Source organism: Somniosus microcephalus, chromosome 3 (assembly GCF_052327205.1).
Source record: "Somniosus microcephalus isolate GS21.2 chromosome 3, FLI_Smic_1.0, whole genome shotgun sequence".
Classification (NCBI taxonomy): Eukaryota; Metazoa; Chordata; class Chondrichthyes; order Squaliformes; family Somniosidae; genus Somniosus; species Somniosus microcephalus.
The window spans coordinates 243,566,266-243,638,354 of NC_140989.1; the positions used below are offsets into that span (position 1 = coordinate 243,566,266).

The 72,089-nt window shown below is 44.9% G+C and overlaps 1 protein-coding gene across 1 annotated transcript; it reads left to right on the forward strand.

Annotated features, from left to right (window-relative positions):
* Positions 1-6,053: 6,053 nt before the first annotated feature.
* Positions 6,054-42,460, forward strand: LOC147121783 (regulator of G protein signaling 4-like). The gene is made up of 5 exons (XM_085982291.1): positions 6,054-6,170; positions 7,213-7,320; positions 9,831-9,892; positions 39,172-39,338; positions 40,689-42,460. The coding sequence occupies exons 1-5, from the start codon at positions 6,127-6,129 to the stop codon at positions 40,923-40,925; spliced, it is 618 nt and encodes a 205-aa protein (XP_085838417.1). The 5' UTR covers positions 6,054-6,126; the 3' UTR covers positions 40,926-42,460.
* Positions 42,461-72,089: the final 29,629 nt, after the last annotated feature.

The following is a 72,089-nucleotide window of genomic DNA, read 5'->3' on the forward strand; positions in this document are numbered from 1 at the left end:
CCCGGGATCCCTTGCAGGACTTGTTCCATTGCCCTCTGCCACATAGCTGGGGCCGATGCTACCCCAAATACCAGTCGATTGTACTGGTAAAGGTCTTTGTGAGTGTTTATCGTGAGGTATTTCCTAGATGCTTCTTCCACCTCCATTTGTAGATACGCTTGAGCCAGGTCAATCTTTGTAAAACGTTTCCCTCCAGATAGTGAGGCGAAAATATCTTCTATCCGCGGAAGCGGATACTGTACTGTGTACAGGACTGGGTTCACAGTCACCTTGAAGTCCCCACAGATGCGAACCTTCCTTGGCTCCCCAGGCGTGCTGCTCAATGCTTTCTTCATTACAGGAACGATGGGTGTGGCTCACTCGCTCCAGTCCACCTTAGACAGCACCCCCGAATGCTCCAGACTCTCCAGTTCAGCTTCCACAGCTGGGCGTATCGCGTATGGCACTGGTCTGGCCTTGAAAATTTTTGGGGTTGCGTTATCCTCAATCTTTATGGTTGCCTTTACTCCTTTTAGAGTCCCAAGTCCTTGTTGGAACACCTCTTCCGCGTCAGATAGAATTTGTGACAGATGTCCAGGTGCGACGTCATCATCTTTCTTGTCAGTCACAGTTAGTGCCAGAATGGAATGCCAATCCAATTGTAGTCTTCGGATCCATTCACGTCCCAATAATGGTGGTCCTCCATTTCGTAGTATATACATGTATAGTTTCTGTGTTTCCTTTCCGTTATATTCAACTGGCACCCTTATTTTTCCTCTGGGGTAGACCTTTTGCCACGTGTATGTCTTCAATACAATGGACGTGTCCTTTAAGGGTATGTGTGAGAATAGCCGCTCATAGTCTCATCGATTCATGACAGTTAGGGCTGATCCTGTGTCCAATTCCATCTTCACTGGGGACCCTGCTATCATGAGGGTGACCCAAATGGTTCGGTGATCTTCTTTTGCGATCACGTTGTGTAACTTTAAACAACTTAGTCGCCTGCTCCCGGAGTCCTTATCACTCTCCTGATCTTCTGAACTACTATCTGTCAGTTTCTTTACTTTCCTGTACTGTTCCTTAGTAGTTCTTGTCATGTTGGTCTTCTTTCCCAACCTGCAGACTCTTGCTATATGTCCCATTTTCCCGCATTGCCTGAATATTTTGTCTTTAAACCAGCAGTCCTTCTGCTCATGGGTTGTTCTGCTGCAGCGGTAGCACTTTTCGGCTCCATATGCCATTTCATTAGCGCTGTATTCTTGTGGTTTCTGTTGTATTTCCGCAGCTCCCCGTGCTGCTGCTTCGTAGGATACTGCCACGCTGAAAGCCTGTTCTAGCGTCAGGTCCTTTTTTGAAAGTAGTCGTTTCTGGGTTCCTTCACTCTGGAGCCCGCAGACAAACTTATCCCATAAGGTGTCTGCCAGTACTGCTCCAAACTGGCAGTGCTTCGATAACTTGCGTAGTTCCGTAAGATAGTCAGCATTGCTCTCATCTTTGTGCTGGTTTCTTTTATGGAACTTGAATCTTTCTGCTATCAGCAGTGGTGTAGGGCTTAGATGTTCCTGTAAGATATGAACAATCTCCTCAAAACTTTTCTCCATTGGTTTAGCTGGGGTAATTAAATTCCGCAATAGGCCGTACGTACTCGCACCCATCAGATTTAATAATACCGACACCCTCTTTCCATCAGCCACCTCATTTGCCTTGCAGTACACTTCAATTGTTTCCACATACGTGGTGCAGTCTTCTACCTCATTGTCGAAAGCAGTGATACTGCCACTTTTCGGCATCTTGGCCGATTTAAAACGGCGCCTCCCGCGCTTTTGCTTCTTCCCCAATGGAATAAAATGGCGCCTCCCGCGCTTTTGCTTCTTCCCCAACGGGATAAAATGGCGCCTCCCGCGCTTTTGCTTCTTCCCCTTACTGCCACAGTGCTCCTAACGTTCTATGGGGTAATGGCGGCGACCCGCAGCTTCGGCGTTTCTTGCTTTCCTTCCACCCCATTTAGTTTCTCTCCGCTGTCCTGTTCTCGAGCACCGACCGCATCCTATGCGCTCCACCCTCTCTCTGTTGTTTTCTTTTCCCGGCGACGCTGTGCGGCTCGATTTGTAGAACCGCTCAACCGAGCTTGAGCCCGCCGCAGTCCGGAAGGGTCAGTGCGCTACCTGCTACCAGCACGATTTGCTGGAACCACAGTCTCTCCCGCAATTCTCCAAACACCGATGGATTCTTTGGGCGGTTGCCCTCGGTCGACGCCCGTTGCTCAGACTACGACCTTCCAGGACCTTCCTTTCAGGCAAGATCCCCGTGAGATGATGCCACACTGCAGGTGAGTTCGAACTTACTCGTCGCCACTGTAAAGTCCGCGCCTCAATAATACACGGACTTCGGGAGAACAGTTTAACAGGTACTCTACTGAACAAGAGGCAGCTTGAAACTGAAACTACAGAAGCCTGCTAGGGCCTTTTATACAGGGGTGGTCATTGCCGGTACTGCAGTCTAAGACCAGTTATTCCCTTAAAGGGACATACACAACACTAGTGGTACTTCTACACTTACACTAAGGGTGAAGGGGCTCCTCCGGTACTAGTGGTGCCTCTACACTTACACTAAGGGTGAACGGGCTCCTCCAGTGCTAGTGAACTCCTTACTCATTATCATATCCTTAATGACTGCATCTAACAATTCCTTAATAACATCTCCAATTGATGAATATATCAATACTAAAACTGGATAAAAAGTAAATGGGAAATGTTAGAAATGTACAACAACCTCTGAAAGATAAGGAAAGGTTAATGTATCAGGCAAGAGTCTGAAATGAAATGTCAACCTGTTTTGTTTTTAGATGCCAACTAATCCATGATGCATTTCGAATATTTTCTGATCTTATTGTCTTTGGCATTGAAATTATTTCTTAGAATAATAGAGAATCTCCTCTCTGTTATGTTAGCAGAGCCATTAACTGTTTAATATAATTTGGATAACTCCCTCTAAAGTAGCGGCGAGTGGAGTTTCAATCTAATGTGTTACGCTTTCTTCTGCTAGTATCCTTTGTCATAATTTCAAGGCCATTGTGTCCAATCTATTCGTGAAACCTTTTGTATTTAATGTGCTTTCCGATCTTTATACCCAGCCTCTTGGTTCTCCTGTGGTTAGGTGCTTGTTCTTTTTGTTTTTGTATATAACATTTACATAATATGTCACTCTATTCAGATGTATTGAAACTAGTCAATAGCTAAAGTACAGTCAAAGCAATATAACACTGAAGTCAGTAGTGAGACATAAATCCAACTCGTCCAGTGTGTCTATGCATATTTGTGTATACATAACATGGATATATATATGTGTGTGTGTGTATGTACATGTATTACCCATTTATGTATATATGTAGACACACATTAAGAATAAATTTGCCTGGTGTATATGGTAGACTTCAAATAGAGTGTTGCATTTCATCTGCTTACTTCCATGGCTAACATATAATTATCTACTGTACTGTGTGTGGCTCCTTTATGATTCCACTTTATTTGTTGCTGATGACCATCAGCCAGTTCCAAGGCTTAAATTCTATGTTCTGACTCAAAGCACTGGGGAAGCTTGATATTATTTGACCTTTACTAGTTGTTCCGCTGATAGCCTCTGAGTCCGTCCCTGACATTTCACCACAGAAGTCACTCCTGCAAAACGTCTGTCTGGTTGCGGGAAAATAATAAAGGCTTACAGCCTCCGTTCTCCTTCAGCCTCTCTCCCCTCAAAATATCAAACTCCAATCCCCTCTTACCAACACATCCCAGCTCGCCCCCTACTGCTACTCCTCTTCAATCCTGCCAGATCCCAAGACCTTTCCTCAATCATCCCAGACCTTCAGACTCCCCTCCCAAATACTTCCGAATCATGTGAATTCTCTCCTGCTCCCACACTAGGGTTGCCAGCTCTGGTTGGACATATTCTTTGGCGGTGTCATCACATGACCTCCTGCCTCCAACAGCCCCGCCCCCCACACTCCCGCTGATGGTCACCCAACACACCCATACTCGCCAATTGGAAAGTGAACAGACACTTCATGACACGGTTGGATGATTCTTTTTCCCACGTCCAATACTTTTATAACTAGTAAACAAAAGTGTACAAAGAAAATTGAAAAAACCCATAATTTTTTATTACCCCTATGATTTTACTCCTGGGTTGCTCGCAGCAGCATCCTGGAGATTAATCTTTAATTCCTGGAGACTCCAAGGACAATCCTAGAGTTCTAAATGTTCCTAGGTCCTACAAACCACTCCTACTATTCCTGACCCCCCAGCCTTTAAAATGCCCACTTCCTAACACCACCATCCCAGTGCTCTCACCACTTCCTCACCCCAGCAACCCTCTGCTCCTCCCACATCCTGCCAAGCCCTCCAACTGTTTCCACATCCCTGGATTATCCTTCCAACATGACCAAATCAACCCCAACCCTTTCCTTGTACATTCACATGCCCCAAACCTCCCTGCAACCTGGAACATCTTCCCAACTTTCTTGAAGCTTTTCCATCATCTACAAGGCACCAGTCAGGAGTGTGATGGAATGCTCTCCACTTGCCTGGATGAGTGCAGCTCCAACAACACTCAAGAGGCTCGACACCATCCAGGAAAAAGCAGCCCGCTTGATCGGCACCCCATCCACCACCTTAAACTTTCACTCCCTCCACCACCGGTGCAACGTGGCTGCAGTGTGTACCATCTACAAGATGCACTGCAGCAACTCGCCAAGGCTTCTTCGAGAGCACCTCCCAAACCCGCAACCTTTACCACCTAGAAGGACAAGGGCAGCAGGCCTATGAGAACACCGCTACCTCCAAATTCCCCTCCAAGTCACCAGGGTACCAGGCAATCCACTAAAAACATACCAAGAGATTGAGGAGCTTCAAGCACTACGGTGATATTTATTCAACTTTATAATATTCTGTGTAATAAAAACATAATTCTACTTATTTACTGGCCCTGATTATATTGCACATTACATAGCATAAAACAAGGTATCCTTTAGCTTATTGTATACACAAATGCAATACTCTGTTTTATGCTATGTAATCATAGAAACATAGGAGAACAGGAGTAGACCATTCAGCCCCTTGAGCCTGTTCTGCCATTCAATGAGATCATAGCTGATCTGTATCTTAACTCCATCTACCTGCCAATTTGCAATATAATCAGTGCCAATGAATAAGCCGAATATATAGGAGTCCAGTATTTTTATTAAAGAGATACTAGAATATATTAAGAGATTTTTAAAAATATATAATAAAAACACTTCCTTCCTGTACTATATTATAGTTGCAATAAACGTGGGTTTCTTCAACGTTGACAGAGCACAATCCATAAAATGTGCTTCATCTTATTTTAATTCATAACATGCTAAAAGCTGCTGTCATGTGCTGCAACCTATCTGGAGATACCACAGCAGAAGACTAACTTGGCCCTCAAGGAGTTAAAAATGCTTTAAACAAAAGATTTCCCTTTTGACTAGTAAAGGGTTGCCTGGTACCCAAGAAATAAAGGAACTAAATGATCCATTTGCAGGAAAGGGTCTGTGAAAGGAATTGCTTGGTGGGTTTTGGTAGTTCAGTTTTGAAAACATACCAAGAGATTGAGGAGCTTCAAGCACCGCGGGGATATTTATTCAACTGGTATATATTTGTTGATATTACATTTTAGTATCATAAGTGAATTAGTGTTAGAAACAAACCTACAATGAAATGATTAAGAGCAAGGTATACCTAACAGTAATTTATTTTTTAGTTCCTTGGAGTTTGAACTCCAGGCCCAGGATATGCGTAATTCTCTGGGGAAAATCCAGGGATAAACAACAGTTTCTCAAAGGTGTTGGGACACAATGCAGGGTTGTAATTTCTGGTAAGAGGAACAATTTATGGCTGCTTAATGCCTCATGCTAGTCAGACTGTTGACATTGGCTGTTAGTCGTCATCACTGCCGGTTTACTGCAGAGGCTGTCATTGGCCAGCTGCTTGGCCCCTGTCCATTGAACACAACGTATAAAAGCCCTGTCTCTGCTGAGAGCTGAATCAGAAACCTGAACGTACCAAAGCTAAAGTGAAGCATTGCCATAGAACTGACACTAGCCAACAGAAACTGATTAATATCAACATGTGTAAAGGACTAGCCGCACTGCCTGCTACTTGCCTAAGGAGGTATGTCTTTAACTATATAGAGTTCAGATTTCTTTTTGTGCTTATATTTCCAGCAATGCTCACTTAACATTTTATTTAACCAAAAACAGCTTGAAAGATTATAACATGTGTGTATTTTATGGACTTTAAATGAACAGGCGCGCGGATTTCAATAAGAAGAAATGGGAACATTTGCGGCAGTGTAGTGTAAATTATTGGGTGATTTACCGAGTTTCCATTTATGAGGAGCAAGGCACAGAGAGCTGAATGAAGTTGAGACCTACACAGATACCTGGCTCATAGCTTCTTTCAGTTCTGTGTAAAAATATCAATTTGAAACAGAAACAAATTCAGATCAAAAATGTTTTTGTCCTCAGTGTGTATAATGACATATGTTGCTGCTGTAAATCCCTCTGAGCTCTGCTTATGTTAGATAAGAGTGTGCTGTGTGCTTTTTGATAGACCCTTTATTAGACCCTTTCCCGTCATGATATGTTTAGTTTCCTGAATGCGATGTCAGTTCTTCGAAGGGCTTGAATATGACTGAGGAAAATCATTGATGTAAAAGAACTATTTCTGCACTGACCCAGTTGCTGTTTTCGTGTCTTAATACTGATTTGGCATTAGCAACAATTCAAGCCCCTGAGCATGGCAATTGAAAGAAAAATCTGTGTTTGCCCCTGGAACAGCTTTTTTTCTCCAGTATTTAAAGCTATTTCCATCTGATACAGTAACTGCTCTGTACAACAGTCCCTGTAAGAGTCTGATAAAACCTTATTGTAGAATGCTGCACTGTATTTTTAAAAAAACTGGGAGCTGTAAACAATGCATCTTTTATTACAGGTCATTATTGTCAAGTAAAACTGTTTAAATAAAGTATAATATATTCTGTGTTTTATTGAAATGTTTTATCACTGATATATTTACCTGTGCAACATGCTCACGATTAGTCAATGCATTTTTGCACAAACTTTATGTTTGTGAGGTTTCAGTGCTACTGGTAATCTTTGTAAAACAGGCATTAATTCCTTTTCTTAATCACATTTATGTTGATTCCTTACAGCGCAAAGGATATGAAACATCGCCTTGGCTTCTTGTTGCCAAAATCAGAGATGCTGAGTGATCATAGCTCAGCGCCCATTAAGAAGGACAAAACAGGCTCAGCTCACAGGTAATTGTCTCCCTGAAATCATGTTAGACAATATACAATGTGCAGTTTTGCACTGTTCATTACCAGGCGATGCACAGATGTAATGAGAAGAAAAGAAAATGAGTTTGTATCTGGTTTTTTATTTATTGCTTCCAGTTTTTTTTAAAAATTATTGTAAATCCCTGCTGGTTTTCAGACCAGTAATGAGCAAACCATTTGGATCTTGCGTTATTTCCCTTTTGGCTCCACTCTTTGATCTCCCTTGGCCAGCTCTTTTCCAACTACAAGTCCGTCCCCCCCCCCCCCCCCCCCCCCCCCCCCCACCGCTGCCAGTGGAAAACCACAGGACCCCTGACTCTCAAAGTCAAGCTGGTTGAAAAGGTCAATATTAAAAGGCCAAGTAGATTGATTTTATGTGTGTATACCTGAAAACTGGTGGGATAAATCAGAATAAATTAAACAACTGATTGGGTGATGGTGGGGGGAGGGGCGGTGGAGTTCAGGTTTTATTCTCCCCTTCTCCCGCCCCCAACGTGTGAAGGTGCCATCGATTGCCAAGCTCAGTGGATGACAGAATACCCCTTATATTACAGACAGTGTAGTGGCGCTTCATACAGACAGGTTTTATTATGTGTTAACCTACTACAAAAGTGTGAAGAGCACACCTTAATCCATTAGTAACAAGGTAACTTAAGTAGAACCCTTTTCAATATCACTATTATTTTCAAAAATGATACTCTACTGATTCTGTCATTACTGGCTACCTGCTCATTGAGATGCTTGTTCAGTACAGTCAAAACCTAATAGTACTGTTTGGGCCGATATCACCAATTATATAACAAATGTAAAGAATCTTATTTTATATCTTCACTCATCTTGGGACAATGTGAAGGGTAGAGTAATTCGGTGTTGCTTTGGATCATTACTTTGTCTTGACAAAGAACTCTTGTTAAGTTTTGACTGCATTTAAGAATTGTAGCAGGCTGAGAATAACCTGAAAGCAGTCTTCACGCAGTATTGTGACAGATTGAAGAGTTTTCATTTTTTACCCCCAAGCCTCCAGTAATGTGAAGCTGAACTGAGCACATTAGGTGAGCTGCAGAGTTCTACTGCAATGTCATGAGATAGAAAGAAAGACTTGCATTTATATAGCGCCTTTCCCGACTACTGGACATCTCAAAGTGCTTTACAGCCAATGAAGTACTGGAGCCACTGTTATAATGTGGGAAACGCGGCAGCCAATTTGCGCACAGCAAGCTCCCACAAACAGCAATGTGATAATGACCAGATAATCTGTTTTTAGTGATGTTGGTTGAGGGATAAATATTGGCCAGGACACCAGGGATAACTCCCCTGCTCTTCTTCGAAATAGTGCCATGGGATCTTTTACGTCCACCAGAGAGAGCAGTTTAATGTCTCATCCGAAAGTTGGCACCTCCGACAGTGCAGCACTGTACTGGAGTGTCAGCCTAGCTTTATGTATTCAATGAGGAGCTTCATGAGGAGCAAAAGTGTGTTTTTTTCCCCACCAGTTCTCTCCCCTCCTCTCCAGAAGGCATTCACTCTTGCTGGGACATGGCTCCAAGAGCCTCTGTAGCTCTCTGGTACCTCGCTCAACTGCCCATTCGTTGAGAGGCCAGATAATGAGTGTTGAAGGAGGGATCATCACAGCTGAGCCTAACACCTGCCCTCACCCAATATCCACACATTCCAGCAGGAGAAAGAAAGAAAGACTTGCATTTATTTAGCGCCTTTCACAACCTCGGGATGTCCCAAAATGCTTTACAGCTAATTAAGTACTTTTCTTTGAAGTACAGGTATAGTTACAGTTGTAATGTCACTGATCGCACTCAAGAGTGGGAACCCTAATGGATTTAATGCAATTCATTTTCTCTAACCTTTTTCTCTTGTCAATTCTCGCTGGGGGGAAATAGCCTCCGAGAGCGGCACATTCCCCACTGTTGCTGTTCTTTGCAAGCATCAACAATGGTGCAGTCAGCCAATGATAAAGCGTTGGGCTAGTCCATGGCCTCAGTGAGATCAAGGGACAGTTTTTTAACTATTGGGATCTGATTGGTCATTAACTCAGCAAGCTTTGTTGACCAATCATTTGCGCACTGAATCTTGTTACAAGCTGATGTGTTCTTGCTAGAGCATCAGCTGAATAATTTGTGACATTACCACTTTCTTTGTGCTGAAAAATGTATCTAGTTCTGTATATCTGAATCCAATTTATTGTTTGAGGGTGTAATACTGTAGCAAGGGTCCATCAAAAATATCTTTCAAATATGGGATTGGCACAGTTGCAGAATTCTCTCTGATGCAGATTTAAGGAATAGATTAATGAACGTTAATTCCCACAAACATAGGTGTTTATTCACATTCACAAGTAAATCATATTTAAGCTATAGGGTTTACATTTATTTTACACTGCCTCATCACCAGCATTGATCAGTTGTACACAATCCTTTGAGAGAGTCCATAATGTGAAAGGATTTTGCCTCTAATCAACTTATTCTTTCTTTGAATAGACTCAGCTGTGATGAAGTTAAGAAATGGAGTGAATCTTTACAACAACTAATAGCTCATAAAAGTAAGTAATTCTTTAAAGCAAATCACACTTGGTTCATTCATTCACCAACATTCAGTGTTACAGGATTTACTTGCAGAACAAAGCAAGATTTTGGAAAGTGGAACCTGGAAGGTTCATTTCACTAAATTCATGTAAAAGCCATTAAGTTCTGAACTGTAATTGGCACAGTCCTAATAAAATGTGACTAATCCAGTCATTAATCTCACAAGGTTAATACTGCTGTACACAAAGCTCTTGAGAAATCAACAGTCTTTGTCAGGAGCCATCATTATTCTATAAAGCTTCTCTCCAGTGATTATCCAAGATCTTAAATTGGCATGTAGTGCTATTAAAAATTAGTTACCATTTTTGAGCATCTCCATTTAAAATTTATATTCATCCTTTACAAAAATATTCAAACCATTTGTAATTAGTGTTAATAAAAAAAATCCAGTTTTCTCACTAACAATATATAGTTAGCAAAATTAGAGTTTTAAGTTAATTGTCCTCTTTCAATGAAACTTATGCATTCCACTGGGGATATTGAGGTACCTGACTGGGGTTATTGAGGTATGTCACTAGGGTTATTGACTACCTCACTGGGGCTATTGAGGTATCTCACTAGGGTTATTGACGTACCTCACTGGGGTTATTGAGGTACCTCACTGGAGTTATTGATGTACCTCACTGGGGTCATTGAGGTATCTCACTGGGTCATTGAGGTATCTCACTGGGGTTATTGATGTACCTTACTGGGGTTATTGATGTACCTCACTGGGGTTTTTGATGTACCTCACTGGGGTTATTGAGGTATCTCACTGGGGTTATTGAGGTATTTCTCTGGGGTTATTGATGTATCTCACTGGGGTTATTGAGGTACCTCACTGGGGTTATTGAGGTATCTCTCTGGGGTTATTGAGGTATCTCACTGGGGTTATTGATGTATCTCACTGGGGTTATTGAGGTACCTCACTGGGGTTATTGATGTACCTCACTGGGGTTATTGAGGTATCTCACTGGGGTTATTGATGTACCTCTCTGGGGTTATTGATGTATCTCACTGGGATTATTGATGTATCTCACTGGGATTATTGATGTACCTCACTGGGGTTATTGATGTATCTCTCTGGGATTATTGATGTACCTCACTGAGGTTATTGATGTATCTCACTGGGGTTATTGATGTATCTCACTGGGGTTATTGAGGTACCTGACTGGGGTTATTGAGGTACCTGACTGGGGTTATTGAGGTATCTCGCTGGGGTTATTGAGGTATCTCGCTGGGGTTATTGAGGTACCTCACTGGGGTTATTGAGGTACCTCACTGGGGTTATTGAGGTATCTCGCTGGGGTTATTGAGGTATCTCGCTGGGGTTATTGAGGTACCTCACTGGGGTTATTGATGTATCTCACTGGGGTTATTGATGTACATCACTGGGGTTATTGAGGTATCTCATTGGGGTTATTGATGTATCTCACTGGGGTTATTGATGTATCTCACTGGGGTTATTGAGGTATCTCACTGGGGTTATTGATGTGCCTGACTGGGGTTATTGATGTGCCTGACTGGGGTTATTGAGGTATCTCACTCAGGTTATTGAGGTATCTCACTGGGGTTATTGAGGTATCTCGCTGGGGTTATTGATGTACCACACTGGGGTTATTGAGGTATCTCACTGGGGTTATTGATGTGCCTGACTGGGGTTATTGATGTATCTCACTGAGGTTATTGAGGTATCTCGCTGGGGTTATTGATGTACCTCACTGGGGTTATTGAGTTATCTCACTGGGGTTATTGAGGTATCTCACTGGGGTTATTGAGGTATCTCACTGGGGTTATCGAGGTATTTCACTGGGGTTATTTTTTTTTACTTCAATGATGGGATGTGGGCGTCGCTGGCTAGGCCTGCATTTAGTGCCCATCCCTAATTGCTCTTGAGAAGATAGTGGTGAGCCGCCTTCTTGAACCGCTGCAGTCCATATGGTGTAGGTACACCCACAATGCTGTTAAGAAGGGAGTTCCAGGATTTTGGCCCAGCGACAGTGAAGGAACGACGATACAGGTCCAAGTCAGGATAGTGTGTGGCTTAGAGGGGAACTTGTAGGTGGTGATGTTCCCATGCGTCTGCTGCCCTTGTCCTTCTATGTGGTAGAGGTCACGGGTTTAGAAGGTGCTGTTGAAGGAGCTTTGGCGAGTTGCTGCAGTGCATCTTGTAGATGGTACACACTGCAGCCACAGTGCACCGGTGGTGGAGGGAGTGAATGTTGAAGGTGGTGGTTGGAGTGCCAATCAAGAGGGCTGCTTTATCCTGAATGGTGTCGAGCTTCTTGAGTGTTGTTGGAGCTGCACTCATCCAGGCAAGTGGAGAGTATTCCATCACACTCCTGACTTGTGCCTTGTAGATGGTGGAAAGGCTTTGGGGAGTCAGGAGGTGAGACACTCGCTGCAGAATTCCCAGCCTCTGGCCTGCTCTTGTAGCCACAGTGTTTATATGGCTGGTCCAGTTCAGTTTCTGATCAATGGTAACCCCCAGGATGTTGATAGTGGGGGATTCAGCGATGGTAATGCCATTGAATGTCAAGGGGAGATGGTTAGAGTCTCGCTTGTTGGAGATGGTCATTGCCTGGCACTTGTGTGGTGCGAATGTTACTTGCCACTTGTCAGCCCAAGTCTGAATGTTGTCCAGGTGTTGCTGCATATGGACACGGACTGCGTCAGTATCTGACGAGTCTCGAACGGTGCTGAACAGTGTACAATCATCAGCGAACATCCCCACTTCTGACCTTATGATGGAGGGAAGTTCATTGATGAAACAGCTGAAGATGGTTGGGCCTAGGACAGTGCCCTGAGGAACTCCTGCAGTGATGTCATGTGATTGAGATGAATGACCTCCAACAACCACAGCCAACTTCCTCACTGATGTACCTCACTGGGCTTATTGAGGGACCTCACTGGGGTTATTGAGGTACCTCACTGGGGTTATTGATGTACAGATAGACTATCCTTTATCCGAAAACCTCGGGACCAGCCGTGTTTCGGTTTGCGGAAAATTTCAGATTTCGGAAGGTATTTTGTAAGACTGGGAAATTTGTCGGGGGTGGGTCGGCGGGGGTCAGGGTCGGCGGGTGTCCGCGGGGGGGTCGGCGGGGGTCTGCGGGGGGGGTCGGTGGGAGTCGGGGTCGGCGGGGGTCGCGGTCTTGCGCACGACTTACGCTGACCCTCTGCTCAGTGTAAGTCGTGCGCCACTCTGGTCATGTCGTGCGCACGACTTATGCTGAATGAAAAAACCTTCGGTTTTTAGAGGGTTTTGGTTTTCGGAAGTTCGGATAAAAGGTAGTCTACCTGTACCTCACTGGGGTTATTGATGTACCTCACTGGTGTTATTGATGTACATCACTGGGGTTATTGATGTACCTCACTGGGGTTATTGAGGTATCTCACTGGGGTTATTGAGGTATCTCACTGGGGTTATTGAGGTACCTCACTGGGGTTATTGAGGTATCTCATTGGGGTTATTGATGTACCTCATTGGGGTTATTGAGGTATCTCACTGGGGTTATTGAGGTATCTCACTGGGGTTATTGAGGTATCTCACTGGGTTTATTGAGGTAACTCACTGGGGTTATTGTTGTACCTCAGTGGGGTTATTGAGGTATCTCTCTGGGGTTATTGATGTATCTCACTGGGTTTATTGAGGTATCTCACTGGGATTATTGAGGTGCCTCAGTGGGTTAATTGGTGTACCTCTGTGGTTATTGAGGTACCTCACTGGGGTTATTGAGGTACCTCACTGGGGTGATTGAGGTATCTCACTGGGGTTATTAATGTACCTCACAGGGGTTATTGAGGTATCTCACTGGGGTTATTGAGGTATCTCACTGGGGTTATTGAGGTGTCTGACTGGGGTTATTGAGGTATCTCGCTGGGGTTATTCAGGTACCTCACTGGGGTTATTGAGGTATCTCACTGGGATTATTGAGGTGCCTCAGTGGGTTAATTGGTGTACCTCTGTGGTTATTGAGGTATCTCACTGGGGTTATTGAGGTACCTCACTGGGGTTATTGATTTACCTCACTGGGGTTATTGAGGTACCTCACTGGGGTTATTGATGTACCTCACTGGGGTTATTGAGGTATCTCACTGGGGTTATTGAGGTATCTCTGTGGGGTTATTCAGGTATCTCACTGGGGCTATTGATGTATCTCACTGGGGCTATTGATGTACCTCTCTGGGGTTATTGAGGTACCACACTGGCGTTATTGATGTATCTCACTGGGGTTATTGAGGTATCTCACTGGGGTTATTGAGGTATCTCACTGGGGTTATTGAGGTATCTCACTGGGGTTATTGAGGTATCTCACTGGGGTTATTGAGGTATCTCACTGGGGTTATTGAGGTATCTCACTGGGGTTATTGAGGTATCTCACTGGGGTTATTGATGTACCTTACAGGGGTTATTGAGGTATCTCACTGGGGTTATTGAGGTGTCTGGCTGGGGTTATTGAGGTACCTCACTGGGGTTATTGATGTACCTCACTGGGGTTATTGAGAAAACTCACTGGGGTTATTGAGGTATCTCACTGGGATTATTGAGGTATCTCACTGTGGTTGCTGAGGTATCTCTCTGGGGTTACTGAGGTATCTCTCTGGGGTTACTGAGGTATCTCACTGGGGTTATTGAGGTATCTCACTGGGGTTATTGAGGTATCTCACTGGGGTTATTGAAGTATCTAATTGGGGTTATTGATGTACCTCACTGGGATTATCGAGGTATTTCACTGGTGTTATTGAGGTATCTCACTGGGTTTATTGAGGTATCTCACTGGGGTTATTGATGTACCTCACTGGGGTTATCGAGGTATCTCACTGGCGTTATTGAGGTATCTCACTGGGGTTATTGAGGTATCTCACTGGGGTTATTGATGTACCTCACTGGGGTTGTTGATGTACCTCACTGGGTTTATTGAGGTATCTCACTGGGTTTATTGAGGTATCTCACTGGGGTTATTGATGTACCTCACTGGGGTTATTGATGTACCTCACTGGGGTTATTAATGTACCTCACTGGGGTTATTGATGTACCTTACAGGGGTTATTGAGGTATCTCAGTGGGGTTATTGAGGTATCTCACTGGGGTTATTGAGGTGTCTGACTGGGGTTATTGAGGTATCTCGCTGGGGTTATTCAGGTACCTCACTGGGGTTATTGAGGTATCTCACTGGGATTATTGAGGTGCCTCAGTGGGTTAATTGGTGTACCTCTGTGGTTATTGAGGTACCTCACCGGGGTTATTGATGTATCTCACCGTGGTTATTGAGGTATCTCACTGGGGTTATTGAGGTATCTCACTGGGGTTATTGACGTATCTAACTGGGGTTATTGAGGTACCTCACTGGGGTTATTGATTTATCTCACTGGGGTTATTGAGGTACCTCACTGGGGTTATTGAGGTATCTCACTGGGGTTATTTATGTACCTCAGTGGGGTTATTGAGATATCTCACTGGAGTTATTGATGTGCCTCACTGGGGTTATTGAGGTATCTCACTGGGGTTATTGAGCTATCTCACTGGGGTTATTGAGGTATCCCTCTGGGATTATTGAGGTACCTCACTGGGTTAATTGATGTACCTCTCTGGGGTTATTGAGGTACCACACTGGGGTTATTGATGTATCTCACTGGGGTTATTGAGGTATCTCACTGGGGTTATTGAGGTATCTCACTGAGGTTATTGAGGTATCTCACTGAGGTTATTGAGGTATCTCATTGGGGTTATTGAGGTATCTCACTGGGGTTATTGAGGTATCTCACTGGGGTTATTGAGGTATCTCACTGGGGTTATTGAGGTATCTCACTGGGGTTATTGAGGTATCTCACTGGGGTTATTGATGTACCTTACAGGGGTTATTGAGGTATCTCTCTTGGGTTGTTGAGGTATCTCACTGGGGTTATTGAGGTGTCTGGCTGGGGTTATTGAGGTATCTCGCTGGGGTTATTGATGTACCTCACTGGGGTTATTGAGAAAACTCACTGGGGTTATTGAGGTATCTCACTGGGATTATTGAGGTATCTCACTGTGGTTACTGAAGTATCTAATTGGGGTTATTGATGTACCTCACTGGGATTATCGAGGTATCTCACTGGCGTTATTGAGGTATCTCACTGGGGTCATTGAGGTATCTCACTGGGGTTATTGAGGTATCTCACTGGTGTTATTGGGGTACCTCACTGGGGTTATTGTTGTACCTCACTGGGTTTATTGAGGTATCTCACTGGGTTTATTGAGGTATCTCACTGGGGTTATTGAGGTACCTCACTGGGGTTGTTGATGTACCTCACTGGGGTTGTTGATGTACCTCACTGGGGTTGTTGATGTACCTCACTGGGTTTATTGAGGTATCTCACTGGGTTTATTGAGGTATCTCACTGGGGTTATTGAGGTATCTCACTGGGGTTATTGAGTTATCTCACTGGGGTTATTGATGTACCTCACTGGGGTTATTGATGTACCTTACAGGGGTTATTGAGGTATCTCACTGGGGTTATTGAGGTATCTCACTGGGGTTATTGAGGTGTCTGACTGGGGTTATTGAGGTACCTCACTGGGGTTATTGATGTACCTCACTGGGGTTATTGAGGTATCTCACTGGGGTTATTGAGGTATCTCACTGGGGTTATTGACGTATCTAACTGGGGTTATTGATGTACCTCGCTGGGGTTATTGATGTATCTCACTGGGGTTATTGAGGTATCTCACTGGGGTTATTGAGGTATCTCACTGGGGTTATTGAGGTATCTCACTGGGGTTATTAAGAAAACTCACTGGGGTTATTCAGGTATCTCTCTGGGGTTATTGAGGTATCTCACTGGGATTATTGAGGTACCTCACTGGGTAAATTGATGTACCTCGCTGGGGTTATTGAGGTATCTCACTGGGGTTATTGAGGTATCTCACTGGGGTTATTGAGGTACCACACTGGCGTTATTGATGTATCTCACTGGGGTTATTGATGTATCTCACTGGGGTTCTTGCGGTATCTCTCTGGGGTTATTGACGTACCTCAGTGGGGTTATTGAGGTATCTCACTGGGGTTATTGATGTACCTCACTGGGTTAATTGATGTACCTCTCTGGGGTTATTGAGGTACCTCACTGGGGTTATTGAGTTACCTCACTGGGGTTATTGAGCTACCTCACTGGGGTTATTGAGAAAAATCACTGGGGTTATTGAGGTATCTCACTGGGGTTATTGAGGTACCTCACTGGGTTAATTGATATACCTCTCTGGGGTTATTGAGGTACCTCACTGGGGTTATTGATGTATCTCACTGGGGTTATTGAGTTACCTCACTGGGGTTATTGATGTATCTCACTGGGGTTATTGATGTACCTCACTGGGGTTATTGATGTACCTCACTGGGTTTATTTATGCATCTCACTGGGGTTATTGAGAAAACTCACTGGGGTTATTGAGGTATCTCACTGGGGTTATTGAGGTATCTCACTGGGATTATTGAGGTACCTCACTGGGTTAATTGATGTACCTCTCTGTGGTTATTGAGGTACCTCACTGGGGCTATTGAGAAAACTCACTGGGGTTCTTGAGGTATCTCACTGGGGTTATTGACGTACCTCAGTGGGATTATTGAGGTATCTCACTGGGGTTATTGATGTATCTCACTGTAGTTATTGAGGTATCTCACTGGGGTTATTGAGGTATCTCACTGGGGTTATTGAGGTACCTCACTGGGTTTATTGAGGTATCTCACTGGGGTTATTGATGTACCTCACTGGGGTTATTGATGTATCTCTCTGGGGTTATTGAGTTATCTCACTGGGGTTATTGAGATACCTCACTGGAATTATTGAGGTACCTCACTGGGGTTATTGAGGTACCTCACTGGGGTTATTGAGAAAACTCACTGGATTTATTGATGTGCCTCACTGGGGTTATTGATGTACCTCTCTGGGGTTATTGAGAAAACTCACTGGGGTTATTGATGTATCTCACTGGGGTTATTGAGGTATCTCGCTGGGGTTATTGAGGTATCTCGCTGGGGTTATTGATGTATCTCACTGGGGTTATTGAGGTATCTCACTGGGGTTATTGAGGTATCTCACTGGGGTTATTGAGGTATCTCACTGGGATTATTGAGGTACCTCACTGGGTAAATTGATGTACCTCTCTGGGGTTATTGAGGTACCACACTGGCGTTATTGATGTATCTCACTGGGGTTATTGATGTATCTCACTGGGGTTATTGAGGTATCTCAATGGGGTTATTGGGGCATCTCACTGGGGTTACTGATGCACCTAACTGGGGTAATTGAGGTATCTCACTGGGTTTATTGGTGTATCTCACTGGGGTTATTGAGGTGTCTCACTGGGGTTATTGAGGTATCTCATCGGGGTTATTGATGTACCTCAGTGGGGTTACTGAAATATCTCACTGGGGTTGTTGAGGTACCTCACTGGGTTAATTGATGTACCTCTCTGGGGCTATTGAGGTCCCTCACTGGGGTTATTGATGTATCTCACTGGGGTTATTGAGGTATCTCACTGGGGATATTGAGATATCTCACTGGGGTTATTGATGTATCTCGCTGGGGTTATTGAGGTATCTCATCGGGGTTATTGATGTACCTCAGTGGGGTTACTGAGATATCTCACTGGGGTTGTTGAGGTACCTCACTGGGGTTATTGTGTTATCTCACTGGGGTCATTGAGTTATCTCACTGGGGTCATTGACGTATCTCACTGGGGTTATTTATGTATCTCACTGGAGTTATTGAGGTACCTCACTGGGGTTATTGAGTTACCTCACTGGGGTTATTGAGCTACCTCACTGGGGTTATTGATGTATCTCACTGGGGTTATTGAGGTATCTCAATGGGGTTATTGGGGCATCTCACTGGGGTTACTGATGCAGCTAACTGGGGTAATTGAGGTATCTCACTGGGTTTATTGGTGTTTCTCACTGGGGTTATTGAGGTATCTCACTGGGGTTATTGAGGTACCTCACTAGGGTTATTTAGCTATCTCACTGGGGTTATTGATGTACCTCACTGGGGTTATTGATGTACCTCACTGGGGTTATTTATGTACCTCACTGGGTTAATTGATGGACCTCTCTGGTGTTATTGAGGTACCACACTGGGTTAATTGATGTACCTCTCTGGGGTTATTGAGGTATCTCACTGGGATTATTGAGGTACCTCGCTGGGTTAATTGATGTACCTCTCTGGGGTTATTGAGGTACCACACTGGGGTTATTGAGGTATCTCCCTGGGGTTATTGAGGTATCTCACTGGGGTTATTGATGCACCTAACTGGCGTTATTGAGGTATCTCACTGGGTTTATTGGTGTATCTCGCTGGGGTTATTGAGGTATCTCACTGGGTTTATTGAGGTACCTCACTGGGGTTCTTGCGGTATCTCTCTGGGGTTATTGACGTACCTCAGTGGGGTTATTGAGGTATCTCACTGGGGTTATTGATGTACCTCACTGGGTTAATTGATGTACCTCTCTGGGGCTATTGAGGTCCCTCACTGGGGTTATTGATGTATCTCACTGGGGTTATTGAGGTATCTCGCTGGGGTTATTGAGATATCTCGCTGGGGTTATTGATGTATCTCGCTGGGGTTATTGAGGTATCTCATCGGGGTTATTGATGTACCTCAGTGGGGTTACTGAGATATCTCACTGGGGTCATTGACGTATCTCACTGGGATTATTGAGCTATCTCACTGGGGTTATTTATGTATCTCACTGGAGTTATTGAGGTACCTCACTGGAGTTATTGAGAAAACTCACTGGGGTTATTGAGGTATCTCACTGGGGTTATTGAGGTACCTCACTGGGGTTATTGAGAAAACCCACTGGGGTTATTGAGGTATCTCACTGGGGTTATTGAGGTACCTCACTCGGTTAATTGATATACCTCTCTGGGGTTATTGAAGTACCTCACTGGGGTTATTGATGTATCTCACTGGGGTTATTGAGTTACCTCACTGGGATTATTGAGGTATCTCACTGGGTTTACTGAGTTATCACACTGGGGTTATTGAGGTATCTCACTGGGGTTATTGATGTACCTCACTGGGGCTATTGATGTACCTCACTGGGTTTATTTATGCATCTCACTGGGGTTATTGAGAAAACTCACTGGGGTTATTGAGGTATCTCACTGGGGTTATTGAGGTATCTCACTGGGATTATTGAGGTACCTCACTGGGTTAATTGATGTACCTCTCTGTGGTTATTGAGGTACCTCACTGGGGTTATTGAGAAAACTCACTGGGGTTATTGAGGTACCTCACTGGGGTTCTTGAGGTATCTCACTGGGGTTATACATAGATACATAGAGATAGGAACAGGAGTAGGCCATTCGGCCCTTCGAGCCTGCTCCGCCATTCAATGAGATCATGGCTGATCTTCGTCTGAGATCATAGCTGATCTTACTGTTCAGTACCCCGTCCCCGCCTTTTCTCCGTAACCCTTAATCCCCTTAGCCTTCAGAAATATATCCAATTCTCTCTTGAAAATATTTATTGAATTAGCCCTCACAGCCCTCTGTGGCAGGGAATTCCATAGGCTCACCACTCTTTGAGTGAAGAAATTCTTCATCATCTCTGTTTTAAATGATTTGCCCGCTATTTTTAGACTGTGGCCCCTGGTTCTGTGCTCCCCGGCCATTGGAAACATTCTCTCTGAATTCAGCCTGTCCAGGCCTGCCATAATTTTATATGTTTCGATGAGATCCCCTCTCAATCTTCTAAACTCCAGTGAGTACAAGCCCAAACTATTTAATCTCTCTTCGTAGGTCATTCCCGCCATTCCAGGTATCAGCCTGGTGAATCGCCGTTGCACTCTTTCCATGGCAAGAACATCCTTCCGCAGATGGGGCGACCAAAACTGTACACAATACTCCAGATGCGGTCTCACCAGCACCTTGTACAGCTGTAGTAAGGTATCCCTATTCCTATACTCGAACCCCCTTGATATGAAGGCCAACATACCATTTGCCTTCTTAATCGCCTGTTGCACCTGCATGCTCTCCTTCAGTGACTGGTGCACAAGAACACCCAGGTCCCTCTGCACTTCCCCATCTCCCAATCTATTGCCATTTAGATAATAATCTACCCTCCTGTTTTTACCCCCAAAGTGGATAACCTCGCATTTATCCACATTATAGTGCATCTGCCACGTATCCGCCCATTCCCCCAACCTGTCCAAATCACACTGTAGCCTCCTGACATCCTCATCAGAGCCCACCCCTCCTCCTAGTTTAGTGTCGTCAGCGAATTTGGAAATATTGCATCCAATTCCCTGATCCAGATCATTTATATATATTGTGAACAGCTGGGGTCCCAGGACAGATCCTTGCGGCACCCCGCTGGTCACTGCCTGCCACTCCGAAAACGAGCCGTTTATTCCAACTCTCTGTTTTCTATCCGCCAGCCAGTTCTCTATCCACGTTAATACTTTGCCCCCAATCCCATGAGCCTTAATTTTGCATGATAATCTTTTGTGTGGAACCTTATCGAAGGCTTTCTGGAAGTCAAGGTACACCACATCCACTGGCTCTCCCCCATCTATTCTACCAGTTACCTCCTCAAAAAATTCCAGCAGATTAGTCAAACACGATTTACCCTTTGTAAATCCATGTTGACTCTGTCCGATCCTTTCCCCATTTGTCAAGTGCTCCGCTATTTTATCCTTAATAATGGACTCTAGCATTTTGCCCACAACCGATGTAAGGCTTACTGGTCTATAATTCCCTGCTTTCTCTCTACCCCCCTTTTTAAATATTGGGGTAACATTAGCTACCCTCCAATCCACGGGTACTGTTCCCGAGTCAATGGAGTTCCGGAAGATGATCCTTAGAGCATCTGCTATCTCCAGGGCCACCTCCTTAAGTACCCTAGGATGTAGTTTATCAGGCCCTGGGGATTTGTCAGCCTTCAGTCCCCTCAACTTACCCAACACCATATCCCTAGAGATACTAATTTCTGTCAGCTCCTCCCTCTCATTAGTCCCTATGTTTGCCGATATTCCTGGGAGGTTATTTGTGTCCTCCTTTGTGAATACAGAACCAAAGTATGAGTTTAATTGGTCTGCCATTTCCTTATTCTCCATTATATATTCTCCCGAATCGGACTGCAAGGGACCGACTTGGGATTTTACCAGTCTTTTCCTCCTGATATACCGATAAAAGCTTTTGCAGTCTGTCTTTATGTTTGCTGCAAGTTTACTTTCGTATTCTATTTTCCCCTTCCTGATTAATCCCTTTGTCCTCTTTTGCTGTATCCTGTACTGCCCCCAATCTTCCGGTCTGGTGCTTTTTTTTGCCAGTTGATATGCCCTTTTTTTTGATTTTATGCTGTCCCTAATTTCCCTCGTTATCCACGGTTGAGTCACCTTTTTAGGTTTATTTTTATGCCAAACCGGTATAAACATGTTCTGGAATTCTTCCATTCTATCTTTGAATGCTTGCCATTGTCTATCCACTGTCAATCCCCCCAGAAACACCACCCAATCAATCTTACCCAATTCCCATCTCATACCCTCGTAATTCCCTTTATTTAAGTTCTGGACCTTAGTCTCTGATTCAATTTCCTCACTCTCCATCTCGACTGAGAGCTCGATCATATTATGATCGCTCTGACCCAAGGGGCCTCGTACAAGAAGATTGCTGATAAGTCCCTTCTCATTGCACAATACCCAGTCTAAAATGGCCTGATCTCGAGTCGGCTCCTCGACATATTGGTCCAGATAACCGTCCCGAAAACATTCCAGGAATTCCTCCTCCTCAGAATTTTTACTAATTTGGGTAGTCCAATCAATATGTAAATTAAAGTCACCCATGATGACAGCTGTGCTCTTATCGCACGCTTCTCTAATTTCCCTTTTTATGCCTTCCCTCACCTCCATATTACTATTTGGAGGCCTATATATCACACCCACTAACGTTTTCCTCCCCTTGCTATTTCTCATTTCTACCCATACAGATTCCGTTTCATCCGAGTTAATATCCTTCCTTTCCATTGCATTAATCCCCTCCTTTACCAGCAATGCTACCCCACCTCCCCTACCTTTTTGCCGATCCTTCCTAAATATTGTATATCCCTGGATGTTAAGTTCCCAGCCTTGCCCACCCTGCAGCCACGTTTCTGTAATCCCAATCAAATCATACTTGTTTACCTCTATTTCCACAACTAATTCATCCACCTTGTTCCTAATGCTTCTAGCATTAAGATACAAAGCCTTCAGGCTTGCTTTTTTCACACTCTCATTATGAATTAGTTTGGCCCTTTGTGTTTCTCTCCTTTGCTTATTGCTTCTCACCTTTCTACCATCTATTTCTGACTTCATATGACTTCCCTCTTTTCCACTACCTAGGTTCCCATCCCCCTGCCAAATTAGTTTAAATCCTCCCGAACCGCCCTAGAAAATATTACCCCGAGGACATCGGCTCCCTCACAGTTCAGGTGTAGACCGTCCCCTTGGTACAGGTCACTCCTCCCCAAGAACTGGTTCCAATGCCTCAGGAATTTAAATCCCTCTCCCTTGCACCACTGCTCAAGCCACGTATTTAGCTTATCTATCTTACTCTCTCTAAACTTATTAGCTCGTGGCACTGGTAGCAATCCAGAGATTACTACCTTTGAGGTCCTACTTTTCAATTTAGCTCCTAACTCCCTAAATTCAGCTTGTAGGACCTCCTCCCTCTTTTTACCTACATCGTTGGTACCTACATGTACCACGACAACTGGCTGATCCCCCTCCCCCTTCAGAATGCTCTGCACCCGCTCCGAGACATCCTTGACCCTTGCACCAGGGAGGCAACATACCATCTTGGAGTCTCGGTCTCGGCCACAGAAACTCCTATCTATCCCCCTTACAATTGAATCCCCTATCACTATAGCCCTATCCCTCTTTTTTCCGCCCTTCTGTGCAGCAGAGCCAGTCATGGTGCCCTGAACCTGGCTGCTGGTGCCTTCCCCTGATAAGTCATCTCCCCCAACAGTACCCAAAATGGTAAACCTGTTTTGGAGGGAGATGACCGCAGGCGACTCCTGCACTACCTTCCTGCCTTTACCCTGCCTTTTGGTCACCCATTTACTGTCTGAGCTAGCCTTTACCTGCGGTGTGACCAACTCACTGAATGTGCTATCCACAAGATCCTCAGCATCGCGTATGCTCCAGAGTGAGTCCATTCGCAGCTCCAGCGCCGCCATGCGGTCCGCTAGGAGCTGCAGCTGGACACACTTCCTGCACACATAGTTGTCAGGGACAGTGTCCCTGATTTCCCACATGGCACAGGAGGAGCATGGCACGGGTCCGAGCTGCCCTTCCATGACTTAACCCTTGCAATATTGACGTACCTCAGTGGGATTATTGAGGTATCTCACTGGGGTTATTGATGTATCTCACTGTAGTTATTGAGGTATCTCACTGGGTTTATTGAGGTATCTCACTGGGGTTATTGAGGTATCTCACTGGGGTTATTGAGGTACCTCACTGGGTTTATTGAGGTATCTCACTTGGGTTATTGATGTACCTCACTGGGGTTATTGATGTATCTCTCTGGGGTTATTGAGTTATCTCACTGGGGTTATTGAGATACCTCACTGGAATTATTGAGGTACCTCACTGGGGTTATTGAGGTACCTCACTGGGGTTATTGAGAAAACTCACTGGATTTATTGATGTGCCTCACTGGGGTTATTGATGTACCTCTCTGGGGTTATTGAGAAAACTCACTGGGGTTATTGATGTATCTCACTGGGGTTATTGAGGTATCTCACTGGGGTTATTGATGTATCTCGCTGGGGTTATTGATGTATCTCACTGGGGTTATTGATGTATCTCACTGGGGTTATTGAGGTATCTCACTGGGGTTATTGAGGTATCTCACTGGGGTTATTGAGGTATCTCACTGGGGTTATTGAGGTATCTCACTGGGGTTATTGAGAAAACTCACTGGGGTTATTCAGGTATCTCACTGGGGTTATTGAGGTATCTCACTGGGATTATTGAGGCACCTCACTGGGTAAATTGATGTACCTCTCTGGGGTTATTGAGGTACCACACTGGCGTTATTGATGTATCTCACTGGGGTTATTGATGTATCTCACTGGGGTTATTGATGTATCTCACTGGGGTTATTGAGGTATCTCAATGGGGTTATTGGGGCATCTCACTGGGGTTACTGATGCACCTAACTGGGGTAATTGAGGTATCTCACTGGGGTTATTGATGTATCTCGCTGGGGTTATTGAGGTATCTCATCGGGGTTATTGATGTACCTCAGTGGGGTTACTGAGCTATCTCACTGGGGTAATTGAGGTCCCTCACTGGGGTTATTGATGTATCTCACTGGGGTTATTGAGGTATCTCACTGGGGTTATTGAGATATCTCACTGGGGTGATTGATGTATCTCGCTGGGGTTATTGAGGTATCTCATCGGGGTTATTGATGTACCTCAGTGGGGTTACTGAGATATCTCACTGGGGTTGTTGAGGTACCTCACTGGGGTTATTGAGTTATCTCACTGGGGTCATTGAGTTATCTCACTGGGGTCATTGACGTATCTCACTGGGGTTATTGAGCTATCTCACTGGGGTTATTTATGTATCTCACTGGAGTTATTGAGGTACCTCACTGGGGTTATTGAGTTACCTCACTGGGGTTATTGAGCTACCTCACTGGGGTTATTGATGTATCTCACTGGGGTTATTGATGTATCTCACTGGGGTTATTGATGTATCTCACTGGGGTTATTGGGGCATCTCACTGGGGTTATTGAGGTACCTCACTGGGGTTATTTATGTACCTCACTGGGTTAATTGATGTACCTCTCTGGGGTTATTGAGGTACCACACTGGGTTAATTGATGTACCTCTCTGGGGTTATTGAGGTATCTCACTGGGATTATTGAGGTACCTCACTGGGTTAATTGATGTACCTCTCTGGGGTTATTGAGGTACCACACTGGCGTTATTGATGTATCTCACTGGGGTTATTGAGGTATCTCACTGGGTTATTGAGGTATCTCACTGGGGTTATTGAGGTATCTCACTGGGTTTATTGGTGTATCTCGCTGGGGTTATTGAGGTATCTCACTGGGGTTATTGAGGTATCTCACTGGGTTTATTGGTGTATCTCACTGGGGTTATTGAGGTATCTCACTGGGTTTATTGAGGTATTTCACTGGGGTTATTGAGTTGTCTCACTGGGGTTATTGAGTTATCTCACTGGGGTTATTGAGGTATCTCACTGGGTTGTTGAGGTATCTCACTGGGTTGTTGAGGTATCTCACTGGAGTTAGAGGTATCTCACTGGGGTTATTGATGAACCTCACTGGGGTTATTGAGGTACCTCACTGGGATTATTGTGGTATCTCACTGGGGTTATTGAGGTACCTCACTGGGGTTATTGAGGTATCTCACTGGGGTTATTGAGGTATCTCACTGTGGTTATTGATGTGCCTCACTGGGGTTATTGATGTACCTCACTGGGGTTATTGATGTACCTCACTGGGGTTATTGATGTACCTCACTGGGGTTATTGATGTATCTCACTGGGGTTATTGATGAACCTCACTGGGGTTATTGAGGTACCTCACTGGGATTATTGTGGTATCTCACTGGGGTTATTGAGGTACCTCACTGGGGTTATTGAGGTACCTCACTGGGGTTATTGAGGTATCTCACTGGGGTTATTGAGGTATCTCACTGTGGTTATTGATGTCCCTCACTGGGGTTATTGATGTACCTCACTGGGGTTATTGATGTACCTCACTGGGGTTATTGGGGCATCTCACTGGGGTTATTGATGCACCTAACTGGGGTTATTGAGGTATCTCACTGGGTTTATTGATGTATCTCACTGGGGTTGTTGCAATATCTCACTGGGGTTATTGAGGTATCTCACTGGAGTTATTGAGGTATCTCACTGGGGTTATTGAGGCATCTCACTGGGGTTATTGATGTACCTCACTGGGGTTATTGAGGTGTCTCACTGGGGTTATTAATGTATCTCACTGGGGTTATTGAGGTATCTCACTGGGGTTATTGAGGTATCTCACTGGGGTTATTGAGGTGCCTCACTGGGGTAATTTAGGTATCTCACTGGGGTTATTGAGATATCTCACTGGGGTTAATTGATGTACCTCACTGGGGTTATTGATGTATCTCACTGGGGTTATTGAGGTATCTCACTGGGGTTATTGAGGTATGTCACTGGGGTTATTGCGGTTTCTCACTGGGATTATTGGGGCATCTCACTGTGGTTATTAATGTACCGGACTGGGTTTATTGAGGTATCTCACTGGGTTTATTTAGTTATCTCACTGTGGTTATTGAGGTATCTCACTGGGGTTATTGAGTTACCTCACTGGGGTTATTGATGTGCCTCACTGGGGTTATTGATGTACCTCACTGGGATTATTGAGGTACCTCACTGGGGTTATTGAGGTATCTCACTGGGGTTATTGAGATACATCAATAACCCCAGTGAGATATCTCAATAACCCCAGTGAGATACCTCAATAACCCCAGTGAGATATCTCACTGGGGTTATTGCGGTATCTCACTGTGGTTATTAATGTACCTAACTGGGTTTATTGAGGTATCTCACTGGGGTTATTTAGTTATCTCACTGTGGTTATTGAGGTATCTCACTGGGGTTATTGAGGTATCTCACTGGGGTTATTGATGTACCTCACTGGGGTTATTGATGTACCTCACTGGGGTTATTTATGTATCTCACTGGGGTTATTGATGTACCTCGCTGGGGCTATTGAGGTATCTCACTGGGGTTATTGGAGCATCTCACTGGGGTTATTGATGCACCTAACTGGAGTTATTGACGTATCTAACTGGGGTTATTGAGGTACCTCACTGGGGTTATTGATTTATCTCACTGGGGTTATTGAGGTATCTCACTGCGGTTATTGAGCTGTCTTACTGGGGTTATTGAGGTACCTCACTGGGGTTATTGAGGTATCTCACTGCGGTTATTGATGTACCTCACTGGGGTTATTGAGGTATCTCACTGGGGTTATTGAGCTACCTCACTGGGGTTATTGAGAAAACTCACTGGAGTTATTGATGTGCCTCACTGGGGTTATTGATGTACCTCACTGGGATTATTGAGAAAACTCACTGGGGTTATTGATGTATCTCACTGGGGTTATTGAGGTATCTCATCGGGGTTATTGATGTATCTCACTGGGGTTATTGAGGTATCTCACCGGGTTTATTGACGTATCTCACTGGGGTTATTGAGGTATCTCACTGGGGTTATTGAGGTATCTCACTGGGGTTCTTGTTGTACCTCGCTGGGGTTATTGAGGTATCTCACTGGGGTTATTGGGGTATCTCACTGGGGTTATTGATGTATCTCACTGGGTTTACTGAGGTACCTCACTGGGGTTATTTAGGTACCTCACTGGGGTTATTGGGGCATCTCACTGGGGTTAATGATGCACCTAACTGGGGTTGTTGAAATATCTCTCTGGGGTTATTGAGGTATCTCACTGGGATTATTGATGTACCTCACTGGGGTTATTGAGGTACCTCACTGGGTTTATGATATATCTCACTGGGGATACTGAAGTACCTCACTCGGGTTATTGAGGTGTCTCACTTGGGTCATTGAGTTATCTCACTGGGTTTATTGAGGAATCTCACTGGGGTTATTGCTGTATCTCACTGGGGTTATTGATGTATCTCACTGTAGTTATTGAGGTATCTCACTGGGTTTATTGAGATATCTCACTGGGGTTATTACGGTATCTCACTGGGTTTATTGAGGTATCTCACTGGGTTTATTGAGATATCTCACTGGGGTTATTACGGTATCTCACTGGGGTTATTGAGGTACCTCACTGGAATTATTGAGGTACCTCACTGGGGTTATTGATGTACCTCACTGGGGTTATTGAGAAAACTCACTGGGGTTATTGATGTATCTCACTGGGGTTATTGAGGTATCTCACTGGGTTAATTGATGTACCTCTCTGGGGTTATTGAGGTACCTCACTGGGGTTATTGATGTCTCTCACTGGGGTTATTGATGTATCTCACTGGGGTTATTGATGTATCTCACTGGGATTATTGAGGTATCTCGCTGGGGTTATTGATGTATCTCGCTGGGGTTATTGATGTATCTCACTGGGGTTATTGAGGTATCTCACTGGGTTTATTGAGGTATCTCACTGGGGTTATTGAGGTATCTCTCTGGGGTTATTTATGTATCTCACTGGGGTTATTGAGGTATCTCACTGGGGTTATTGATGTACCTCAGAGGTTATTGAGGTGTCTCACTCGGGTTATTGATGTATCTCACTGGGGTTATTGAGGTACCTCACTGGGGTTATTTAGGTATCTCACTGTGGTTATTGAGGTATCTCACTGGGGTTATTGAGGTATCTCTGTGGGGTTATTGAGGTATCTCTCTGGGGTTATTGAGGTATCTCACTGGGGTTATTGAGGTATCTCACTTGGGGTTATTTATGTAACTAAGTTGGGTTATTGAGATGTCTTACTGGGGTTATTGAGGTACCTCACTGAGGTTATTGAGTTACCTCACTGGGGTTATTGAGTTACCTCACTGGGGTTATTGAGGTATCTCACTGGGGTTATTGAGCTACCTCACTGGGGTTATTGAGAAAACTCACTGGAGCTATTGATGTGCCTCACTGGGATTATTGAGGTACCTCACTGGGGTTATTGAGGTATCTCACTGGGGTTATTGAGATACATCAATAACCCCAGTGAGATATCTCAATAACCCCAGTGAGATACCTCAATAACCCCAGTGAGATATCTCGCTGGGGTTATTGAGGTATCTCATCGGGATTATTGATGTATCTCACTGGGGTTATTGGGGCATCTCACTGGGGTTATTGATGTACCTCACTGGAGTTATTGAGGTATCTCACTGGGGTTATTGAGGTATCTTACTGGGGTTATCGAGTTATCTCACTGGGGTTATTGCGGTATCTCACTGAGGTTATTAATGTACCTAACTGGGTTTATTGAGGTATCTCACTGGGGTTATTTAGTTATCTCACTGTGGTTATTGAGGTATCTCACTGGGGTTATTGATGTACCTCACTGGGGTTATTGATGTATCTCGCTGGGGCTATTGAGGTATCTCACTGGGGTTATTGGAGCATCTCACTGGGGTTATTGTTGCACCTAACTGGAGTTATTGAGGTATCTCACTGGGGTTATTGATGTTACTCACTGGGGTTATTGAGGTATCTCACTGGGGTTATTGGGGCATCTCACTGGGGTTATTAATGTACCTCACTGGGGTTATTGATGTACTTTTCAGGGGTTATTGAGGTACCTCACTGGGGTTATTGATTTATCTCACTGGGGTTATTGAGGTATCTCACTGTTGTTATTGATGTACCTCACTGGGGTGATAGGTATCTCACTGGGGTTATTGAGGTACCTCACTGGGGTTATTTAGGTATCTCACTGGGGTTATTGAGCTGTCTTACTGGGGTTATTGAGGTACCTCACTGGAGTTATTGAGGTATCTCACTGTGGTTATTGATGTACCTCACTGGGGTTATTGAGGTATCTCACTGGGGTTATTGAGCTACCTCACTGGGGTTATTGAGAAAACTCACTGGAGTTATTGATGTGCATCACTAGGGTTATTGATGTACGTCACTGGGATTATTGAGAAAACTCACTGGGGTTATTGAGGTATCTCATCGGGGTTATTGATGTATCTCACTGGGGTTATTGAGGTATCTCACCTGGTTTATTGACGCATCTCACTGGGGTTATTGAGGTATCTCACTGGGGTTATTGGGGCATCTCACTGGGGTTATTGAGGTATCTCACTTGGTTTATTGAGGTATCTCACTGGGGTTATTGGTGTACCTCACTGGGGTTATTGAGGTACCTCACTGGGTTTATGATTTATCTCACTGGGGATACTGAAGTACCTCACTGGGGTCATTGAGTTATCTCACTGTGGTTATCGAGTTATCTCAATGGGGTTATCGAGTTATCTCACTGGGGTTATTGACGTATCTCATTGGGGTTATTGATGTATCTCACTGGGCTTATTGCGGTATCTCACTGGAGTTATTGAGGTATCTCACTGGGTTTATTGAGGTATCTCACTGGGGTTATTTAGTTACCTCACTGGGGTTATTGAGGTATCTCACTGGGATTATTGAGGTACCTCACTGGGTTAATTGATGTATCTCACTGGTGTTATTGAGGTATCTCACTGGGGTTATTGATGTATCTCACTGGGTTTATTGATGTATCTCGCTGGGGTTATTGAGGTATCTCACTGGGGTTATTGATGTATCTCACTGGGGTTATTGAGGTATCTCACTGGGGTTATTGAGGTATCTCACTGGGGTTATTGAGGTATCTCACTGGGGTTATTGGGTATCTCACTGTGGTTATTGAGGTATCTCACTAGGGTTATTGATGTATCTCACTGGGGTTATTGAGGTATCTCACTGGGGTTATTGGAGCATCTCACTGGGGTTATTGATGCACCTAACTGGGGTTATTGAGGTATCTCACTGGGGTTATTGATGTACCTCACTGGGGTTATTGAGGTACCTCACTGCATTTATGATTTATCTCACTGGGGATATTGAAGTACCTCACTGGGTTATTGAGGTATCTCACTGGGGTTATTGATGTACCTCACTGGGGTTATTGAGGTGTCTCACTGGGGTTATTGAGCTGTCTCACTGGGGTTATTGAGGTATCTCACTGTGGTTATTGATGTACCTCACTGGGGTTATTGAGGTATCTCACTGGGGTTATTGAGCTACCTCACTGGGGTTATTGAGAAAACTCACTGGAGTTATTGATGTGCCTCACTGGGGTTATTGATGTACCTCACTGGGATTATTGAGAAAACTCACTGGGGTTATTGATGTATCTCACTGGGGTTATTGAGGTATCTCACTGGGGTTCTTGTTGTACCTCGCTGGGGTTATTGGGGTATCTCACTGGGGTTATTGAGGTATCTCACTGGGGTTATTGATGTATCTCACTGGGGTTATTGAGGTATCTCACTGGGTTTACTGGGGTACCTCACTGGGGTGATTTAGGTACCTCACTGGGGTTATTGGGGCATCTCACTGGGGTTAATGATGCACCTAACTGGGGTTGTTGAAATATCTCACTGGGGTTATTGAGGTATCTCACTGGAGTTATTGAGGTATCTCACTGGGGTTATTGATGTACCTCACTGGGGTTATTGAGGTACCTCACTGGGTTTATGATATATCTCACTGGGGATACTGAAGTACGTCACTGGGGTTATTGAGATATCTCACTGGGGTTATTGATGTACCTCACTCGGGTTATTGAGGTGTCTCACTTGGGTCATTGAGTTATCTCACTGGGGTTATTGAGGTATCTCACTGGGGTTATCGAGGTATCTCACTGGTTTATTGAGGTACCTCACTGGAATTATTGAGGTACCTCTCTGGGGTTATTGAGGTACCTCACTGGGGTTATTGATGTATCTCACTCGGGTTATTGAGGTATCTCACTGGGGTTATTGATGTATCTCGCTGGGGTTATTGAGGTATCTCACTGGGGTTATTGATGTATCTCACTGGGGTTATTGAGGTATCTCACTGGGTTTATTGAGGTATCTCACTGGGGTTATTGAGGTGTCTCACTCGGGTTATTGATGTATCTCACTGGGGTTATTGAGGTATCTCACTGGGGTTATTGAGGTACCTCACTGCGGTTATTTAGGTATCTCACTGGGGTTATTGAGGTATCTCACTGGGGTTATTGAGGTATCTCTGTGGGGTTATTGAGGTATCTCTCTGGGGTTATTGAGGTATCTCACTGGGGTTATTGAGGTATCTCACTGGGGTTATTTATGTACCTTAGTGGGGTTATTGAGATGTCTTACTGGGGTTATTGAGGTTCCTCACTGAGGTTTTTGAGTTACCTCACTGGGGTTATTGAGGTATCTCACTGGCGTTATTGAGCTACCTCTGGGGTTATTGAGAAAACTCACTGGAGCTATTGATGTGCCTCACTGGGGTTATTGATGTACCTCACTGGGATTATTGAGGTACCTCACTGGGGTTATTGATGTATCTCACTGGGGTTATTGAGGTATCTCATCGGGATTATTGATGTATCTCACTGGGGTTATTGAGGTATCTCATTGGGGTTATTGGGGTGTCTGACTGCGGTTATTGACGTATCTAACTGGGGTTATTGATGTACCTCACTGGGGTGATTGAGGTATCTCACTGGGGTTATTGAGGTACCTCACTGGGGTTATTTAGGTATCTCACTGGGGTTATTGAGCTGTCTTACTGGGGTTATTGAGGTACCTCACTGAGGTTATTGAGGTATCTCACTGTGGTTATTGATGTACCTCACTGGGGTTATTGAGGTACCTCACTGGGGTTATTGAGGTATCTCACTGGGGTTATTGAGCTACCTCACTGGGGTTATTGAGAAAACTCACTGGAGTTGTTGATGTGCCTCACTAGGGTTATTGATGTACCTCACTGGGATTATTGAGAAAACTCACTGGGGTTATTGAGGTATCTCATCGGGGTTATTGATGTATCTCACTGGGGTTATTGAGGTATCTCCCCTGGTTTATTGATGTATCTCACTGGGTTTATTGAGGTATCTCACTGGGGTTATTGAGGTATCTCACTGGGGTTATTGTTGTACCTCGCTGGGGTTATTGAGGTATCTCACTGGGGTTATTGGGGCATCTCACTGGGGTTATTGAGGTATCTCACTGGATTTATTGAGGTATCTCACTGGGGTTATTGAGGTAACTCACTGGAGTTATTGAGGTATCTCACTGGGTTTATGATTTATCTCACTGGGGATACTGAAGTACCTCACTGGGGTCATTGAGTTATCTCACTGTGGTTATCGAGTTATCTCAATGGGGTTATCGAGTTATCTCACTGGGGTTATTGACGTATCTCACTGGGGTTATTGATGTATCTCACTGGGCTTATTGATGTATCTCACTGTAGTTATTGAGGTATCTCACTGGGTTTATTGAGGTATCTCACTGGGGTTATTGAGGTATCTCACTGGGGTTATTGAGTTATCTCACTGGGGTTATTGAGTTATCTCACTGGGGTTATTGAGGTTTCTCACTGGGGTTATTGGGGCATCTCACTGTGGTTATTAATGTACCTAACTGGGTTTATTGAGGTATCTCACTGGGGTTATTTAGTTACCTCACTGGGGTTATTGATGTATCTCACTGGGGTTATTGATGTATCTCACTGGGGTTATTGATGTACCTCACTGGGGTTATTGATGTACCTCACTGGGGTTATTGAGGTACCTCACTGGGGTTATTGAGAAAACTCACTGGATTTATTGATGTGCCTCACTGGGGTTATTGAGGTATCTCACTGGGATTATTGAGGTACCTTACTGGGTTAATTGATGTATCTCACTGGGGTTATTGAGGTATCTCACTGGGGTTATTGATGTATCTCGCTGGGTTTATTGAGGTATCTTGCTGGGGCTATTGAGGTATCTCACTGGGGTTATTGATGTATCTCACTGGGGTTATTGAGGTATCTCACTGGGGTTATTGAGGTATCTCACTGGGGTTATTGAGGTATCTCACTGGGGTTATTGAGGTATCTCACTGTGGTTATTGATGTATCTCACCAGGGTTATTGAGGTATCTCACTGGGGTTATTGGAGCATCTCACTGGGGTTATTGATGCACCTAACTGGGGTTATTGAGGTATCTCACTGGGTTTATTGAAGTATCTCACTGGGGTTATTGAGGTATCTCACTGAGGTTATTGAGGTATCTCACTGGGGTTGTTGAAATATCTCACTGGGGTTATTGAGGTATCTCACTGGAGTTAGAGGTATCTCACTAGGGTTATTGAGGTATCTCACTGGGGTTATTGATGTACCTCACTGGGGTTATTGAGGTACCTCACTGCATTTATGATTTATCTCACTGGGGATATTGAGGTACCTCACTGGGGTTATTGATGTACCTCACTGGGGTTATTGAGGTGTCTCACTGGGGTTATTGATGTATCTCACTGGGGTTATTTAGGTACCTCACTGGGGTAATTTAGGTATCTCACTGGGGTTGTTGAAATATCTCACTGGGGTTATTGAGGTATCTCACTGGAGTTAGAGGTATCTCACTAGGGTTATTGAGGTATCTCACTGGGGTTATTGATGTACCTCACTGGGGTTATTGAGGTACCTCACTGCATTTATGATTTATCTCACTGGGGATATTGAGGTACCTCACTGGGGTTATTGAGGTATCTCACTGGGGTTATTGATGTACCTCACTGGGGTTATTGAGGTGTCTCACTGGGGTTATTGATGTATCTCACTGGGGTTATTTAGGTACCTCACTGGGGTAATTTAGGTATCTCACTGGGGTTATTGAGGTATCTCACTGGGGTTATTGGGGCATCTCACTGGGGTTATTGATGTACCTAACTGGGTTTATTGAGGTATCTCACTTGGGTTATTGAGATACCTCACTGGGGTCATTGAGTTATCTCACTGGGGTTATTGATGTATCTCACTGGGGTTATTGAGGTATCTCACTGGGTTTATTGAGGTATCTCACTGGGGTTATTGAGGTTTCTCACTGAGGTTATTGAAGTATCTCACTGGGGTTATTGAGGTGTCTGACTGGGGTTATTGATGTACCTCACTGGGGTTATTGAGGTACCTCACTGGGGTTATTGAGAAAACTCACTGGATTTATTGATGTGCCTCACTGGGGTTATTGAGGTATCTCACTGGGATTATTGAGGTACCTTACTGGGTTAATTGATGTATCTCACTGGGGTTATTGAGGTATCTCGCTGGGGTTATTGATGTATCTCGCTGGGTTTATTGAGGTATCTTGCTGGGGCTATTGAGGTATCTCACTGGGGTTATTGATGTATCTCACTGGGGTTATTGAGGTATCTCACTGGGGTTATTGAGGTATCTCACTGGGGTTATTGAGGTATCTCACTGGGGTTATTGAGGTATCTCACTGTGGTTATTGATGTATCTCACCAGGGTTATTGAGGTATCTCACTGGGGTTATTGGAGCATCTCACTGGGGTTATTGATGCACCTAACTGGGGTTATTGAGGTATCTCACTGGGTTTATTGAAGTATCTCACTGGGGTTATTGAGGTATCTCACTGAGGTTATTGAGGTATCTCACTGGGGTTGTTGAAATATCTCACTGGGGTTATTGAGGTATCTCACTGGAGTTAGAGGTATCTCACTAGGGTTATTGAGGTATCTCACTGGGGTTATTGATGTACCTCACTGGGGTTATTGAGGTACCTCACTGCATTTATGATTTATCTCACTGGGGATATTGAGGTACCTCACTGGGGTTATTGATGTACCTCACTGGGGTTATTGAGGTGTCTCACTGGGGTTATTGATGTATCTCACTGGGGTTATTTAGGTACCTCACTGGGGTAATTTAGGTATCTCACTGGGGTTGTTGAAATATCTCACTGGGGTTATTGAGGTATCTCACTGGAGTTAGAGGTATCTCACTAGGGTTATTGAGGTATCTCACTGGGGTTATTGATGTACCTCACTGGGGTTATTGAGGTACCTCACTGGGGTTATTGATGTATCTCACTGGGGTTATTGATGTACCTCACTGGGGTTATTGAGGTGTCTCACTGGGGTTATTGATGTATCTCACTGGGGTTATTTAGGTACCTCACTGGGGTAATTTAGGTATCTCACTGGGGTTATTGAGGTATCTCACTGGGGTTATTGGGGCATCTCACTGGGGTTATTGATGTACCTAACTGGGTTTATTGAGGTATCTCACTTGGGTTATTGAGATACCTCACTGGGGTCATTGAGTTATCTCACTGGGGTTATTGATGTATCTCACTGGGGTTATTGAGGTATCTCACTGGGTTTATTGAGGTATCTCACTGGGGTTATTGAGGTTTCTCACTGAGGTTATTGAAGTATCTCACTGGGGTTATTGAGGTGTCTGACTGGGGTTATTGATGTAGCTCACTGGGGTTATTGAGGTATCTCACTGGGATTATTGAGGTATCTCTCTGGCGTTATTGATGTTACTCACTGGGGTTATTGATTTACCTCACTGGGGTTATTGATGTATCTCACTGGGGTTATTGAGGTATCTCACTGGGGTGATTGATGTAACTCACTGGAGTTATTGATGTACCTCACTGGGGTGATTGATGTAACTCACTGGAGTTATTGATGTACCTCACTGGGGTTATTGAGGTACCTCACTGGGTTTATTGAGGTATCTCACTGGGGTTATTGAGGTATCTCACTGGGGTTATTGAGGTGTCTGACTGGGGTTATTGAGGTACCTCACTGGGGTTCTTGCGGTATCTCACTTGGGTTCTTGAGGTACCTCACTGGGGTTATTGAGGTAGCTCACTGGGGTTATTGAGGTATCTCACTGGGATTATTGAGGTATCTCACTGGGGTGATTGATGTACCTCACTGGGGTTATTGAGGTATCTCTCTGGGGTTATTTAGCTATCTCACTGGGGTTATTGAGGTATCTCACTGGGGTTATTGAAGTCCCTCAATGGGGTTATTGATCTACCTCACTGGGGTTATTGAGTTATCTCACTGTGGTTATTGATGTACCTCATTGGGGATAGAGTTATCTCACTGGGGTTATTGAGGTATCTCTCTGCAGTTATTTTCTTTTTTATTATTGTTTGCATTGGATGATGCAAATAGCAAAACTCTGTAACTCACATGTGACGTCATCATTGGTGGGAGAGTTCTTTAGTCTTTTCTCTCTGCCCAGACCAAAAAAAAATAAGATTACTCGGAAAAAAACTGGGTTACTTCTATTTTCCTACAGTATGATACCATGGTGCAATGTTAGTTCATCTCATGACAAGTTCCAGCTGTCGCTTCAAACAAAGCAAAGGCATGGGCTCACTGACTGCGAGAGACAGGAAGCAGTGTTTCATATGACAGCCCAAGTTGTATAGTCCAGTCACCAGGGAGCCCCGCACAGCCCTGTGCCAATGACAGACCTTCCCATGCTCCAGGCTTGATGTACGTGTAAGGAGTCGGCTCTGGGGGCCTACAGGCAGGGTGCTTGTTTGTGTTGTCAGCTGTCCCAATCATCAAGGGCCATATGGTGGATGTTACTTCGCATCTGGCTAACTGGCCTCCTGGAGTTTTGCTGTCACTCACAGACAGCCTGCTTTGATTCCCAGCAATCTATTCAGATGCATGGTCACTGCAAGGGTCACCTACCACCAATTCCTTCTCCGACAGAATCTATGAACAGATTTGTTCATGTGTACAATGCACCGTTTGTTGGGACAGTTGTTTAAAGGAGCATGCTCAAGTGTAAATGAGCGACAGGGGCCTGATGTGCTTTCTTATTACCTCTGCTCAACCATTCGAAACAACTGAAGTTGGAAGTGAATGTGAATAAACGGTCACGTTCCAGAGGCTTGCTATTTAGAGAGCTGCTTTACAATTTAGCATCGCCATATTTTTTTTTCTGTTTCAGTTTCAAATCGGCCTTGTACGCTTGAGCCGATTGCATGCTGTGGCTGGCAGTAAATAGATAAAGGCGATGGCATTTATTTGTGATGGGGCGGCAATAGCAAAAGTGCGAAGAATGAGAAGTGCCATTTTATTATGGTTTGTGATCCTTTCCAACCGAGGGCACGAGACAAAGGAGCTTGCTCGTTTTAATTGTTGCATTGCACAATGGGCTGTCAGTGGAAATCCGGCATCCTGCATCTCAATTGTGTGTTATTAATTGATTGGAACAAACAAATGCAAAACTGACATGTCGGGATTGATCTTGACTTTGTGCGATAGTGTAAAACAGGCAATAGCGAGTCGGTGGAGTGTTCTACATCTCTCATTTTTGTTTCTATTGACTTCAATGGAAATAAAAATGGGGAGAGATGTAGAACGGGTGGCCGACTCGCTATCACCCGCTTTACACTATCGCACTGTCAAGATCTACCCCTTTGGGTTTCTTAAATCGTCACTTGAGGGTAGAAATTACTGTTGGGGTTGATATCAACGTATCAAATTGCTCTCTCCCTGCTATCTTAACTGAGGTGTTAACACCTCCATCAAAATAAAGGGAGGAGGAATTTGATGCAAATGCATGAAGCATTTGTGTGCTAACACTGCCGTCAGTAGTTTCTACACTCTAATTGTCTGTTAGCTGCTGGTAAATTGTCTATTAGTTTCTGCTAAAACACGAGGCTTCTCATTTTCTTTCCCCCCAGATGGCCTGGTAGAATTCACTGAATTTCTGCAGTCCGAGTACAGTGAGGAAAACATCAAGTTCTGGTTGGCGTGTGAGGAATACAGAAAACACAAGTCACCTGCAAAGCTGGCCTCCAAGGCAAAGAAGATTTATGATGAATACATCGCAGTCGAGGCTCCCACAGAAGTAAGTCTGCAATCATGGAGGAAAATGTAATTCAATGGGGGAGACATTTTTGTTGGGTAAGGGTTTCAAGGGATATGGATCAAAGTAGGGGCCAATGGAGTTAAGGTACAGATCAGTTATGTACCTGGGCTGAATGGCCTACTCCTGTTCCTGATGTTCATATGTTCCTAGACATTGGGTTATCGCTGGGAACAGGTGTGAAACTAGCAGCGCGTTCAAAACATACGCCCGAAGATGGAAGCTCAAGGCTCCCTTCAAATTGTGCCTTGGGCCTTGTCTCCGTAATATAGGTGCAATGGGGACCAATTCCACCCCCCTTTCCCCAGTATGTGTTTCAGAATGGAGAAAGAAAAAATGAAAACTTGCATTTGTATAGCACTTTTCACATCCTCCGGAAGTCTCAAAGCAGTTCATAACCAAGTAATTACTGTTGAAGTATAGTCACTGTCGTAATATAGAAAAACGTGGCAACCAATTTGCACACAGCAAGGTCCCATAAACAGGAAAATTAGATAAATAACCAGATTACTTGTTTTGTGATACTGGTTGAGGGTAGAATATTGGCCAGGACACCAGGAAAACGCCCCTGCTCTTCATCAAATAGTGCCATGGGATCTTTTACATCCATCTGAACAGACAGATGGGGCCTCACTTTAACATTTCTTCCAAAAGCATCACTTTCAATGGTGCAGCACTCCCTCAATATGGCATTGAGGTGTCAGCCTAGATTATGTGCTCAAGCCCTGTGTTGGCCTTGAACATTTTAAGACAAGATGAGGAGAATTTTTTTTTTTTTGGTGCCAGACATTTTTATGGGCTGCCTGAGTAAGACTGCCAGTTTAGTGCCAATTTGTGTGCAGTTTCGTGTTGAGGTGGCCCAAACTAATTGCGTACCTTACACCTGGTCACAGAGTGAACAAGAGACAGACAGACATACATTCACAAAGAGGGCCATTTTGTCCAATGGTTTCAATGCAGGTCCTGGAGATGGCAGGATACTGTGATAGCCCATTGTGCTACTCAGACTTCTATTCTCTCCCCCAAAATATCAGCCATTGAACTACCATTAAGGTAATTCTATTAAAATCATGTTTAAAGATGAATAAGTGACTATGTTCATTAATGTTTGATGTCGGTTTTATTGCCAACTATCTTTATTGTTTAACAATAATATACCTATTGAAATTATTTTTATTATGATGTCACTATCGCAAAGATAATTTTTGAATTATAATAAAAGACAGTATCAGAACTTGCCAGTAAAAATACCGTGTTCTACTTCTCAGTTCTGCCTAACAAAGTAGAATTAGTGCTGTTGTATTGACAGACTTTTCCTATTTGAACTTTTAGGTGAACTTGGAATCCCAGATCAGGGAAAAGACCAGAAAGAATATTCTAGAACCAACTTCCTCTTGCTTTGATGAGGCACAGAGCAAGATCTATACCTTGATGCAGAAGGACTCTTACCCCAGGTTCCTCAAGTCAAAGATATACTTGGATTTACTGAAACACACACAGGCCAGAAGCCAGCCAAAGGGCAAAACACACATGCTTTTGACCTCTGACCCACAGCGCTCACATGCTTAGTCTACCTGGACTGTCAACACAAAGTTATTGATTATTTGATAATAACGTCGAAATACTTGTCAGCTAATGCAAAAAAGGTCCAAATTCTTCTTGTCAGCGATAGTTATTGCAAATAAATTTGACCAAAAGCAGCACTTTAACCCCCTGAGAATGAAGGCACCATTTAAGCAAAAGATAAGGGTAGAATATTTCAATTTCTTTCCAGTAGTATTTATAAATAGTAGTAAACTTTTTTTTTTGTGTTGCAAACTTCTTTTCTGTGCCCGTCACAATTATATGCACTGGAATTGGGCCGAGAACTGTTCTTATTGATATCAGGGGATACGAACAAGTTTGTGCTCTGAGTAATATGAAATAAATTCAACACTCAAGTTTTATTTTCAAGTAGGGTTCAATATTAGACATTTGTTTACAATTTATCTACCATATATAATATATATAAGTGTACACTGTCAAAATACCAATGCTGAGATGTTTACACTTAGTTATTTTTCTTTTGTATTCATGTGGTGTCATTAAACTGTAGATGTATGTTGTAGCTTCAGGAATCTGAGTCACTGCTTTGCACTTACTGTAGTACAGGTGTGAATAAATAGTCAAATGCGTGGCACTGTTGCATTCCAAGCAGTACCACCTAAAAGGACAATGACAGCAGGTGCATGGAAATACCATCACCTCCAAGTTCCCCTCCTAGTCACACACCATCCCAAACTGAACATATATCACCGTTCATTCATAATTACTTGGTCAAAATCCTGGCACTCTCTCCCTCACAGCACTGTGGGAGTACATTCACCACACAGACTGCAGCGGTTCAATAAGAAGGCGATTCACCACCACCTTCCTGAGAATGAATTAAAAAATAAACTGTAGGCATACCATTGTTTCCTAGATATATTCATGATTAAAACATTGAATCGCACATCTTACAGTACGACAACATATGACCACTATTTGTTGATTCTTTTTCAACTGAAAAGTACTGATAAAGTTGTTTTGGAAACGCAACATGACACAGTCTGTACAGAAATCACACTTGTACTATTTTGAATGCAACCTACTTGAAAACAGTTTTCATTGTTTTGAAACGTGTATTGTACTACAGTGTAAGATTCCTGAACTTGTCACAAATGTGTTATTACACAAAACAGAGTCTATGATGGGGGAGAATGGTCTATGGAAGCAACAATCTTGCTTGTTCTGTATGTTTGTCAAGAGTATACTTGTGTATACAAAAGGTAATTGTTCAGTTTGACGTTATCTGAGAATAATTTATTGTATTTCAGGATTAACATGAAAGTTTAATTATTTTTATATGCATTCTATTCAGTATTGTTGGATCCTAATATATTTGCGTTCCTCTGACAGGCTGCAGTACTTATGGTAACTAACACAATGGCAGAATTCTAAGTTCAGCCAGAGATGTAGAGTTGTTCTAACAGCCAGCATTGCTCTTGTATATTTATTGCCTAAGTTATAGTGCGTGGGAATTTCTTTTTGTTTTGAATACTTAAATAAATTATGTTTCATATTAACCTACTAGTTGAAATGGTTATTATTTTAACTGACAAATCAAATCCCCAGTGTGTGGGAAAAAATTACTTGTCTTAACATCTGAATTTTAATTTTGTTCCAACCTTCTCTCCTCCTTTCCTGAAATTGGTGACTTTTGTTGGGGTATATTTCCACAGGCACTGGCCAAAGAGGGAGAGAGTTGGGAGATAAGCAAAGAGACAGATGACAACAAGAGAAAGGGAATGAGAACCATAAAGGTGAGAGAGAGAGAGAGAGAGAGAGAGAGAGAGAAAGGGAGCGAGACAGACAGAATGTGATTGATTTTAACTTGGCCACCTGGATAGGGCTCTGACCAGGGTTTCCGGTGACAGCCTCATTTCATTGTAAGAAAAAATGAGAGCAAGAAGTGAGTCATACCTTGGCTAACCAGATAAGGTTGTTGAACTTTTTTCTGCACTGTACGTGTTCTCAAATCTCTCTCCAGGCTTGTTGCAGTCATTGCCTTGTGACTCTTCTTCCACTTGTGAGCCCTGACCTGTTTCAGCAGGACCTCTACTGCTGCATCAGAGAGATTTGCAGATGATGGGCCAGAAATTGGTGAACGGGGCTTGCAGCCCCGTTTCTGCACTTACCCCGCGCTACTGCCGATCAGCTCCAGGGACACCTGGAATTGGTGTTTCCAGAAGAAGAATCCCGGGCAGCGTATGACGTCACGCCGCCCAGGAGTGCAGTCAGCGCGAAGCCAGGAGCGTGCAGTGCAAGTGAGACACGCCCCTTGAGGTCTCAGTTTCACTGGACACGCCCCCAATGCTTCTGTCAAGCTGCTAACCATTTTTACATGCAAAGCAGCAGTTTAAATAGGTTTTTGGAAGTTTTTTGAAGATTTTGGTAACTTTTATAAACTTTTTAAAATGTTTACATTATTTTGAGTAATCTGAAGTAGTTTTAAACAGAATTAAAGCAATTTAAAGACTTTTAAAAGCCCTAAAAGAATTTTTTTAATTTTATTTATTTAGCAATGTCGTCGTCATACGTGTCTTCACACTGTTCCCTTTGGGGAAGTGGTTGAAGGATTTATGGCCATGATTAACGCTCATTCCGTGACCGTAACCATCTTTGAACCAGGCATTAGGGCGGTTAGTCCTATGGCGGGAGGGTTTTACGGGCTCCCACAAGCTATACAAGGAGGGGGGGCCACCCACACCCACGGACGCAAATATCCCAATGGATGTCAACCCAGAATTTAGAGCCGGAGCTCCGACTCCACTTGCCGGGACTGTCTGGAGCGGGGTTCGAAACCCTACCCTGATCTGGCCCAGCGGCGGGGATCCTACCGCTATGACAAAGGCCCAATCCGATTAGCAATGTGAAATGGCAGCATAGGGCTCCAGTCACGGGGAGGGAAAAGGCACAGGAAACATATGGGTGTCACCTTTTGTGCGGAGTGGGCCTTTTGCGTAGCAGTAAGCATCCCCGCCGCTGGGCCAGAAGGAGTAGGGTTTTGAACCCCACTCCAGACAGTCCCGGCAAGTGGAGTCGGAGTTCCAACTTTAAATTCTGGGTGGACATCTAGCGGGATACTTGCGTCCGTGGGTGTTGGTGGCCCCCCCCCCCCTCAGATGGGTTGTGGGAGCCCGTAAAACCCTCCCGCCATAGGACTAACCACCCTAATGGCTGGTTCAAAGATGGTTACGGTCACGGAATGAGCGTTAATCACGGCCATAAATCCTTCCACCACTTCATACAGTTCCCCAAAGGGAACAGTGTGAGGATACGTACGATGATGGCCTCTTGCGCAATGCACCTCCTTGGACCCTCAGTCGCAGATGCGAGGGGGCAAGTCGTGCAATTGTTAAATTTTTTATTTTATTGACATGTAAAATGTTGGCCCAGTAATTCCCTTCCAACTGCGCGAGTACGGTCGGGGTACTTACGCATCTGGCCGGATGAAATGCTGGTTTTCAGCATGCACAGTGCTTTTGGGGAAAACCGGCATTTCCTGTCCTCTGAACGAAGGGGTTCAGAGGCAGAACGCGTGCGACTGCACAGGCAGCGCGTGCGCAGTATAATTCGCCGCTTTCATTACTGCTTTCAGTGAGGTCAAGTCCTTACAACTTATACATGAAAAAAGCATGGGTACAGTTGCTCCAGAGGCTGCGGAGGAAGATATTTCTTATCGTGGAGCTTCTGAAAGTATGTATGTCTGTATATATTCCTTTGCGTGTTATGTATATATTCCTTTACTTATGTGTATGAATGTATTATTTAATTATGACTTTCAGAGAAAGTAACTTATTGGAAAATCATAATTAATAACATACATTCATACACATTAGTAAAGGAATATAAAACATACATACATATACGTAAAGAAATATATGTGGACATACATACATACATAACTCATTCTCACATTCCATTCACACAGCCACAATTGCTCCTTCTACCTACTGTTCTGAAAACCCTTTTTTTAAAAAAAAAAAAAAAAAAATTTTAACTTTAAAACTTACTTAAAATTTCTTAAAATAACTTCCCTCCCTTTCCCAAACAAAAATATTGCATTTCAGAAGCTCTACGATAAAATGTTTCTTCCTCCGCAGCCAATGAACCACTTTACACTTGCTTTTTTCAAGTGTAACTTCTGAGGACTTACCCTCACGGATTTCATGAATGAAACCTACGAAGTTCACTGCGCAAGCGCTGCCTGTGCAGTCGCACGCGCTCGAGGTCTGGAAATGCCGGCGTTCCCCGCATGCGCTGTTCATGCTGAACGCCGGCATTTCCAACGGCCAGATGCGTGAGTACCCCGAGCGCACTCACGCCTTTGGCCGCGAATTTCTGGCCCGATACCAAGTAATGTGAGCGGCGTGGGGTGGGGGATGGGTTGTATTACTGATAATGTGGAGGACTGCACCAAAATACATAAACAGGCTTGCAGATTGGGCGGAACAATGGCAAATGAAATTCAATGTAACAAAGTGTGAGGTGGTTCTTTTTGGTAGAAAGTATAAATTAGCTACTTATTCCTTTGAAAGTAAGAAACTAAATGGAAATTTGGGAATGCAGATAAATTAAAAGTAGCAAAATCAGTTGATAAAGCCATAAAGAGTACAAGCAAAGTACTGGGGCTAATTTCCAGAGGAACAGAATGCAAAAGCTGCAGGTAATGTTAAACTTGTATGGAACCTTGGTTAGACCACATTAGGAGTACTGTGTGCAGTTCTGGTCTTCATACTAAGAAAGTTATATTGAAGCATTGGAAAAAGTGCAAAAGAGATTTACAAGGATGTTACCAGAATTGAGAGGTTTCATATCCAGCTGAGTTTAAAGTTCCAATACTTTTTCCATGCTCATCCCTGATTTCCAGTAACTTATCCACTATTGGTATCAATTTGGACAAGTAGGATTTGTACATTGAAGCCATTCTCAGAACCAAGTCAACTCTTCTATACAGGGGCTGTGCTTATAATGTTGCAAAGAATAAAAGCCTGAGGATTGGGAGAGTTTCTGAAACCAGAAAGGTTGACCAAAAAATTGATAAAAAGGGAAAAAAATAGAGTATGAGAGAAAACTAGCAAGAAATATAAAAGCAGATTGTAATAGCTTCTACAAGTATGTAAAAAGGAAGAGAGTAGCAAAAGTAAACATTGGTCCCTTAGAGGCTGAGACATGAGAAATTATTATGGGCTATAAGGAAATGGCTGAAACATTAAACAAATATTTTGTATCTGTCTTCACAGTAGAAGACACAAAAAGCATACCAAAAATGGTGGGGAACCAAGGGTCTAATGAGGGTGAGGAACTTAACGTAATTAATATAAGTAGAGAAAAAGTACTAGAGAAACTAATGGGACTAAAAGCCGACAAATCCCCTGGACCTGACGGTTTACATCCTAGGGTTCTAAAAGAGGTGGCTGCAGAGATAGTGGATGCATTGGTTGTGATCTTCCAAAATTCCCTAGATTCTAGAATGGTCCCAGCGGATTGGAAGGTCGCAAATGCAACACCGCTATTCAAGATAGGAGGGAGAGAAAAAACGGGGAACCATGGGTCAGTTAGCCTGACATCAGTCATCTGGAAATTGCTGGAATCCATTGTTAAGGAAGTGGTATCAGGGCACTTAGAAAATCATAACATGATTAGGCAGAGTCAACATGGTTTTATGAAAGGGAAATCATATTTGACAAATTTATTAGAAGCATTTGAGGATGTAACTTGCAGGGCAGGAAAAGGGCAACCAGTGGATGTAGTATATTTGGATTTCCAAAAGGCATTCAATAAGGTGCCACATAAAAGGTTATTACACAAGATTAGGGCTCACGGGTTTGGGGTAATATAGTAGCATGGTTAGAGGATTGATTGGACTCAAGAGGAGCGCCGGGCCCATGGAGAGCAGCCAGCACCCCGCGGGGGGGGGGGAGGGCTTCATGAGGGCCAGGGACAGCAACGGAGGCAGGTGCTGGCAGGCAGCCAGCAACAAAAATGGCCGCCCGCCACCTCCCCTTTAACTAGCGCCGTCCCAGCCGCAGGTAGGCCCCCCAACCCCGGCGGACATAGCATCCGGCGGTAAATCGGGGGGCGCCACCTAATATTACAGCCGGGGCGTGAGTGGGTGATGCGCTATTAATTACTCATAAAAGACGGAGAGTTAGGAGAGTAACTAAAAGGCTTTTATTAACAAAGAACAGAGCATGCCTCTCGTGGTTGACTGGTTTCCAAGAAGGCAGGGGGCTGCAGAGCAGTCACCTTTATACCTGGGCGTGTGGGTGGAGCCAGGGGCGGAGCCAGCTGAGGCATGCATAGATACAACAGTGTGCAACAACAACAACAACGGTGAGCAACAATAACAGTCGTTTACCACATTCACCCCTTGTTTAAATTTGAGTCCGGCGGGGTGAAGTGTACTAAAGGTTCGTGTAAGTAAGTCTATCAGGTGGCCTTGTATGCCGTCCTGATCGTCGTGGTGGCGGCGGTGATGGTGCAGCATCCAACGTTGAATCTGGCATCTCATTGAGTGGTTGGGTGGTCAATGACGGGTCCTGGGGCTGCGGCATGCCGTCTACAGGGGTTGGGTTGTGGGTAGTGGTGGATGGCAATGGTAGTGTTTCAGGGGCACCCGAAGGTGCGAGGTCTCGTATGGAGACTGTGTCCTCCCGCCCGTCCGGGTACGCCACATAAGCATACTGGGGGTTGGCGTGGAGGAGGCTCACCCTCTCGACCAGGGGGTCTGTTTTATGGGACCTCACGTGCTTCCGCAGTAGGACGGGTCCTGGGGACGTCAGCCATGTCGGTAGCGAGGTCCCCGATGTGGACTTCCTGGGGAACGTGAACATTTTTTCATGGGGGGTGGCATTGGTGGCCATACAAAGCAGTGACCGAATGGAGTGGAGCGCCGCAGGGAGGACCTCCTGCCAGCGAGAGGTCGGAAGGCCCTTAGATTTTAAGTTTAAGAGGACGGCCTTCCAAACCGTCGCGTTCTCTCTTTCCACCTGGCCGTTCCCCCGGGGGTTGTAGCTGGTGGTTCTGCTTGTAGCAATACCTCTCGTGAGCAGGTACTGATGGAGTTCGTCGCTCATAAAGGATGAGCCCCGGTCGCTATGGATATAGCTAGGGAAGCCGAACAAGGCGAAAAGGTCATTCAGACATTTAATGACCGTGGTACTGGTCATGTCTGGGCAAGGGATGGCAAATGGGAAACGGGAGTACTCATCAATTATGTTGAGGAAGTACATGTTGCGGTCAGAGGAGGGGAGGGGCCCTTTAAAATCGACGCTCAGGCGCTCGAAGGGGCGAGTGGCCTTGATCAGGCTTGCTCTGTCTGGCCTATAAAAATGTGGTTTGCACTCGGCACAGATTTGGCAGTTCCTGGTCATGGTCCTGACCTCCTCGATGGAGTAGGGCAGGTTACGGGATTTGATGAAATGGAAGAACCTGGTGACCCCCGGGTGGCAGAGGTCATTGTGGAGGGTCTGCAGTCTATCAACCTGCGCGTTGGCACATGTACCACGTGATAGGGCATCTGGGGGCTCATTGAGTTTCCCGGGCCGGTACAAGATATCATAATTGTAGGTGGAGAGTTCAATTCTCCACCTCAAGATCTTGTCATTCTTGATTTTGCCCCTCTGCTTATTATTAAACATAAAAGCCACTGAACGCTGGTCAGTGAGCAGGGTAAATCGTTTTCCGGCCAGGTAATGCCTCCAATGTCGCACCACTTCCACAATGGCCTGGGCCTCCTTTTCGACAGAGGAGTGTCGAATCTCGGGGCCCTGGAGGGTCCTTGAGAAAAAGGCCACGGGTCTCCCCGCCTGGTTAAGGGTTGCAGCTAGGGCGAAGTCGGATGCGTCGCTCTCCACTTGGAAAGGGATGGACTCATCCACTGCGTGCATTGTGGCCTTCGCGATATCTCTTTTTATGAGAGTGAAGGCTGCACATGCCTCTGCTGTCAGGGGGAAGGAGGTGGACTTGATGAGGGGTCTGGCTTTGTCCGCATAGTTGCGCACCCACTGAGCATAGTAAGAGAAAAACCCTAGGCATCTCTTCAGTGCTTTTTGGCAGTGGGGGAGGGGGAGCGCCATAAGGGGGCGCATTCTGTCGGGGTCGGGGCCGATGACTCCGTTCTCCACTACGCAGCCAAGAATAGCGAGGCGCGTGGTGCGAAACATACATTTGTCCTTGTTGTATGTTAGATTCAGCCGCTGGGCCGCACGGAGGAATTTCTCTAGGTTAACGTCATGGTCCTGCTGGTCGCGGCCGCAGATGGTGACGTTGTCTAGATAGGGGAAGGTGGCCTGCAGCGCGTTCTGGTCAACCATTCGGTCCATCTCCCTTTGGAAGACCGAAACCCCGTTGGTGACGCCGAAGGGGACTCGGAGGAAGTGGTAGAGACGACCGTCAGCTTCAAAAGCTGTGTACTGGCAGTCCTCAGCCCTGATGGGGAGCTGGTGGTATGCCGACTTCAGATCAATCGTCGAGAACACCCGGTATTGTGCTATCTGATTGACCGTGTCAGATATGCGGGGGAGTGGGTATGCATCTAACTGGGTGTAGCGATTGATCGTCTGGCTGTAGTCAATAACTAGGCGCTGTTTTTCGCCAGTCTTCACTACCACCACTTGTGCTCGCCATGGGCTAGTGCTACCCTCAATAATCCCTTCCTTCAGGAGTCTTGCTACTTCGGATTTAATGAAGCTCCTATCCCCGGCACTGTACCGCCTGCTTTTGGTAGCGATGGGCTTACAGTCGCGGGTGAGGTTAGCGAACAAGGCGGGGGGGGAGACTTTAAGCGTGGAGAGGCTGCAAATGGTGCGCGGCGGGCGATTTAAAAGCTGCTGGCTGCAGACTGTGAGTGGGGGGAGGGGTCCACCGTACGCTAATGTGACACTTTTAAGGTGGCACTGAAAATCCAACCCCAGTAGAACGGCAGCACAGAGATGGGGCAGGACAAGAAGTTTAAAATTTTTGTATTCTGTGCCCCTTACATGAAAGGGTCACTACACAGTAGCCACCGACGTCTGCTGAATGGGATTTGGAAGCCATAGAGATCCGATGGCACGTTGGCAGGACCGGGAGAGAGTAACTGCGCACCGTGTCGGGGTGGATAAAGCTCTCCGTGCTCCCGCTGTCGAAAAGGCAGGTAGTGGCGCGGCCGTTTACTGTAATGTCCATCATGGACTTGGACAGTTGGTGAGGGAGAGATTGGTCCAGCGTCACGGAGGCCAGCGTATGGTCGAGCGAGTCGCTGTGGTCGTCAGACGAGGCGGTGGTTGAGTCCGGGTCACCCGCGATTGGAGTTGGAGGCGTCCAAGATGGCGGACAAAATGGCTGCGCCCATGATCCCGATCCCCACGCGGCTGGAGGTGTCCAAGATGGCGGACAAGATGGCTGCCCCCACGGTTCACACGCGGCGCTGCTGGCGTTAGCGGTTTTACCTTTGCAGGTGCTGACGTAGTGTCCTTTCTTCCCGCAGCCAGAGCAGGTAGCGTTTTTCGCCGGGCAGCGTGCTCTGGGGTGTTTTGCCTGGCCACAAAAGTAACATTTCGGGCCCTTGGACATCGCTGCAGCAGTTGGTGCCGGGGGTGGCGGTCCCATGACCCAAGGTTGCGGCGTCCACGGTGCGGAGCGGTTAGGGGAGAATGCGTCCATATTCCGGTGGGCCGCGTCTAGCGAGAGCGCGAGGGACACTGCCTTCTACAGGTCGATTTCGCCCTTCTCCAACAGTCTCTGCCGGGAGTAGTCGGACTTGAAGCCCGCAACGAAAGCATCTCGGATAAGTCCCTCCGTGTGTGTCGCGGCCGATACCTCCTTACAATCGCAGGCTCGGCCGAGTATCTGTAGTGCCCGTAGGAATGCCTCCACCGATTCCCCGGACTGCTGTTTGCGGGATCTCAGGAGGTGTCTGGCATAAACCGTATTTACCGGGCGTGTGTATTGTCCTTTTAGCAGATCGATAGCCGCCGCGTAGATAGTCGCGTCCTGGATGAGCGTGTAGACTTGGTGGCCCACCTTGGAGGCCAGGATTTTTAGTTTGTTTCCATCTAGTGTCACGGCTGAGGCTTCCAGGTAAGCTTCAAAGCAACGCAGCCATTGTGCGAACTTGATAGATGAACCCGCCTCTTGAGGGTCTAGGTCCAGGCATGTTGGTCTGAGGGCATGCAGCAGCGCCTGCTGCTCAGCGTTTGGTGCCGTCATTTGCTGCAGCGCCTGCTGCTCAGCGTTTGGTGCCGACATTTTGTTTTTGTTAATAAAATTGATGCGCTATTAATTACTCATAAAAGACAGAGAGTTAGGAGAGTAACTAAAAGGCTTTTATTAACAAAGAACAGAGCATGCCTCTTGTGGTTGACTGGTTTCCAAGAAGGCAGGGGGCTGCAGAGCAGTCACCTTTATACCTGGGCGTGTGGGTGGAGCCAGGGGCGGAGCCAGCTGAGGCATGCATAGATACAACAGTGTGCAACAACAACAACGGTGAGCAACAATAACAGTGGTTTACCACAGTGGGGCATTGCGCACGGTGATGATGTCATTGCCGGCAGTGCAGCGCCGCCATTAAACTCCCGCTGAATTTCGCGGGAGGCATTAGCGGCACCGTGCCCAGGCGCTAGTTGATTAAAAGAGGGTGCTAACGGGAGGCGCAAATCAACCGAATTTAGCCCCCAAAGGGTCTGCAAAGGGATATAGATAGACTAAGTGAGTGGGCAGTAAGGTGGCAGATGGAGTATAATGTAGGGAAATGTGAGGTTATTCACTTTGGCAGGAAGAATAGAAAAACAGTACATTTTTTAAATGGTGAGAAACTTTCAAATATTGGTGTTCAGAGAGGTTTGGGTGTCTTCGTGTAAAAAACACAGAAAGCTAGCATGCAGGTTCAGCAAGCAATAAGGAAGGCAAATGGCATAAGAACATAAGAACATAAGAAATAGGAGCAGGAGTAGGCCATTCGGCCCTTCGAGCCTGCTCCGCCATTCAATGAGATCATGGCTGATCTTCTGCCTCAATTCCATTCACCGGTCCTATCGCCATATCCCTTGATGCCCTTACTAGTCAGAAATCTATCGACTTCTGTTTTGAATATATCCAATGACTGAGCCTCCACAGCCCTCTGGGGTAGAGAATGCCAAAGATTCACCACCCTCTGTGTGAAGAAATTTCTTCTCATCTCAGTCCTGAATGGCCTACCCTGGTTCCGTGGCCCCTGGTTCTGGACTCCCCAGCCAAGGAAAACATTCTCCCAGCATCCACCCTATCAAGCCCTGTAATAATTTTGTATGCTTCAATGAGAGCCCCTCTCATTCTTCTGAATTCAAGAGAATACAGGCCTAGTTTACTCAATCTCTTCTCATATGACAACCCACCATCCCAGGAATCAATCTCATGAACCTTCGTTACTCCCTCTGTGGCAAGTATATCCTTCCTTAGGTAAGGAGACCAAAATTGTACACAGTACTCCAGGTGTGGTCTCACCAAGGCCCTATATAATTGGAGTAAGACTTCTTTACTCCTGTACTCAAATCCTCTTGTAATGAAGGCCAGTATACCATTTGCCTTCCTAATGGCTTGCTGCACCTGCACATTCACTTTCAGTGACGCATGTACAAGGACATCCAGGTCCCTTTGAGCATCTGCATTCCCCAATCTTTCACCATTTAGGAAATACTCTGCCATTCTGTTTTTTCTACCAAATTGGATAACTTCACATTTATCCACATTATAATCCATCTGCCATGTTTTTGCCCACTCACTGAGCCTGTTGAGATCCGCTTGAAGCCTCTTCACATCCTCTTCGCAACTGACTCTGCCACTTAGTTTTGTGTCATCAGCAAATTTGGAAATGTTACATTTAGTCTCCTCATCCAAATCGTTGATATAGATTGTGAATAGCTGGGGCCCATGCACCGATCCTTGTGGTCTTCTTCTTAGGCAGTCCCTCGGAACCGAGGATGATTTGCTTCCACATTAAAAATGAGTTCTCAGGTGACTGATGAGTCCAGTGCGGGACCGACAGTCTCTGTCACAGGTGGGGCAGACGGTGGTTGAAGGGGCGGGTGGGTGGGGTGCTTGGGTTGACGTGCGCTCCTTGTGCTGCCTGCGCTTGGCTTCTGCTTGCTCCCGGCGAAGAGACTTGAGGTGTTCGGCGCCTTCCCGGATGCTTCTCCTCCACTTTGTGCGGTCTTGGGCCAGGGATTCCCAGGTGTCGATGGGGAAGTTACACTTTTTCAAGGAGGCTTTGAGGGTATCCTTGAAGCATTTCCTCTGCCCACCTGGGGCTCTCTTGCCGTGCTGGAGCTCCAAGTAGTGCGCTTGTTTTGGGAGCCTCGTATCGGGCATGCGGACAATGTGACCCTTCCATCGGAACTGATTGAGCGTGGTCAAAGCTTCGATGCTGGGGATGGTGGCCTGAGCAAGAACACTGACGTTGGTGTGCCTATCCTGCCATTGGATTTGCAGGATCTTGCGGAGGCAGCATTGGTGGTACCTCTCCAGTGCTTTGAGGTGCCTGATGTTCATGGTCCATGTCTCTGAGGCATACAGCAGGGCGGGTATCACTGTTGCTCTGTAGACCATGAGCTTAGTGCCGGGTTTGAGGTCCTCGTCTTCAAACACTCTCTTCCTCAGGCGACTGAAGGCTGCGCTGGCACACTGAAGGCGGTGTTGGACTTCATCGTCGACGTCTGCCCTTGTTGACAGTAGGCTCCCAAGGTACGGAAAGTGGTCCACGTTGTCCAAGGCCTTGTCGTGGATTTTGATAATCGGGGGGCAGTACTGTGTGGCGGGGGCAGGTTGGTAGAGGACCTTTGTCTTACAGATGTTTAGTGTAAGGCCCATGCTCTCGTACGCTTCGGTGAAGGTGTTGACGATGGTTTGGAGTTCGACCTATGAGTGAGCGCAGATGCAAGCGTCGTCTGCATACTGTAATTCGACGACAGATGATGGGACGACCTTGGATCTCGACTGGAGGCGATGGAGGTTGAACAGTTTCCCATGTGTTCTGTAAATTAGCTCCACTCCAGTGGGGAGCTTAGTAAGGGTGAGATGGAGCATTGCAGCAAGGAAGATCAAGAAGAGCGTTGGTGCGATGACACAGCCTTGTTTGACCCCGGTTCGTATGTGAATTGGGTCTGTGTTGGAACCATTGGTCAAGATCACAGCTTGCATGTCGTCGTGAAGCAGTCGGAGGATGGTGACAAACTTTTGAGGGCAGCCGAATTTGAGGACGACACTCCATAATCCCTCATGGTCGAGAGTGTCGAAGACATTTGTGAGATCAAAGAAGGCCATGTATAGCGGTTGGTGCTGTTCCCTGCATTTCTCTTGTAATTGACGTGCGGTGAAGATCATGTCCATTGTGCCCCTTAGTGGGCGGAATCCGCATTGCGACTCTGGGAGGAGCTCTTCGGCCACTGGGAGAAGACGATTGAGGAGGATTCTTGCGATGACTTTCCCTGTGGCAGACAGCAGGCAAACTCCTGTGTAATTACCGCAATCGGACTTGTCATCTTTCTTGAAGATGGTCACAATTACGGCATCTCTGAGATCCCCTGGCGTGCGCTTCTCCTTCCAGATAAGAGCAATGAGTTCATGAAGTCACTCCAGTAGTGCTTCTGCGTTCTCCGCCATGCTTTAGTGCCTCGGCAGGGATTCCATCTGCTCCTGAGGCCTTGTTGTTCTTCAGTTGTCAGATGGCCTTTTCAACCTTATGCCGGGCTGGGGTTGTGCTGAGATGGTGGCGGGTATCATGCTGTGGGATGGAGTTGAGGACACTTGCATCGAAGACAGAGTCGTGGTTAACGAGATCTTCGAAGTGCTCCATCCAGCGGGCACTGACTGCCTCTCTGTCCTTGATGAGTACCTCTCCGATCTTGGACCGCAGTGGGGTAGGGCCTTGGGTGCTTGGGCCGTAGATGGTCTTGACTGCACTAAAGAATCCACGCATGTCGTGGTTGTCGGCTAGCTGCTGGATCTCCTGCGCTTTCTCCACCCACCATCTGTCCTTATGTCGTAAGTTTTTATTTGGACCTCGGCCTTCAGGCCTCTGTAGAGCTGCTTTCTTGCTTGCGTTCTGTTGCTGTTTCCAGATCAGGAATGCCTTGCGCTTGCGGCTTATTAGCTCCTGGATCTTCTGGTCATTCTCATCGAACCAGTCTTGGTGTTTCCTGGTCGAGTGACTGAGCGTCTCTTCACAGGTGCTGATTATGGAGGCCTTGAGTGCAGACCAGATGCTGTAGGCACTCTGTGTCTCTGCATCACTGGGAGTCGTCAGGTTGTTTGTGAGGCGCAGGCTGAATAGGGCTTTCTTAGCGGGGTCTTTGAGTGCTCCAGCGTCAATTTTCCTACGGCATTGTTTCTGTTGCTGCCGTTGTTTTGGGGCTACATTGATGGAGATGACAGAGTGGATTAGGCGGTGGTCTGTCCAGCAGTCATCAGCTCCTGTCATAGGTGATGCAGACGTCCTTGCGGTCCCTTGCTCGGACGATGACGTAGTCCAGCAGATGCCAGTGCTAGTAGCGAGGGTGCTGCCATGAAGCCTTGTACTTGTCTCTCTGACAGAACAAGGCCCAAGCACCAACCCTTGCAGTACCCCACTAGTCACAGCCTGCCATCCTGAAAAAGACCCGTTTATCCCGACTCTTTGTTTTCTGTCTGTTAACCAATTCTAAATCCATGCTAGTATATTACTCCCAATTTCATGTGCCCTAATTTTGTTCACCAACTCTTGTGTGGGACCTTATCGAAGGCCTTCTGAAAATCCAAATACACCACATCTACCGGTTCCCATTTGTCTACTCCACTAGTTACATCCTCAAAGAACTCGAATAGGTTTGTCAAACAGGACTTCCCTTTCATAAATCCATGTTGACTCTGCCCAATCTTACTATTAGTTTCTAAGTGCCCAGTTATTGCATCCTTTATAATAGATTCCAGCAGTTTCCCAACTACTGATGTGAAGCTTACAGGTCTGTAGTTCCCCGCTTTCTCTCTCCCTCCTTTCTTAAATAGCGGGGTTACATTTGCTATCCTCCAATCTGCAGGAACCATTCCAGAATCTATAGAATTTTGGAAGATGACAACCAATGCGTCCGCTATCCCAATGGCCACCTCTTTCAAAACCCTAGGATGTAGGTCATCCGGTCCTTGAGATTTATCGACTTTTAGTCCCATTAATTTTGCTAGTACTGTTTTTTTACTAATAATCATTTCTTTAAGTTCCTCATTCTCGCCACACCTTTGGTTTTCTCGTATTTCTGGGAGGTTTTTTGTGTCTTCCTCTGTGAAGACAGAAACAAAGGGTAGGATTTTCATTGTGCCATGGAGTCGGGATTGGAGGCGTGCGGGGGGTTAATATTCCAAAATCAGGGGTCCCGACCCCATCCCGCACCCAAACCCACCTCCATGCCAGTTTCAAAGGAGGCAGGTACCCGCCCCGCACTGGGACCTGCCTACCCGAGGCGGGAAGGGATTAGTGCCAATTAACTGCCTGTTAGCAGGTAGTTAACAGACAGTTTTTAGCCTAATCCCTATTTTGAAGGTTGAAGTGTGGGATTCCCGACGGCTCCAAACCACGCCAAGTTAGAGGAGGCGGGCCATCAGGTTGAAGGACTTGGAGGGGTCGAGATGTCGGTGTTTAGGTGAGTGATGTGTGCATGAGTGCAAAGGTAAGTGTGTTTGGTGTGTCTAAAGTAATTAAAGAAGTATAAATTACCTTATCTTACCTTTTCAGCCTTCCTTCCTTTAGGTGCCGGGAGTCCCTCATCTCACCGGCACAGAAAGCAGAATGGCTGTGAACTGTCAAAAGTGACAGCCTGCAGCTTTCTGTGCAGGAGAGATTTTTAACTGAGTCTGTGGAGAAGGACTCAGATTAGAAGTAAGACTGTCAGTGTTTGATAGCTTCAAACAGCTGTGAAACATTGATATTTCATCTGTCAAAATCTCTTGACAGATGAAATTTCAGTCTGTGACATCACCTGTTGCCGGGTGGCCCTTAATTGGCCTGCTGAGCCTCAAATTAAATTAATCAAATTTAAATCGCGTGGATTGGCCGCATCTCGATGGAGGCGGGACTACAACCCTGAAAGTTGTAGTCCCGCCTCCAACCCAGCTCCTGAGTTAAATTCCTGCCCAAAGTATTTATTTAATTTCTCTGCCATTTCCTCATTCCCCATGATAAATTCTCCCATCTCTGAATGTAAAGGACCTACATTTACCTTTGCCAGTCTTTTCCTTTTCACATACCTATAGAAGCTTTTACGTTTTTATATTTTTCGCTAGTTTGTGCTCATATTCCATTTTCCCTTTCTTTATCAATTTCTTGGTCCCCCTTTGCTGATTTCTAAAATGATCCCAATCCTCAGGCTGACTGCTTTTTCTGGCAACTTTATAAGCTTCCTCCTTTGACTTAATACTAGCTATAATTTCTTTTGTTAGCCATGGTTGGATCACTTTTCCTTTTGGGCTTTTATGCCCTAGAGGAATATGTTTGTTCCAAATAATGCATTATTTCCTTGAATGTTAGCCATTGTATGTCCACCTTCATACCTTTTAGTGTAGTCTCCCAATCTACCATGGCCAGCTTGTCCCTCATACCCTTGTAGTTTCTTCTGTTTAGATTGAAGACCTTAGTTTCAGATTGGACTACATCACTCTCAAACTTAATATAAATTTCAATCATATTATGGCCACTTGTCCCTAAAGGCCCCTTTACCACAAGATTATTGATTAGCCCTTTCTCATGTTGGCCTTTATTGCAAGGGGGTTGGAGTATAAGAGTAAGGAAGTCTTGCTACAATTGTACAGGGCCTTGGCGAGACCACACCTGGAGTACTGTGCACAGTTTTGGTCTCCTTATCTAAGGAAGGATATGCTTGCCTTGGAGGCGGTGCAACGAAGGTTCACTAGATTGATTCCTGGGATGAGAGGGCTGTCCTATGATGAGAGATTGTGTGCAATGGGCCTATACTCTCTGGAGTTTAGAAGAATGAGAGGTGATCTCATTGAAACATACAAGATTCTGAAGGGGCTCGACAGGGTAAATGCTGAGAGGTTGTTTCCCCTGGTTGGAGGGCCTAGAACTAAGGGGCATAGTCTCAGGATAAGGGGTAGACCATATCTGAGATGAGGCGGAATTTTTTCACTCAGAGGGCTGTGAATTTTTGGAATTCTCTGCCCCAGAGGGCTGTGAATGCTGAGTCTTTGAGTATATTCAAGGCTGAGATGGATAAATTTTTGGACTCTAGGGGAATCAAGGGATATGGAGATCGGGCGGGAAAGTGGAGTTGAGGTGGATGATCAGCCATTATCTTATTGAATGGCGGAGCAGGCTCGAGGGGCTGTATGGCCTACTCCTGCTCCTAATTCTTATCTTATCTTATCTAATCTCGGCTAATGATACCAGAAGATTATGGTGGTTCCAGAGAAAAAGTAACCACGCTCTCAAAGGATTCAGAGAATTTTATAGAAATAATAGAAAAGGGATTTTGACTAAGAAAATTGAACCTTGAGGAAGTGTGCAACTCAGATGGAATGCTCTCAAGAATACTTAAGGCATTAGGAGCATGTCCAGCTGAAATCCTTTTACTTGGGAGCAAGGTAACAGCAGAATATAGGTTCACAGAGGATATCACACAGATCCCAATGTGATAGGACATTCATGCAACGTATCCTGACCTCATAAAACATCAGAGATGGGGTTGATGTCATATTTATTTATTGTTGTTACATAATAATGACATCACATCACTTATGAACCCACAAACCTCATTGTAAATCCCCAAAAAGCATGGTATATGAATTATAAGAGCAATAAATATGCAGAATACACCAGAGAATCTAATGCTTCAACTGAATCACTAGCAAAGAGACAGATACCATTCAGCACTATCACTGGCCTCAAAACAAAGATTGATAGCTTTGCTAATGCAACTGTCCAGAGTGGGTACAGTTTATTGCAAATGACATAATAAGGACAATGGTATACAGTTAATGAGTTTGACAAGTCCTGGATAATGAATTTTCCAATTATATCTATTATGAGATACCTTAGTATTTCTGTGAAATTATCTTTAAGCGACAACACAAACAATACAAAAAGTAGCTTTGCAATGGATTTAAAGAAAAAGACCCATTATTTGATTATATCGCTGCAATCTTCAATTGTGACCTTTTGAGAATAACTCATTGCAAAGCTTGGGCACACATTTCCTTTCAGACACTGAATTCCATCCAGATGCTTAAGAAGTTTTATTAATTCCTTAATAGTTTGCTTACAAGGAGTTAGCCCTAAGCATTCTTCTCCCTGCCACTTGATTTTGGATTTGAGTTTCTCTTTATCCTGTTTCTAGTAACTGAATTTATCCATTGTAGTTTTCTTCCCTCCCAAATTCCATTCATCAGTTTGGAATCACTTTATTTCTCCTTTCCCTTTTTTTATACTTGCTTTTCTTTCCTTTTGTCACATGTGTAGGTCTAAAAGGAAAGAATGTTGTTTGGTACAACATTCTTAGATAAATAGTTAATTTGCATCTTTTCCTGTTTGAACATTGTCCATTTTTATACAATTTTTCCCATCCCCAAAATATCTGCTAAGTTTCCCATGGGTGCGATATTACAGCTGTTAGTGCGGGCATATAGGAGCATAGGCTAGAGAGAGAGCTAAATAACAGAACAACACTCAAAGTTGTCTGACAGAGCTTGGAAAATATGTTGCATGTGTTCCAACTAAATATTGGGAAGACCAAAGCCATTGTCTTCAGTCCCCACCACAAACTCCATTCCCTAGCCACCGACCCCATCCCTTCCCTGGCAACTGTCTGAGGCTGAACTAGACTGTTCACAACCTTGGTGTTGTATTTGACTCCCAGGTGAGCTTCCGACCACATATCCGCGTCATTACTAAGACCGCCTCCGTAACATCGACCGACTCCGCCCTTTGCCTCAGCTCATCTGCTGCTGAAACCCTCATCCATGCCATTGTTAATTCTAGACTTGAATATTCCAATGCACCCCTGGTTGGCCCCCCATCTTCCACCCTCCATAAACTTAAATTCAAAACTCTGCTGCCTGTATCCTAACTCGAACCAAGTCCCGTTCACCCATCATTCCTGTGCTTACTGACCTACATTGGCTCCCGGTTAAGAAACGCCTTGATTTTAAAATTCTCATCCTTGTTTTCAAATCCCTCCACGACCTCACCCCTCCCTATCTCTTTAATCTCCTCCAGCCCTACAAACCTTCAATATATCTGTGCTCCTCCAATTCTGGCCTCTTGCACATCCCCGATTTTAATCGCTCCACCATTGGTGGCCGTGCCTTCAGCTGCCTAGGCCCTAAGCTCTGCAATTCCCTCCCTAGACCTCTCCACCTCTCTACCTCTCATTCCTCCTTTAAGACACTTCTTAAAACCTACCTCTTTGACCAAGCTTTTGGTCATCTGCCCGAATATCTCCCTCTGTGGCTCGGTGTCAAATTTTATTTTATAATGCTCCTGCAAAGCATCTTAGGATGTTTTACTACATTAAAGGTACTACATAAATGCAAGTTATTGTTCTTGTTGAGTGGAGTACGTTTGATTTGTCAATGTCTATAAAACCACTGAGGCCCATAATTGACTCTCAGATTCTTTTTTGGAGCAGAGGTGAGAGAACCACAAGGGTGGGGAGTAGGGAAGATAGAGAGAGAGAGAGAGAGCTAGAGAGAGAGAGAGAGAGAGAGCTAGAGAGAGAGAGAGAGAGATCCTGTTGTGTGGCATTGCCAACACACATGAGAAATAACACTTTGGGAATTGCAGTAGCACTTCTCCCCACAAAATGCAATTAAAAAAAATAATATCCAAGAATGAGATGCCATTGCTTGTCTTAGAGCAGAGAAGGTTAAGGAGAGATTTAAGAGAGGTGTTCAAAATTGTGGAGGGATTTGCTAGAATAAATAGGGAGAAACGGTTTCCACTGGCAGGTGGGTTGGTAACCAGAGGACACAGATTTAAAGTAATTGGCAAAAGAACCAGAGAGGATATGAGGAGAATTTTTTTATTCAGCGAGTTGTTGTGATCTGGAATGCACTGCCTGTAAAGGTGGTGGAAGCAGATTCAATAATAACTTTCAAAAGGAAATTGGATAAATACTTGAAGGAGGAAAATTTGCATGGCTATGGGGATAGGGCAAGGGATGGACATTAATGATCCCATGACACTATTCGAAGAAGAGCAGGGGAGTTCTTCCCGGTGTCCTGGCCAATATTTATTCCTCAACCGACATCACGAAAACAGATTATCGGGCCATTATCTCATTGCTGTTTGTGGGACCTCGCTGAGTGCAAATTGGCTGCTGTGTTTCCTACATTACAACAGTGACATAGAAACATAGAAGATAGGAGCAGGAGTAGGCCATTCGGCCCCTTGAGCCTTCTCCGCCATTCAATGCGATCATGGCTGATCATCCAAATTCAGTACCCGGTCCCTGATTTCTCCCCATACCCCTTGATCCCTTTAGCCTTAAGAAATATATCCAACTCCTTCTTGAATATATTTAATGAACTGGCCTCAAAAACTTCAAAAGCACTTCATTGGCTGTAAAGTGCTTTGGATGTCCTGAGGTCATGAAAGGCGCTACACAAGTTGTTTCTTTCTTTATCCATGACTAAGGGAAGAGCGTCTAAGGGATATTTTGCAATTATGAACTTTGTAATGCTCGATCACCCATCCTCACTGCTGCTGGGAAATATCAACACCTTAGAATCAGTAAAAGATTGGTCTTACCTTTGTGCTGCTACCAATACTTAGCTAGGATGAGGTACTGCTGGGACCCCTCCTTTCTCTCTTAGGTAAGTGCACTTCTACATCAATATATACATAGCATCATATGAGCATTGCATTAACAACATTAAAGGGATCCTTTTCTCATGCATCAAATGCGTATGCATCTTATTCCTGGAATGCAGTGGCGAATGATGACCCTTTATACTCTCCCAGGGCTATCTGCACAGTCATGGGATCAGGTTCAATTGTACACCATTAGCCTGTGCCACAGTGGCAAGGCAGATGTGCTTGCCTGATTGACGTTCCAGATGTACTCCCTTCATTCCATATTTCAGTTGTATTGGTAGCTTTGGGCTGGTTCTCCCTTTCATCTTCATCTATTTGCTTTAAAAAGAAAGATAAGAAACAATTAATAAATAATGTGCGGAGGAAAATTGTTGGTGTTGCATACTTCTCTTTTTCTTTGTGTTTTTTTTCTTCCCTTCTCTGCTGACTCATGGTTGGACATGGGTGCTGGTCATTATTCATGTGTGAGGCTAGACTGTGGCATAAGCTGTCTATTTAACCATGGAGAGCATCACATCTACACCCAATATTGTCCTCACTCAACATCCACGCACCTTGGCTTTCCAGCAAATGATGAAGATGAGGAGGATTCTTGGTTGATATTTTGTTCTTTCACCACCAGGGATGCTTAAGACAATTGTAGCACACAACTGCTGCTCCAGCTGGGATCGGTTACAGTCCCAGGGAGTCATAGGCAGTGATTTTGCCGGCACTCAGAGGGCAGGTTCGGAGGCAGGTCAGCTGTTAAAGTCGAAGTGATTGACGGCGGGTTGGGATCCCACCGTGAACCCGCCTCCATGTAAGTTTCCAAGGTGTTGGGTCTGCGATTTCAGAACAGACCCGACACCAAGTGATGGGTGAGGCATTTAAGATAGTTAACTGCTTGTTAAATGCTTGTTAACTACTATTTTGCCAGACTTTTTCTATTTTCCCACATTTTTAACAGGGTTCCCGTCGTTTGGAGATCACGTCAGGTAAGTAGGTCGGGTTCTCTATGTCTCCCCATTGCTGTGAATAGGTGACAGCTGCAAAGGTGCTATGAAAGCTACCATTCCACAGCTGGTCACTTTACAATGTCAGAAACTTGAGCCTTCAGGATTTGGAAGACACTTTTGAGCTGTGTGCAGCTTGGAAGTGTTTGGAGTAAACTCTCTATCCACTGTCACCTCCTTGGAGCAAGCTCTCTCACCATTGACAGATGGCTTCTGTCATCTCAACTTCAGCTGCCATCTATTCCATCAATGTCGGTGCCCTTGAAAAAATCTCACCTTGGTCCTCTGCATCCCTCCACAATCAGCCCCAACACCATAGAATCATAGAAAGTTATAGCACGGAAGGAGGCCATTTTGGCCCATCGTGTTCGCGCCGGCCAACAAAGAGCTATCCAGCCTAATCCCACTTCCCAGCTCTTGGTCCGTAGCCCTGCGGGTTACCGCATCCCAAGTGCACATCCAAGTACTTTTTAAATGTGGTGAGGGTTTCTGCCTCTACCACCCTTTCAGGCAGTGAGTTCCAGATCCCCACAACCCTCTGGGTGAAGAAATTTCCCCTCAAATCCCCTCTAAACCTTCCACCAATTACCTTAAATCTGTGCCCCCTGGTTTTTGATCCCATCTGCTAAGGGAAATACTGTAGGACCTTTCTATCCACTTTATCTAGGCCCCTCATAATTCTATACACCTCAATAAGCTCTCCCCTCAGCCTCCTCTGTTCCAAGGAAAACAAACCCAGTCTATCCAGTCTTTCCTCATAGCTAAGATTCTCTACTCCTGGCAACATCCTTGTAAATCTCCTCTGTACCCTCTCTAGTGCAATCACATCTTTCCTGTAATGTGGTGACCAGAACTGCATGCAGTACTCTAGCTGAGGCCTAACTAGCGTTTCATACAGTTGAAGCATAACCCCCCTGCTCTTGTACTCTATGCCACGGCTAATAAAGGCAAGCATTCCGTATGCCTTCTTAACCACCTTATCTATCTGGCTTGCTACCTTCAGGGATCTATGGACATGCACTCCAAGGTCCCTTTGTTCCTCAACACTACTCAGTGTCCTACCATTTAATGCGTATTCCCTTTCCTTGTTAGCCCTCCCCAAATGCATTACCTCACACTTCTCTGGATTGAATTCCATTTGCCATTGTTCTGCCCACCTGACCAATTTATTGATATCCTCCTGCAGTCTACAGCTTCCTTCTTCAGTATCAACCACACAGCCGATTTTAGTATCATCTACAAACTTCTTAATCATACCCCCTATATTCAAGTCTAGATCATTGATATATACCACAAAAAGCAAGGGACCTAGTACTGAGCCCTGCGGAACCCCACTGGAAACAGCCTTCCAGTCACAAAAACACCCATCAACCATTACCCTCTGCTTCCTGCCTCCAAGCCAATTTTGAATCCAACTTGACACTTTGCCCTGGATCCAATGGGCTTTTAACTTTGTGACCAGTCTGCCATGTGGAACCTTATCAAAAGCCTTGCTAAAATCCATATACACTACATCAAATGCACTACCCTCATCTACCCTCCTTGTTACCTCCTCAAAAAATTCAATCAAGTTTGTCAGACACGACCTTCCCTTAACAAATCCGTGCTGACTATCCAACATCACCAGGCACACCAGCAACAATATCAACCTTCTCCGCAATCAACTGATGCTGCACTGGACACACGACATCAGCACCCGAACACATTGCTGCCCGGGAGGCCAGGGATGGCCTCACCATGGTCAGATTTTCTTCACTTGACGCTGTACACCCTGGCTGCCACATGATGTGCCAGGTTGGCACCATCCCACACCAGCATCGTGAAGCAGCCCTACAATGCCCAAGCCATTCCTTTCACACTCATCACCATTGCGGAGGGTACCTTTATGTCTCACCGTTCACTGCAACTCACTAAGCCACTTCCAAAGGTACACACAGATCTGACAAAGAATGCAAAGTGTTGAAAATAAAGGTTTCAATGTTTGACACCACATTAACAGAAACTTTACATGAACATTACATAAAACACCCAAGTGCCTACCCTTGTGTGTATGATTGCACTAGGATGAGTGTGAGGGGTGGCTAGTGAGATGGGGATGTGATAATAGAGATAGAGAGGGATAGGTGACGGTGCAAGGTAAGTTGGTGTGAGTAAGGATGTGCAGGAGTAGGGTAGGGAAGGTAGAGTGATGGGGATGTGATGAGAGGCACAGCAAGATGAGGTTGAGTGTGGCTTTGTACTAACGTTTTCTGATCTACTGAGATCATTGAAAGATTTGCGTCACTGCACCCAGGTCCTCCTGACCACATCCCTGCTTGTGCCCTCCTGTGCAATGTGCAACCAGACTGTGTTGATCTCCTAGGGAGGTCACTTCCGCTCATGGGACCTCCCTGCATGCTGTGACTCCCTCCATATAAAGGGAGTCATGGGAGAGCCTGGGTGCAGCCCTGCACCTCTGTGCAGTGCTTGTCAGTGCTTGCAGCACCTCAATGCTGTAGAACACTGACAACACAAATGTCAAACTAAAATTGAGCACGGTCCCTTTAAGGAAACCGGCTGATGACGTGTCATCAAATGACATCATCAGATCCGCTTCCTCTCATTGACTGGCAAACGCGCTGGGTGGGTTTAACAAGCCCAATCTCGGGAAATTCATTTCAGAGGCCAGGATGGAGACAGCAGCGGGGTCGGGACCTGGAACCGCTGTCGCCCACCACGGACCCGCCGAGGTTTGTAAAATCGCAGCCATAGTATTTACAACACGGAAACAGGCCATTCGGCCAACAGATCTTTGCCGGTGCTTATGCTCTACACGAGCCTCTTCCTTTCTATTTACTTCATCTCATCCTTATCTCATCATATCGACATAGCCTTCTATTCCGTTATCCCTCATATACTTATCGAACCATGAATTGTGCCTCAAGATTCAATTCCACTTGTCTCCATTTCCCAGAAAGGATGAGAAAAATTCTCTTCCAGGCATCTGTAAGATTTGATAATATAAACCAAACAACAAATCTTTGTTTAAATTTGTGATGGCTTTCTGATATTAATTCAATTCAAAATTTATGTAGTTCACCAGTGCATGATGTTGAAAGTATTAATTCACCAGTGTAGGATGTTGAAAGTAGATTTCCTCACATAGCCGCACTTACTATATTGTATTATTATTTTTATCCACAATAATAAGTTTGGAAATTCAATACATAGTGCACAATATGTAGAAGAAGAGCTTTGAAAATCAAACAGGACTAACACGGTACTCAAAGGGTTCATAGTCCCCAGCTTTGTTTTTGCTTTTCCAAATGGTCATGCTCTGAATGTCCAGTTTGATTGTAATAAATTGTGGGATTATCTTGTTGGAGCAGTTCTCACCAATGTATAATCCCACAGGGGTTATCCCAAAGTTCATCCAGCCAAGGGTAGGATGTAAGTAATAATAAATGATCCACAATAAACCTGAAGAAACCAAAAGAAAGAAATCTATCAGCACATGCAGACCAGTGGATGCACTGCTTACTGTATTTTAAGTGATAGTAAATCTAGGCTATGTTTAATGCTACAGATCCATGAGTTAATATTACAATGTCTCCACAAAGCACTATTTGGCATGCTCTCATTACCATATCATTATTCCCTGTCCTCTGGGTTTATGAGTAGATTTAGTTTTAAAATACTTACTTTCTCCATACCTTCTCCCAAAGAAAAATCGAAACAAAATCTAATCGCAGGAGTCCAACAATATGCATTAGCAATTTCCTTTCATTACTTTGGCACACTTCCTCCTATTCTGCATCAACAAACCATCTTGGAAACTTGCAGTGACATTTTCACTATGATTAAATACATTTATTTTACTTCTTCAATAAATAGCCTAAATGTCAAGCCCACTTTCATTCTACATGCATACAAGTCATATGACTGCTTCACTGTAGTAGGCCACTGAATTTAAAAAAAAAAGTAATAAATCAATAAGGCTTTTGCCTTTCATTCTGTTAGTTTTTCTCGGAACCAGTGTGCTGTTAGTTCACTGTGTTGAAAATACGATCTTCTGTTTATTTTTGTAATGTAATGTTTTAGCCATTTGAGTCAAAGTTGATGTATTGAAGACTAGGAACTTGAAAATGAGGCACTGATGCATTGGAGAGAGCTTAGGGAAGGGTGTCAGGGATAAATCCAAGGTTTTAAGGAAGATTGATGGGACTGAACTTGTTTTTGGTTAGAGCAAGGAAGATTGAGAAGATCCAGCTTCTTTGAAATGCAGAGAGGAATGGCCTGTGAGCACAGAACTAGAGGACAAAACGAATAAAATCAACAAATCTCAAGCAAGACTTGAGACTGGAAACATTGGGAGTGAAATCGGACATGGGGGAGATGCAAAAGGTGCGGTATCGCATCTGCCGATCAATATATGTTCCGCCCGGTTCCATTGGCTTCAATAGAACTGAATATCGGGCAGGCATTTAACTGGCGGCTGGTGCTGTACCGCCCATTTTGTGTCCCCGCTCAAGTCAAATTTCACCCCCATTATTTTTCCCACCGACAATAGACATGGGACAGACTTCCTGAGAGAGCGCTTTATGCTGTGCTCATTAACACCTTTAAAAATGAGGTCAGTGAACATCTACTCTGCAGCTGGAGTGAGGGTTATAAGAATTAATATAGAGTGAGACAATACAACTTTCTGAGGAAAATTGTGGTTTCTTAACTGCTGGTAGTTTGCAAATATCATCTCGAAGAAGGTAACAAAAAACGGTAAGGCCCGGATTTTGCGATGGTAATGACGGTGAACTGTCAGCATTTGCTGCCATTACCCCTCTGCAACTGACTACTGCTGATCAACTGTTCTGGCCCTAAAAAACAAATTTTATATTTGTGGAATGTCAAATTTCTCCAGTATGATGGAAAATTGTCAGATTTTTTAAATAATTAAAAAAATTAAAGTTTGTTTATGATATTTCAGCTTTTACCTTAACCCCATGTGTATGCCCCAATCTTTATTTTGCTCTCTGTAAAATTTTAAAAAGTGAATTTAATCAGTGCTTTTTGTTTCCTGGTTTGCTGGCTGTAAGAATTCTTCAATGTGATTGGCTGCTTAGACAGCTTGATGACATCACTGTTGCTCTGCATGGGGGACACCCTTTTGACAGCGCTATAATCAAGTTAATGGCCAAGTAATTCGGGTCCCAACGCGTGAGTAAGCACCGTGTACTCACGCATGGGCCCGATGGAATTGCCGGTTTTCAGCATGCACAGCGCATGCGCGGAAAACCGGCATTTCCTTTCCTCTGAACCAAGGGGTTCAGAGGTGGAACGCGTGTGTGCAGGAGTCTGCACGTGCACGCTGAAATTCCTTTTTTTTTTACAGGGTTGCCCGTGCGATAAGTCCTCCAGTTTTTACGCGAGAATAAAGCAGACGTAAGTACTTAGTTTTAAAAGGTAAGTGGTCTATTAATTAAAGTTAGAATTTTTTTTCCACAGGTTTATTATTTATTAAGACTTTACAGTAAGGTAAGTTTATTTTTAGACCCGATTTGTTAAAAAATTATTTTTTCCAAAAATTTGAATAATTGTTTAAATTCGTTTTTTACAGTTATCAATAGTTCATTTAATTAGTGGGATTTTTAAAAACTTTTATTTGAAGTTTAAGTACTGTTTTGGGCGCCCGGAGTTTTCATGAGTTTGACAGTTCTTACTATCAAACTCATGAATGAACTTTTGCAACCTCCGATTGGTTGTCCAGTGCTCACGTGATCCCAGCCGGCTCATCGAACTAACTACGCCACTGGATCACGCAAGCACAGTGCGCCGGGAGCTGAACCGGGCCACTGACAGGAAACCCACGCAGGGCCAGGCTTCAACTGTCGGCGCGCTATGTAAGTGTAGGTCGGGGGCTTGCACCCGCGGGAAGCCCCCAACACCAATTTCTGGGCCAATGTTGAGAAAGCTTAAGGTTTCGCCACAGAGATCACGAGATCTTTGTGGGCAGTTTTCTTCGAGGTCAGCAGCGGTCACCGTCCGCAAATTCTGAGTCTAATTCATATCGGCTTACTAGAGGCTCCTCAATATGACAGGGCAAGCTGGGTAAGCCCACCTCCATGGGGTTATTTTGCTTTTTCTTGCTCTTGATCATGAGTCAAAAGAAAACCATTATAATGGAACTTGTACCTGTGACCTGGCAGGCTGTGAAGACAGAAGGAGATAGATAATGTAAGGTTAAGCACTATGCAATGCAAATAAACGCCAGTGCAGGGAATGCTTAGTCATTGTAAAGATAGAGAGAGAATAGAAGAACATAAGAATTAGGAGCAGGAGTAGGCCATACGGCCTATCGAGTCTGCTCCGCCATTCAATAAGATCATGGCTGAACTTCTACATCAACTCCAGTTTCCCGCCCTATCTCCATAATTCCTTGATTCCCTTAGTGCCCAAAAATCTATCGATCTCAGTCTTGAATATACTCAACAACTGAGCACCCACAGCAACCTGGGGTAGAGAATTCCAAAGATTCACAACCCTGTGAGTGAAGGAATTTCTTCTCATCTCAGTCCTAAATGGCCGACCCCTTATTCTGAGACTGTGACCCCTGGTTCTAGACTCCCCAGCCAGGGGAAACAGTCTCAGCATCTAGCCTGTCAGGACCTTTAAGAATTTTATACATTTCAATGAGATCACTTCTCATTCTTCTAATCTCCAGAGAATATAGGCCCAGTCTACTCAATCTCTCGTCATAGGACAGCCCTCTCATCCCAGGAATCAATGTAGTGAACCTTAGTTGCACTCCCTCTAAGGCAAGTTTATCCTTCCTTAGTTAAGGAGACCAAAACTGTACACACTACTCCAGGTGTGGTCTCACCAAAGGCTTATATAATTGCAGCAAGACTTCCTTACTCTCATACTCCAACCCACTTGCAATAAAGGCTAACATATTTACTAATTGCTTTCTGTACCTGCATGTTAATTTTCTGTGATTCATGTACAAGGACCCCCAAATCCTTCTGCGTATCAACAATCAGGCAGCATTCTAGAAGGTAATTTTTTTTTTTAATTTGCTTTAAAAAATATTCCTTGATATATTTAAGAGTGTTATGTAGCGCAGTTTTATTAATACAGCTTAAAATGGGTTTTTTAAAAAAAAATGCATTTTAATCAGTGTCTTGTCCACCAGCTGTGAGTAACTCAAATTTAAATAACTGAAAATGACTTTAACTATTTGCTAGTTATATTGGTGTACAGTAGTCAGTTCCTTAGTAAATGAAAAATATATATATTCAAAAGCTTTGAAAACAATCCTATTAGTGCCCTTGCGCCTAAAAAATTCAGCTTAATTTTAAGAACCTCGTCAAAGGACTGCAAACGGACGCAATTTGCTGAAATGCGCAATGGTGGTTAATTCGATGTGGGGGCGTGGCCAGTGTTGTGGGCGAGATCAGCTTCTAGCACAATGGGTTAGAAATTTGGTGCATTTGCACCTCTCGTTAGCACCCCCGGGCGCGGTGCTGCTAACGACTCTTGCTAAATTCAGCGGGAGTTTAGCAGTGGCAGTAACTGGTAGCGCCCCGTTCCGCTGCGCAGGCGATTATGACATCATCACCGTGCGCAGCGCCCCCATTTTCACCCCGCCTGCAAAATGATCCTGTGTCCCCTGAATCTGCGCCAGGCGATGAAAGCGACCGATTCAGGGGCAGGAACGGAGCGGCAGGAGGCTCGCAGGATGCTAACTAAAGGGGAGGTGGTGGGTGGGGGAAAAAGAATCGTCTGACTTACTTGTCGTTGTGTCTTCGAACGCGGGGTCCGTGCCATAATCTGGCAGCCTGGCACTCTTCTTGAGTGCTGGGCTGCTGGCAGGGCACCCCACTTCCTGGTGGTCCAAGTAGGGCTCCACCGAGTTGTGGGCTTGGGCCCTCCCCTTTAATGAGGTGAGGAGCTCTTCCATGCAGCAGCGCTACATGGCCCAGTGCGCAGCTCTGCAGAATGCACTGCCCCGATATTCGAGGCTAGTGCTCTAAGAAGGAAGTGGAGTGCTTGAATTAGCACGCAGCCTCCCTCTTGGGGCACTAAAATTGAAGTTAGCGATCGCCAGCGCTATTTTTCGTCGGGCACTAAATTTAGCGCCCAGGCAATGGTCGCTAGCGAATTTTTCCCCCAATGTTCTTTAAATTAGCCAAACGATCGCGGAATCATAATTGGAACTGGACGTAATTTGACCTTGAAATTCCGCGCTCTTTTGCGCTGGTTTGGCTGATTTGGGCAAAATGGGCTGAAAAAAACCCCATAAACTAACGGAAACTCCAGGGGCCTAATACTCTAATTGTCACTGAAAGGGAATCTTCCAGGTGGAATGTCAGACAGAAAAAGCAGCTGGTAATATTCCAATCCCACTTCCTTCTGCCTCCGTCCATGGCAAGAATTCTTCCCCAAGTAATTTAAAACTGCACCTGCAGACTCCTTATTATCTCGTCTTTGTCCTTCCATTCACCATAATACTTCTGCAGCTGCTTATTTGCTAACCAACATCTCCACCTTTGATGACTTTGTCCCCAGCCAAACTTTACTCTAAATTTTAGTCAAACCAGCACCAGATCTTGCTGGACCACAACAAGCAGTAGAGGGCCTCACTCGCCTCTGCCAAAACTGCTCACTACTCCAGGATCAACCTGGAGAGCAAAAGTAAATCCCGGCTTCTTTTCTCCACAACCAATTGTTTTCCTTGCTGCCTCTACCTTCACTTCTAACAACATGTGCGAGAAGCTCATTGCCTTCTTTGTCACTAGGATTGAGACCATCCGCTTAGCTGCCTCTGCTGTTTCTTCCCCTTTCCCTTTCCAACCAAGCTAAACCTCCATCCAGGGTCCATCTTGCCCTAGCTCTGACTCTGCATTTCTCTCTGGTTTCTTTCCCATTTCCCACAAGCCCTCTCCGAAGATATCTCATCCATGAGACCCACCTCCTGCTCCCTTATCCCCATTCCCACCAAACTGATGACCACCTAACTTCCCTTCCTGGTTCCCATGCTAGTGGACATTGTAAAACATGCCCTCTGCTGAAGTATTGTCACCTTCCTTTTTAAAACTGCTGTCATCACCCCTTCTTAAAAAAACAAACTTGACCCAATTGTCCTAGCAAACTACTGCCATTGCAAAGTCTTTGAATGTGTCATCGCTTCCCAAATCCATGCCCATCTTTCCCACAAATCCATGTTTGAATCTTTGCAATCAGGTTTCCACCCCTGCCATAGCACTGAAATGGCCCTAATCAAAGTCACAATTGACATGCACTGCGATTGTGAACACAGTGCACTGTTTCTCCTCATCCTCATTGACCTCTCTGTAGCCTTTGACATGT

What these genes read in the sequence shown, in the direction of transcription:
- LOC147121783 (XM_085982291.1), top strand. Translation starts at nt 6,127, where the DNA reads ATGTGTAAAGGACTAGCCGCACTGCCTGCTACTTGCCTAAGGAG. An exon ending in CCTGCTACTTGCCTAAGGAG is followed by an intron (nt 6,171 to 7,212) that starts GTATGTCTTTAA and finishes GATTCCTTACAG; the next exon opens with CGCAAAGGATATGAAACATC. An exon ending in CAGTCGAGGCTCCCACAGAA is followed by an intron (nt 39,339 to 40,688) that starts GTAAGTCTGCAA and finishes TTGAACTTTTAG; the next exon opens with GTGAACTTGGAATCCCAGAT.